Source organism: Cyclopterus lumpus, chromosome 21 (genome assembly GCF_009769545.1).
Source record: "Cyclopterus lumpus isolate fCycLum1 chromosome 21, fCycLum1.pri, whole genome shotgun sequence".
In the NCBI taxonomy this organism is placed as follows: Eukaryota; Metazoa; Chordata; class Actinopteri; order Perciformes; family Cyclopteridae; genus Cyclopterus; species Cyclopterus lumpus.
In genome coordinates this window covers 9623782-9695870 of record NC_046986.1, presented here as the reverse complement: position 1 = coordinate 9695870, position 72089 = coordinate 9623782, and the positions used below count along the sequence as shown (strand labels likewise).

General features: G+C 40.1%; 3 protein-coding genes across 3 annotated transcripts; 1 reads left to right on the top strand and 2 right to left on the bottom strand.

Annotated features, from left to right (window-relative positions):
- Positions 1-13331: 13331 nt before the first annotated feature.
- Positions 13332-16556, top strand: LOC117751006 (FAST kinase domain-containing protein 5, mitochondrial). Its single transcript, XM_034562499.1, has 2 exons — positions 13332-13433; positions 14102-16556. Exon 2 carries the CDS (start codon positions 14114-14116, stop codon positions 16550-16552), a length of 2439 nt encoding a protein of 812 aa, XP_034418390.1. The 5' UTR covers positions 13332-13433; positions 14102-14113; the 3' UTR covers positions 16553-16556.
- A 14733-nt stretch (positions 16557-31289) lies between these two features.
- Positions 31290-37993, bottom strand: slitrk5b (SLIT and NTRK-like family, member 5b). The gene is made up of 2 exons (XM_034562512.1): positions 37556-37993; positions 31290-37082 (listed from the first exon to the last, which is right to left on the bottom strand). Exon 2 carries the CDS (start codon positions 37023-37025, stop codon positions 34422-34424), a length of 2604 nt encoding a protein of 867 aa, XP_034418403.1. The 5' UTR covers positions 37026-37082; positions 37556-37993; the 3' UTR covers positions 31290-34421.
- Positions 37994-58159: 20166 nt separating this feature from the next.
- LOC117750691 (protocadherin-17-like) lies at positions 58160-69940 on the bottom strand. Its single transcript, XM_034561976.1, has 4 exons — positions 67472-69940; positions 66265-66323; positions 65945-66114; positions 58160-58737 (listed from the first exon to the last, which is right to left on the bottom strand). Exons 1-4 carry the CDS (start codon positions 69938-69940, stop codon positions 58160-58162), a joined length of 3276 nt encoding a protein of 1091 aa, XP_034417867.1.
- Positions 69941-72089: the final 2149 nt, after the last annotated feature.

Genomic DNA, 72089 nt, shown 5'->3' with positions numbered 1-72089 from the left:
GTGTTGTCAGGAGAGCAACAAGGTCATGAAGATTCGTCACCTGCGCACCATTAATGTCACGTCAAAATAGTACGGCAAGCAAGTGGTGCACGCTCTCGTGCACTAACATGCACTACCAAAAGGCACGCCTGGCTGGCCCAGCTAAGTAAACAAAGCACAGAGAAACTCAGATTACAACACACACAGAGAGGGAGAGTGACGAGGTGTCACTCCACTGTATCTTTACACAGCAAATGTGTGTTTGCTGCGCTATTAACGCTCTGAATGTTGTATAGAGAACCTTTCAATATTCTTTATTTGAAATATAGAAGAAGGCCGTATTTGTTTATCACTGCCACATTAATACAACTTGAAAACACCAGGTGCCAGCTGCATGACACCCGCAATCAAGCAGCAATCTGTGTCTAATAAATGCATAAGATTTTCTAGACAACAAAATAATTAGAGGTTGCGAGAGCAACCAGCATGGGCTGACAAGCAGGATGGTAGTTGTTGAGTTAATGTCCTTTCTGGATGGTTCCCATTTATATTGACTGTCAAGTCAAGATGACATGATAATGAAAGGTGAACACTCCAGTGAATGGCGCTCTCTGCCAGTCTACCATGCAATGCAGAATATTGAAAACTCGGCTCAGTGGGTAGGGGGTGCGTGTGTTTGTGCGTGTGTGTGGGATAGGTGGAGCATTCGTCTTGTTAAAATATATAACACATACCTGCTTGAGATAAATGTGGCACTGGAATTTAGGGTAAACAGCAACAAAAAACATGCTTCCAATTAATTGTTGGCAGTATGACTCATCAATTCCAAAAATCAAGCTGCCATCACCTCAAGCTGCTATACAAACTAAATTAAATTAAATCTTTAACATACTTTAAAAGTGGTCTTAAGTTGAAATGTTTGTGTTGAATTTGCATTATGCTTTAAGTTTGTAGTATCGTTTCATACAGATAATTTGCCACTTACCCTGCCATAAGCTATTTATTAAGTATACAGATAGCTCCCTCTGCTGGAGAAAGGAGGAACTGCACATTCAATTGACAGAAACAATCTAAATGAAAAACAAATATATCCCTCATACCTAAATGTAATACAGGACTGAAGCTTGACTGAGTTAATAGTTCAACTAGTAACACCTGCCATCAGCTACAGTATATATGTTGTTCATACATGATTTGTAAAATACCTGCTGTAGTGCATGTAAAACCTTCAAATATCGACAAAGACAAATCCATAATTACCAGCCACCACAGCGTGTGTTCTGTATTCAAATATTTGTATGCACTGCAAATCTGGAATAAACATCCAGAATACTTTAGGTGTGCTCCGACAAAGTAACTTTAAGTTAAGGCCTACAACTTCTGCTTGTCTGTTTATTGAAATAAAAGCAATGATAGTGTTTGAATTCTATTAATACATTATAATGTATTAATATAGCTTTAAAAATGTAATAAATGTATATAAATATGCATTAACATACAAGGTTTTTAAAAGATTATGGAAGTGGTGGACTTAATGTAAAATAAGTTCAGCATTAATGTTTTATATATCCATGTCAAAGGGACAAGTGTTTGAAAAAAGAACATGTCCTGGGTTATTTACCTTAAACAATATAATTTCAGCCACTTAAAAGATATAGATAACTGTTCTAATGCAGCACAACTTATATTGTTAGGTTATGCAGCTTTTATAATGAAAATGGAAAATACATACAATTGCCAGTATTTGTTAAAAGTATTCCTCCAGCTGACACATAATGCACTTAAGTATATATCTCAACCCAAATCATTTTGGGTGGCATGTAGCAGTCCAGGTGCTAAATATAAACTTACAAGTCTTCAAATTGTCATAAAACATATACTGTCTCCTCTTTAAAGTGGTAGTTTGGCTATACACTATTTGAATAGGGCACTGAATTTTGAGTGAAAAAGTACCCTTTATTAGAAAATACAGTACAATGACCTACCAAGATAGCTTAATTATTCCTGTGTAATGGATAAGTTCCAAGCATCTATGGACAGCCACAGTGCAGACGACACAGGGAGAGGATATGATGCAAGAACTCCTTCCGCCCTATGTGCATTGCTTCATCATAGGCCTTCCAACAATTTAAAAGTCAAAATTCAAGCTTCATGTAATATGTTTTTATTGTTGCTGTAAAGCACATCTTTATATCTGCATGAATGATTATTTTCATTAGAGTTCACATCACTGTCAACTACATTGCCAATAACATTGAGAGAAAAACAACAAAACATTCCATAGACGCCTTATTAATCATTGTTTGGGAAAGAGTGGGTTAACTCTGAAGCAAAATAATTCATCTACATTTTTGTGCGATTGTTCCAGATAGAAAATCAGAAATGGTGGGAGATTGTGACATACAGATAATTCAAAACAAATGTCTCCTCGATTCATGCAGGCCATATCACAGGAGAATTTAGTGTAGAACAATTCCCGTGTCCTCAACAGGCCGGGACAAGTGCAATACCGCACACGTACAGAGCATTGCTCCCTCTCCCAACCTGCTAAGAAAGGGATCACTTGTGATGGATTCATTTCAGTTCTATGGTCAGTTTTGCATGGATTTGCACAGCATTACAGTGAAAAGCTGAAAGCAAACCAGCAAAACTAACCAGAGACCCATGTGTATAAGCTACCGCTGCAGTTTTCCCCGAGAAGAAACACGCATCGAGAAGTATTTTAAGTGCTCACACTGCAGTAGAATTTCATAAAACTACCTGCACTATAAGCACTTTAATACTACTGAAGCATGTCTTTACCAGAGCTGTAGTCAAACCTGGTTGAACCCAATGGAGGAAGACTCAATGAACAAAAAAGGGGGATTCAGATGGAAACGCAGGCCACCATTAGTTTTGCATAGATTTGCACAACTTATTTCTTCTTGGAGCGCAACTATGCAAAACTAACAGAGAACTGCTTCAATTAAACGTGCGTTACTGACACACCATACACACAAACACCCACAAATAGATACAGGGTACTGACACACCGTACACACAAACACCCACAAATAGATACAGGGGAGATGAGCGACCCAGCTCCTTATGCCAGAAGGAGCACTTAGGGCAGTAGGTGCTAGTCTACTTCACTATCTGCACTAGATGCACCTTAGCATAAGCACTAGTGGAAGGCATGAAAGTACAAGTTAAGTTATGCCAAATACCCATTTAACAATAATTTGTCACAACAGTCCATTTTGTAAAAGTTATCTAAACAAAGTTTAAAAAAAAAAAAAACATGTACATTATTTGGTCTGTATCTCCCAGTAATTAATTACCCAATATAAAGAAAATTTAACAAACTCAGCAACACTCAGTAGATAAACAGATTTCATGCACTACTGAATGCATAACGGTGTCAGGATGCCTCACAAATATCAAGCGTGCTTGATGAGAGTCGGCCTCATTCCAGACAGTTGCCTGACTCAAGAACAGCTGGTCCGAACATCACAGCAGGATGGTGATGAGGTCCTGCCAGATGTGTATTCAGAATTCAGTCTGGTTTGTGACTAGGTCTGCTCATTTAGTTGCTAAGATCAGAATAGTGTTGAAAGTGCCTTCACTGCAGTAGATATTATAAAACTACCTGCACTGTAAGCACTTTGACACTACAATGACTTTCACAGGGAGCATTCAAACGACATGATGCATTATGAGGCCTTACAATCCACAACGCTGGGCTTTCCAGAGGATACAGATGTGCACAGGGGTCTGAGAGCATAAAAGAGACAATATCAAGAGAATGTTAGTAACGTCAATTAAAAAAGACTGAAATCAATGATATCATTATCACCGAAAATCCATAGGTTTGATTGATCAGTTATGGTGTGGTCTCCTAAATGTCAGAAAATTATTAAACACATGTTGGCGATGTCTTCAAGGTGCTGGTTATCTCAGGATAATAACCACAAACCAGCAGATAAAACAACAAATCAATTTTCAATTAAATAAAACAAAAGGGCAGGCGTCCTTGCATCTACAACCAGAGGTCGGTCATTATTTTGGGGTTAAAGGAGTTGACTCACATGTTACGCAAACTGATGAGCCACTTTAGCACTACTTCAAATTGCCAGTAATTTCGCAATGAAGGCATTGTGTAACTTATCACTCGAGCCAACTAAGACTATTATCACCAAGCAGAAAGGCCCTTGTTATGTAACCTATACCAAGTGGGTTATGTTTACAGTCTTGTTTGCCTCTCATCCATGTGATGCAAGTACAAAGGAAGTTAGACAATATGGAAACGGTTCCGTTTTGGTGCAGCTCGTGCCTGTGGTCCTGAATGATTCATTTTGCACGTTAATTATTGCACAAAGCCCTGATATCCCAAGGACGGAAGTATCCTTCAAACCACCCAAGTGCCTCTCACTGTGCAATTTGATGCGCACGAGTTCAGCAAACCAACGGGAAAGTTTGCGACGTTAAACTGAGTTGTTCCGTGTGGTTGGTTGGTGGGGGGGACACCGAAGAGACGCCACCAGGTGTAGCGCGTCTTTAACAACACATTTCAAAAAAGGGAAACACGAGTGGAAAACCAGGACTGCAAGAAGATAGCGACACTTACGCTCCGTCACATTGCTGCACCCCTCCCCCACGCGCTAACATGGCGCCCACGAGTCCGCATTTTGTAAACTACTTCCACCGGAATGGATAGCACGACTGTAGTAGAACTAACTATAATGGTGACGTTAAAAACGGCTGTGCACTCAACACTGAAACAAGGTGCGCGTGTGCTCATTACGATCGGGCGCGTGTGATAAGAGCTTCTGCAAACTTACGCCAGAATCCAAGCACACAACAAGCTAGTAGCACCCGAGGACTCATCAAAACAGTGCAACGCAAGCATGTGCTAGCCAAACATGCTAGCGCGTGACACCTGCTAACCTGGCCGGCTTTCACGAAGAGTATTATCCGATAAATATTTATAATGCCACAGATCCGTAATATAAATATAACACATGCGTATTGGCAAATAGCCTAAAATACGCACTATGTGAGCAGGCTGTGTTTGGCTAACACCCTACATCCACTTCCCAGCACTCGCTTATCTTAGCCAACGTAGCTGCTTAGAATAGCTTAAACACGCGTGCTAACACAAACTAAATGTCAGTGCATGCCCCGCGACTGCTCGTGGACACCGGCGCACCCACGCAATGTGACCGATAAAGCCAATGTCAATAATGCAACTTCACGATACCGTCGGTTTGTTAACGTTAGCCGTTAGTTAGCTAACGCGGCTCGCGGGATAGCACAGGCGCGCGGCCTGCTGCCACCCCATGTGCTGCGGCTGCTTTGTTCTGGGGGCACTTTTTAAGTGTGCACCACGGCGCACAAATGGACCGAGAACTTAATATTCGGACAACATGCGGTCGTCAACCGGAGCACGCGAGTCCATAACTCGCAGCTACTACCGAAGTGTGTAACGCCTCGTTTTCACGAGTATCACTTCACCCGTGGCACATACTTCAGGAGGTGCAGCAGCAACACATGCTTTTCAAATCTCCCTCATTATACAGCCATGGAGGAGACGTTGCCATGCGATGCGCTACGTACAACATTGTTTTCAAACGCGGAAATTGACGATTAAAATGTGTTGTGCATATACGTGAACATGTGGCTGCGGCGTCGCACACAGCGGCGAGCATTTCACTTGCAAACATTTACAGTGTCTCCAGAAAAAAAAAAAGGCCAACAACAGGTTTCTTGCCAATAACATGCGCGTAGTAAGGCACTCACGTTAGCTTCTAAAAATCCACCATCTTCACTCACTTGTAACCGACTTACCGTTTACTCACACCGTTTCAGGGATATCTGCAAAACTGAGAAAAGAAGAAGAAGAGAAAAAAAGACTTAGCAACGGCTACGACGAATAATCCAAAAAGCACAACCATGTGCTACTATTATGATTGGCAAGGAGTTTGTGAATCGTAGTAAGATTGCGAAAGTGGCGCGAGTAGAGTCTCGGTTTAACCATGTGGTGAATGAAGGGCGGCTCCCAGCCAGCGTCGCTAAACCCCGACTCCGTCATTAGCATAAATCAACTACTTCCTCTCCAAGTTTCCCCACTGGATTCACACTGTTGATAAACACGCGGTAGGGGAGGGGGGTCGGTCCATAGACGCAAACTTTTCTTCGTGAGGAATAAAAAACAAGGAAGCATAAAGGCCGTTAATTTAGGCGACATTAAAATGCACAAGTGACGGGTTATGTGTTTTCCTGCGTAATGTTGAGAAAAACATTCTTATACGAATAAACACAAGAAATAACTAAATTAATCAATCACTCACAACTATTTGTTGACAATATAGCACATACTGTTAAGCATTTCAAACCGATCATTCCAGTAGCATTTTCTTTAACGGCGTATGTATTAACAAGCGATGTCAATATAAACCCTATACACTCCATACAGAGAGCAAATAATCCTTATTTCCCCCCTAAGATTTCACTATTTCTTTAATGGGAAACACCATTCAGTGATAGAGATTATGTGGATATCAGATGTTCTGTTCTCATATTTGAGATGTGAACACTTGTGAAAAATGTGTTTAGATTTACAGTCAATATTATACGTGTGTGTTCTTTTCTAAAGCAACACGCGCGCCCATCACGCCCGCTCCCTCTACACCGGCATAGTGGAAGAAGATATTGCAGTGTGCATGAAACACATGATTGTGATCCGCAGAAGTCAGACATCTGTTCTGTTCCTTAATAATAAATAATTTGAAAGTAAACTTCAAGATGCAGTTATGAACAAGTCTAGCATTGACAGTGTGGAGGTCTGCTAATGCCACTATAGATTTCTCTAACTCCCCAATGAGGAAAGCGCTATTATATTGTCCAACTAAAGTAATATTGTGTCATTACACAACAAAAGTTGTTGGTGTCTCGCAACGTTTTTCCGGTGTAAAATAATGATAATACGGTACCGGAATATTTTTTTGCAGGAAATATGTGGAATGTGAACACTTGTATAGTGATTTGAAAATACAATTATATTTGTTTCAGGGGTTAATATCTTCAAAATTTGATGTCTAAAATATAGAAAAAAGATGGCCGCCGGGCGATTTCTTTTGCTTAAGTATCAGGAGATATGGTCATTATTCTATTCACATTTATGAATCAATCAATATCGTTATGAGCTTGAATGAAGGCGATGAAGTGAACTAAAGTGTCTGACAGTTATTGGACCTAAATCAGTCATCTCTCTGAGCTTACTTGGCATGTTGGTTGTGTCATAACATTGAGATACTTTACTATATAATTGAAATAAGATGAAACATAACAGTATGTTGGCCTATTCATTAATATTATTATTTTAGCCTGTCTTTTAAGGAACAAGACATGTTTTTTAGAAGTAAAACAGTACTGTGAACAAGGTTGATGTGGAATTGTGTTATGCAAACAAGGGTTAAGGCTTATTAAGCCTCTGAATGAAGTCAGTTTCATCGAAGTGAAGAATGTGACCAAATTGTATTATACAAATGCAGAATCACCTCTAATGCTACAGATGGTTCAACATGATGTAGTAAATCTGATATTTCCCTCGAGCAGTTAGACAAGGTTTACTTATGGCACTTTTTATTTCTTCCAAAGTGAAGGGAGTATTACTTGCATCTTCCCTCTCTTCTTCTGTTCCCAACAATTCTTTATTTGCTTCTTTTGTTCTATGTCTTCCATTTAAACCCTCCTCTGACATATTACCATTACCGGAACTATAGACCTCATTCAGAGCTCTAGCTAATACTGGATACACTCCCGTTTTCCTCCACTCATTTTCTTTATCATTCCCCAAACTTGATTAACTGAAGTGCTTCTCCCTATTGTGTTACAAAATGATCTCTTTGATAGTTTTCCATTCTATTGCTTGCCTTCTCTTGTACTCTATTACATTTTTGAAAATTAGGGTGTTTTTCTAAAACCGTAAAAGCCTTATTCCTTTTCTTTATTACCTCTCTGCACTCATCATTAATATTTGCACTAGCAACCGTAGATAGTTTCCATTTATAGTAGTCTCCGTTTATATTCTGCACTATTTAATGTTAAATTCATCTGTATTGTATTTTATAATCCATATATAATGTTGTACTCTCTGTTACACTTCTGGTTGGACGCCAAACTGCATTTTGTTGCTCTGTACTAGTACATGTGCAATGACAATAAAGTTGAATCTAATCTAATCTAATCTAATCATTCCACCACGGAACTAACTTCCGTCTCTGTACCAGTTTTCCTTAAAATTGTTGGCTTATCCACTGAGCCTTTCCAAATACCCACCTTTCTGCTGTCTCTTCTGAACCCACACTATACTTTCACTTCCTACTCTACAGAATAGGTAATAATGGGGTAATAATCACATCAGTAGAATGCTTCCATACCTCCCACACACAAATACCTGCCATTGACTGTGATGCTATTGTCAGGTCTAAACATGACTCATTACCTGAGTTGTAATTCCCCAGAGAGTACTATGCACATTAAAATCATCACACCAAATGACCCTTCTTCTGTCTAATCCCTTTATTGCCTCTAATGTTTCTAATTCCAATCGTTGACACGGATTGCAGAACCTTTACCACGACCAAACATTCCTCCCCTTTCACACTTCAACAACTACATAGGTATTTTCCCTTTTCTATTTCTCGATAAGAAATTCCTTGCCTAACAAAGGTGCCACATCCTCCCTCATTACCCCCTTCTCTGTCCCTTCTTATGCACAAATATCCTTGAATCACAAAATCTAAGTTTGGTTTTAGCCACGTTTCTTCAACACATATTATATCTGGTTTAAATTCTAACCCATTAAGAAAACCTTTAAATTATTGGCCATTTGCTAAGAGACTCTTTGCATTGCACTGCAGAATTAACATTATGACTATTCCTGTGAACATGTTTCTTTGTTTAAGCTCTTCCTGCACAGCCGTCCCAGTTATCACATGAACGTTTAGATAACTTGCTGCACTCTTTACTATCGTTTCAATCTTCTCAGATCTCAATTTTGCTTGAAATGTGCAGTTAACTACTTCCGCCATGAAATACACAAAGCTCTCCTTATTTACCGTCAATATATTCCCATCTCCCTTTTGACTCTTTGTCACAAGTTGTTCTTTTGGCTGTTGAGCTGGTTCCTTCCTCTCTTTACCCCTCTTCCACTGGGATACCATATATATAACGCCTGTCACAAAGGGCCCATCATTTGTCTTTTTAGCGTTCTCAACCACCATGTTGCACACTTTTTTCAGTTCCATTGCCTTCTCTCTCTGCTCCTCGTCCTTACACTTGATCAACAAGCCGCCATCTCCCAGCACCTTCACCATCAAAATGTTGCCAACTCTCTCCTTCATCCCGCGAGTCAGCGCCACCGGACTTACTTTCCCAATATCATTTCCGTCCCTGAATCTCAAAACTACTTTGAACCCCTCTTTCTCAACAATCTTCCTCCTCATCACCCTGCCTTCCTCTCTCATGTATGTATTGGGGTATAGATAAATGTGTTGTCAGGGGAGTGGCAGAGTTACCTATACTATGGTGGTGTTGAGGTCCTCATCAGTAGCAGGCTATATAAAGCTGCCTCATACAATAGAGCGGGGTTCGTTGCTGCAGGGACCACATGCTACCCTTACACAATGACCGTCTTGTTTGCTGTAAGAGTTGGTAAAATAAACACCCGGTTGGCCTCCACGTAACCTCTTTGTCGAGCTTCCTGCTTCAAAATCCAGCGGCTAGGTGGCCATCCTAAGACAGGGCAAAATATCTTAAGCCTGGTCGGTGATCAAATGAACACAATATTCCTTCTCACAGCACCAGTGGCTCCTACTAGTTGGACTGCAGCCTGCACGGCGAGGGGTTTGGGTTGAATCACCCAGATGTCGTGCCCTCCAGCTGGTAGCACTGTGTGTCATGGAGGGCTGTCTGCATTCCTATCCAGGGGAACACTGAAGATGTCATTGATATGAGAAGGACAACAAAGAGGACAAAGCACTTTACTCTCATTCCACCTTTGATGGCCATCTCATCTCTTGACAGATTCTGCAGTCACGTGCATTCACGAGATGTTGTTGTCGTTGTTATTGTTTCTGTTTGTAGCTAAATTGCTAAATTAATTGCTAATTGAACCGTTATCAATAAGCAGCATATTTAAAAAAGAAAGTGTTGACCCGGAAATCTGCTGGCTACACCGGAACCCCTCAGAATATAGCCCCTCCCCCCAAAGGTTTATCTGTCACCGTCAGCCGATGGGGTCCAGGGTTGATTGTCAATTGACTGGCAATGCACTGGACACCTATATTACACCTAATACAGAACATGCAATCTGTTTGTTTAAGTCTGCCTAACGGTAGGTATCCGATTAAGATGCCTCGAGAATGTTTTTCTCCACAGGTTCAACTGGCCTTAATGTGGCCAAAAAAGTAGTATATAAAATAAAAAAGAGTATATAAAATAAATTATTAGTAGTCAAAGATGATTTGCCTTACTTAACATTTTGTCTCACTTAACTCATCTTACTCTGGATGGAAAATGTAATTATGAGCTTCTGTTTCGCAATAGCACAAACAAATGGACATTCAACAAAAATATATCAATAATAATAGAATATGCGCGTGAGCCAGAAGCCTAAAAGGCTGTTTGTCCATGCAGCATGCTTTCCATAAATGTAAATAATAAGGTGACTAAACGAGTCTTAACTTACTTACTTACCTGGATATTTCCTAGAAGGCAATCTGTCTTTTAATTATCAAATAATTAAAATATTGTTTTACTAACCATGATCATACTTTATCCTAATCCACCACGTGAGCTGCAGCTGTGGACGAAGAAGGTAAATGAGAGGATCTGACATGGAAACAGTGTGACTTAAATAGTCTATAAAGACAAAGTAGGAAATGTCTGTTATTGTATTCTCAATCTGGCCATACAGCATGCTTATCCGTATTTAAAAGTGAGTAAAGAATCTGACACCAAAATAAAATCACTTAGAATAAACTGGAACATTTAGAGATTAAATAGTTTTATTCAATCTCTAAATGTTCCAGTTAAGTTTTACTCAAGCGTCTAAAGTGGGGAGAGATTTATTGTAACTTCAGTGGTGTCGAGTTAATGTGGTGAATGGGTTTTAAAACAGTGAATCGGTTGCAGGTGTCGTAAAAATGCCGACAGTGGCTAAAATGCAGCTAAAACCTATTCCACCAACTTGTACACCGATTCATCTGGATGACTGTAGAGCAAAGAACAGATCTTTTTTTAAATCAATCCCCACATATTCATGAGTTCTGAGAAGATGAACCTGTTGGACAGGTTGTAAACGGTTCAGGGAGGAGCGAGGGAGCACACTGGGGCCTTTAACCCTTATGCACACACACCACATTTTATTAATTTTAAAGGCATACTCTGTTACCGTGCTATGCAAACCAGTGAATCAATATTTCATTCAGCATTGCTTTGAGTTTGAAAGACAAACATTAAATGTAATAAAACAACAGCCATGCAGTTGCCAGCACGGCTGTATTAAAACATATTGGAAGAAGACTTGCATGTTGAAAAAATAAAAATAAAAGTAGTGATGAAGTTTGGCCTTAAGGTGGCACTAAAGGTACACAAATGTTACAACACCCAAAGGTTAACATTTAAAAGGGGCCACAATTTGAAATTTGATTAAAATGTGTGCAAAGAGAAAGGAGGTATGTTTCTGAATACATTTGGATGCTCAATGTTTCCTCATGCAGAAGGGAGCATGTAAAAGGCCCTCAACTGTCTTCATATGATAAAATACAGCACACCGGGTTCAATAGTTTGTATCCTCCGATACCGATCTAATTCCACACATCAGGTCACATGAAATCCTTCAGGTTTAGTGACATGTTTACATAGAGCAGCGTGTTTCACATGCATCAACTCATTATATTGGGATTATTGGTGCTCTACCATCAATGTAACCCAAGATTGTCTACGATGGCAGAAATGTACAACTTTTATAAAGTCAACAGAAAGCGACTAAATTAATAAAAATTATATAAATACCAGTGAATCTGTGTTCAGTACTACGTTCTGTGAGCCATGCATATTATTTGGGTAATTTGCTTGTAAACATGAAGGGTAGAGCACCATAGAGATATTGAATTGTCTTAAGCGTTGTAATTTTTACTCAACAGTGCCACAGGCTTAGAATATTGTTCAATCTTAACAGTATCATCACAAAACCTGCAGGATGTGTCCACAACAGTATTTTCCCCTTATTTAACTTCAAATACCATAAAATCCAGGTCCTATATAGAAAAGGGAATGTTTGCTGGCCATAGACGAAGCTGCAGGTTATCGATATTTCTTTTGGAAAAAGAAATGGTTGCAGTTGAACTCAAATTGTACCGAAACATTTTCAAAATGCACCGGTCTGCAGATGGGTTTGAGGGAACCAAAACCGCAGCGAATATAATGTTTCAATGAAAAATGTAAAAAAATAAATAAATAAGCCGGGATTAATAGAAATAACTTTTGTGTTGCTCATGCTCATTGGACCTCAAGTATTTTTCTCATTTGGATTCAAAATAATATGTTCAGTAGAAGCATTACATTAATACAATTCTTCTAATCCCAGTAACTTTAGCTGCCATTTAAAAACGTTGATTGTATTCAAAGTGACCAACAGTCCTCGAGCAGTTAAAGCATTTTGACAATAAAGTTAAAGGGATTAATCTTTTGTACATACAGATCCCTAGTTACCATAACGAGTATGATATAATTATGCAGGTAACAAAACCAAGTGTAAAGTTACTGGTTTGCTATTATAATGGTAACCTCTGCTAAAAGTATACATTTTATGGTATACTTATTTATGGTTTAATTACTTAAGTTATTTCAGATATCTTTTTTTAAAGTTTTGGTTTAATCCAAATTAAATTAAAATAAAGAAGATACATATTAAACAAAGGTTTGTTGTAATTATATAAAACGTATTGGTGTAATTCTACATCTGCAGCAGCATGTTGACTCTTTTAATGGAGGGTAAATACACTTGAGTTTTGTCGCCCTGACGTTTGAATCTACCCGCTTGCCGTAGGTCATGCTCTGTTCAGTCCGCTCAGTCATGGCCGCTCTTCACGGAAGCCACATCAACCTGCCACAATAATGTAACAGCACACATCCGACACGATTCTTACCAGTTATTTATTGTGGAAACACATTTGTACACTGAACATTCCCATACAACAGTATAATCTGTTTACCACAGCATGATATCTTCACTGATTTTAGCACTTCGTCTGGTGATTGTGTCGGTCTCCTTTTGTTTTGAAGGTTGAAGTACTTGGTTTCCGGTCGTGATAGTAGCGCGTTTGTTTCCTCTCCTCTTAACTTCATGTTGTTTTTCACGTTCAGCCTTTTAATATGAGTTCCCTGTTGATGCTGGGGAGTTAAAGGTGAGATTAACGTTGTGTTAGATGATATACAAATTAATGTGGGGATGTGATTAAAAAAATATTTTACGCCGACTGACACCACATCCATTCTGCAATGTGGCTGCTCTACTTTGACTGTAACATGCATGTTACAGCACAACACTGAATTGTTCATGCACATAAGCAGTGTTGTACGTATAAATGTATAGTAGCATTAGCGTCTTTTAATCACGATTCTCATCAAGAGGAAGTATTCACTGACCTGTGCTGGACTATTTCTAGAAACAATATTTTTCTAACAGTTATGTTTGTTACAGGTTTATTCAAATATCATACCCTAATGTTCTGTCACCTTAAGTGTACAACATGTAGAATACAAGTTCATAGACTTAAAACATGTTTTTTTTTTGTTTAAATCAAAATTGAGCAGCTTTAAACTTTATTCTTTCCACATCTCCATTTCACCCTCTTGTAAAAGCAACATTTTCTTGGCCTTTGACACCCTAGAGACCAAATTTGTGGATGCATATACAATAATAAATGATATAATAATAATAATAATAATAATAATAATAATAATAATAATAATAATAATAATAATAATAATATTAAGTGTTTGTCCGACTTGGCACCTTTTTTATTTTGGCATTTGCTGGCTTTCTTTTGAAATCCTGTCTTTGTCCTTCTAGTCTGGCAGACTGATGGCTTCCTGTGTGCTGTGTCGTCGGTTGCCCAGGCTACGCTACCTCCCAGGCTTGAGAAAAGACTTTACCCAGGCTCAGCATGTGCCTGTCAAACAAGAGGATGAGATGGATGATCTTGAGGGGAAGAAAGAAGTATTACAACACCAGGAAGCCTTTCCCCAGGGGGGGTACAGGCTGTATTACAACCCTTCCTCTTATCATGCCTCTGTGTGGAACTCAGCAACCTCCCAGAGCCAAACAGATAATGATGAGGATGAACAGTGTCTCTCCACTCTCGCACCTTCCTTCTGGCAACAGAGCAATCACTACAGTGTGAGTTGTTCACGGCATCTCTCCAGCTCAAATAACACACTTCTTGACTTAGCTTTCAACAAAGGCCCTGAATCTGAGAAGCCACCCGTTTCACCATACTACAGAAAGCCCACACCGCCAGATGTTAAAGTAGATACACGTGCCTTCCTCAAATGTCGGCCAGGGTATGCCTCCATGACCCTTGACCTCACCCAGCGGCCTCACCCAATTGAATGGGAAGAGGCCCTGCCAGTGCTCCAAAAAGTGACTGTTTTAAAAGGCAGCATGAAACCATCTGATGTGTCTCAGTTTTTTGTGGAGCTCAGCCGCTTGCACCCGGACAAGATGACATTGGTGAGGAGTGACCAGCGCTTTATCATGCTCCTCCGATATTCTGTGGAAAACCTTCGCCTCTTCACTCAACATCAGCTGCTGGAGGTGCTGCAGTCCTTTGTGTGGCTGGACATGCCCTCTGCACACACTGTACTCGGGCTGTATGAGGCCGAGCTAAACCGCCGGGCCAACCAGATGAGTTTACACCATTTGCTGTTAGCCGCTGACTTGTGGCGTTGTATTGGCCGCCAGGTCCCCCAGTTCTTACAGCACCTCTATGATTCCGTCCCCCTGCATCTGGCACAGATTGGGGTCCCTGAGCTGGTGCAACTGTTGTATATAACGGGAGAGGGTAGGCATTGCTCAAAGGACTTGATCCATCCTGTAGAGCAGCTTCTCATGCGTCACTTACAGCAACTTTACCCTGAGGAAGTTGGTGCTGTATGCTTGGGGCTATTTAAATCCCAGACTTCCATATCTGAGGGAGCAGTAACTCGTATTATTGATAAGGCGCACTCTTTTGTGGAGGAGATGAGCGACTTTGCCATTGTGAATGTGCTGAAATTATTGCGTTTCAGCTACCTGTATCACAGGGCGTGGCTGCAGGCCCTGTCACGGGAAGTTCCCCGACGGGCCCATGGGATGGGTGTCCAGGGTCTAATGCATGTGGCACTGGCCTGTTCAGCGCTGCATTACCGCGATGATAACATCCTATTGGCAATTGCGGAGAGAATTCCCTCGCTGGTGCCGCACTGCAGGAGCAAAGACTCATGTAAACTGCTGTGGGCCTTTGGCACATTAGGGTTTCTCCCAGCCCAGAGCCCCAGCTACTATCCGAGCCTTATAGAGGCCCTGAGAAGGAGGAAAGCTGAATTCCAACGATACCCAGAGCATCTGCTTACTGGTCTTCTAGGCCTGGCCTTCGTCTCTCAGTTTCCAGAGGACCTAATTGCATTAGCTTTGAGTCCTGCCTTTGTCAACTCGGCACTGAAATCCGCACAGCTGGAGCTGAAAAAAGACTTTTTCACTTTAGATGAAACCGTGGCTCTGGAGTTGCCTCAGTGGAGTGGCCCGCGGCTAAGCTGCAAACTGAGAGAGGAGGTGGTAGAAATGCTGTGGAAGTTTGCTCAGTCAGACGTGTGCCGGAAACCAGACGTTCTGGAGGCAGAATCTACTCTGCAGGATCTGCTTGGAGGAGAGAAGTTTGTATTTAAGAGAATGATTCTCCCCCACACTCGCTCCATCGACCTGGAAGTACATCTCGACTCCACTGGACAGCCAATACCTGTGAACCCAGCATCCCACACAGCCACGCCATCTCAAGATGACAGTTCATCCAAATATCTGTCTCATCAGGGTTGGGAAAGAATGAATGTAGGAGTAACTATAACTGATGGACTTTTAACACAGCTAACCAATACAAAAAAAACCACACAACCGTTAACCCCTTCTCCTCCGGTTAAGCCTACATCTCTCCACAGAGTAGAGCCTGATGAGGGTGGGAGACAGTTTGACACAGGACTAGACCTGACCAGTGACATTATAGAAACTCTTTGCAAATCGCGTATCCAAGCCTCAGCCCCTCAGGACTCCAAAGGCACAGTCAAACTCGCCATCCAAGTTTCCAGCAGGAACCACTATTGCTACAATTCACAGCAGTTGTTGGGCCTGCATGCCATGAAGAGGAGGCAGCTGAAGTTGGCTGGCTACAGGGTTGTAGAGCTTAGCCACAAGGAGTGGTTCCCCATGCTGAGGAAAAGCAGGGTTGAGAAGCTGGCACATCTGCACTGCAAAATCTACAACAGTCTGTAATGATTCTCTGCCCCCCCCCCCCCCCCCCCCCCCCCCCCCCCCCCTCCCCCCTCCCCTCCCCTCCCCTCCATTGCCATTGTATATGTTGAGTTAAAGTAACATTTCTTAAGTATTTTGGTCCAAATAATGCAAATAAAAATAAAGTATTCAACTCATCACTGTCTTAGGCAAGGTGTTGGAATCATATCATTTTCATACAATTGATACATTTTTCCTTTTCTGAATAAAAAAAATCTCAATTTTGCTAACGCCTTCCAGGGTCTGTGGAAGAGGAGACACACATGTTGTTTTGCATCATACTTATAATCAAACTCACCGTCATTCATGATGGTATTCTCAGAGGTCAGGGCATCTGTTTCAAGTGTTTGTTTTTTTAATCGTTGCCCGCTTTACAGGTCAAAGATTCCGCTTGATCTTCTCAACTGATGTGAACTTAACAGCCTTATATGTTTTTGTACCGTGTCTGCTAATGAACCATCCAGTTTGATAAAGACCGGATTAAAATTCATTGCAATTGAATACCAAAGGAGAGTCAAAATAATTCCCAGCAGAGTGAATGACCACAAGTTCAGTGAAGCGTCTGTAATGCTTCGTTCATCACAAAGATCAGACAGCAGGAATGTAGCTCCATTTCCAACCAGCGGGAGTCTGGTAAAAGTATTTTTTGGCATTTCAATTTTTGTCTTCCAACAATGTTTCTGAAACCGGGTACTGGGGTGTTTTCATGTTACGTAGAATTGGCACCGACACCACTGGACAGCTTTGTATTGAAGACTGATATGACAATAACTTCAATATTAGTTTTTTTATTTTATTTTTATGGCCTGTTTCATAGCCTTTTGGGAGCAGGATTTGATGACCATTTATACGACTTTTTTTTAATGGAAAGAATACATCAGTGTTTTTAAAGGAGGGTTATTGTTGTCAGATAAAGAGTCAAGATGGGTTTACTGAATATTTTCACACAATGGACAATCAAGGCAGTAGCGTCCTTGAATTAAGATAGACTGACAATGTATAACAAGAAAAAATATTGTACAAAGTGTCTGGAGAGGAAAATGTCCTTGACACATAATGAGGATAATATTATATCAACTTGTAGGAATATTGGAACAACAAATGAGGGTTGCTGAACAGATTCATTTATAAACATTAAGAGCTTTTTACATGTACATTATAATATTTAATAGTTTATCTTTTGTATCATAACTTGTGAATGCAATGCAGATCAACAGCTCAATAACTGATATGCCCCCCATCAAAACATGGAAATCAGTGCATGGTAGAAAACAATGTACAACTATTGTCTGCTTTAAATGATGCTTTCATGGTAGAGCAGGGTCGTCCTTCAATCAGAGGGTCAGCGGTTCGATCCCCGGCTCCTCTAGTCCATGTCGGTGTGTCCTTGGGCACAATTGTGATTCATAAATGTTAGTTAGAGTGTTGATGGGCAGGTGGCACCATGCATGGTAGCCCTTATCATCAGCGTATGAATGTGTGAATAATGACATGGAGCTGTTCAATTGAGTGGTCGGAGTGGAAGGAAGTCCATTTACCATCCGTTTAAAAATCATACTACTCTGCAATGTAAATATGGTTGTAAACAAATATTTGTAGTTAATGGACTTTGTTTTACTCCAAATGTATAACAGTGAACACAATTTGAAAGAAATAATTTGGTATGAGAAAGCATTGTTTATGTCTTGCTGACCGTCATATGTGTGGGAAACCTCCCTAAGTGGGGAACCTCCCTAAGCAGGATATCCTTGTTACTCCCTGAAGAAAAAGCTGTGACGAGACCTTGGTGTAAGGATACACTGGAGAGACTACAGGTGGGTTGTGTTCCCCTTACAATGTGTTCCTTTCCATCTCCTCCCCCCTTTTCCTCTGTGACCTAGAAAGCGATGTTAGTGCTTCCATCTTGCCAGCTGTGTAGGAGACAAAAACAGCTTCAAGGTCCCGGACTAGGACACATTGTCTGAAGGAAAGACATAGACAAAGAACATCCTGTAGGGAGATTTCTTTAATGGCATGCCTGATGCCCAGACATAACTATAGCATTCTTAAAAGCTGGATATCCAAACTGATCACCTGAATTGTCTTTCTCAGATAATTAATGCAACGCCATATCAGCCACATGCACTTCATATATCCATGTTGATCCAGCACAGTGGAACGTAGAACCCCAGGATTTGAAACACTTTGATGAATAATTGGCAATTGGACTGAAGATTTAAGTTAGGACCACTTCGGTAATGGAAGCAGACTTTTGATGTTATCAGCTAATCTTAATTCTCCTCTGTCTCCTTCTCTCATTTACTTGAAGTTACTTGCTGATGGGACACCAGTGTTATTAAGGGAGGATAGGAAGTGAGCAGTGGGAAGGACAAATTCAATCAACACTACATCTGCCAGCATGCGTGGGAGCGCTTGATGAGCTCCTCAGGAGGAGCTGGAGGAGGCTGCTGGGTAAGGAGACGTTGTTGCTCTGGTGCTCCCCGATCACGACGAGTGAGAGGACAAGGAATGGATAGAGAGATGTTACAATTTTCCAGCAGAGGGCACTCTCAACTAAGGAAACAGCACATTATGGCTGACTGACAAGAAATAGTCCCATGACCTCTTTATACTTAAAGATATATATATATATATATATATATATATATATATATTTTATATGTGTATATATATCTTTATATGTATATCTATATATCTATATATATCTATATATGTATATATATATATATATATATATATATATATATATTCATGCAACTCACAATATAAATGCAAGATGTGCATCACTGTCTTCAGATAAGTCTTAACGATCTTAGAAGGACCTATTAAAGGAGCATTACATTTACATTTTGACAGTATGGAATAATGTTTTCAACAGTGCAATTGGTTTGCAGACCCATCAAATGAGACAGAAAAACACATTCAAGCACAGTAAGTACACTTTAACAAGTTAGAGAAAAAAAAAATCAATAAATACCTCTCCTATTCTTTGCAGATCTGAAAAACTGTAAAAGAGATTTCTCATTTGGGCCCTTTCAAGTCAGTGCCACCCCTGCAGCTACAAATTTCACACTTCTGATGCATGCTTTTGAAGTTGAGATGATTCAGTTTCTCATTTGACACTATTCTCTTTGGGTGGAAATGCAACTCATTGGGTAGCAACATAAACCCCTTATCTATGGGAGAAAACGTTACCTCTCTCCCGGTGTTGTGTTTACAGGTTGACACTAACGAGGGCAAACACGATTAGGGAATAGGGACTGCAACACTTTTATCAGCGTGTGGAGTAATGGGAATAATAATCATCTTAGATTGGATCATTATTCTGTTGTCGTATTGTATTCTGTGGAATCTACCAAGCAAGGTGCTAAACGCAATTTAGTACGTTATTAACTTGCTATCAAAAAGTAACCAGAGAATAAACGCCACCAATATTTCACCCGTTAATGGAAGAAGCGCTGGTAGAGTGAATGCTCTCTCAGTAATCCCCGTCTTATTTGCATTTCAATTCTTTTGCTTTTCTCAGCCTGGAAACTAATCCGGCACAGTCTGCATGTAGCTCGAATTTGCATCAACATTTCTCACGTTATTTCAACATAGCGATACTACTGTCTGTCTACTATAAATCCTTAACTTAGCTTATTGTATGAGACAGACAAATCCTAATGTCACATATTCTTTAAGCACTTACGCAACTCCACTACAAAAACTCCACTTCAAAGACTTAATCGAGTTCCAGAGCAAATGATTTTCCCCTGGAGAGTGACAACAAATGAACCCCATCACAATTCTGCACGATGACGGCACTCACCACTCCTGAATGTCTCTGTATCACCTTCCTTTCTGACCCCTTCAGTGGTATTCAATAATGTGTCTGGATCCCTGCCTTTAGGATTCCACACACACTCTCTCTGCTGCAGCGACGCGCCTGATAGGGAGTGTTTGCATTCAGCTCTTGTCTTTGCTGCTATTGATAGACCTTTATTAACTCAACCAAGTTCAAGAGTGGCCTGGTTCCTCATTCATTAAGGGATACAACTTTTCACCTTAAAAAACATGAGGGGATTTGGCTGGATTTTGATTATTAGTGTTGTATTTTTGGCTACTTACTAAATAAAGAAAGTCAACGTCGTGCTCTATTACTCAAGCGGTTAGTCGCCCAGAGGAATACATGATGTGAGCATTGATATTCTATTAAAGGGTTTCACTTGACACAGTTAGTTGCACACTAAAATCAAAACAACAAGCTCAAAGACACTGATACTCCATAGAGCTGAGGGGGGACTGTCAAGTGAGCTGATCATTATTTGTTGGTTTGCCACAAAGTTTCATTCATTACATGTGAAAGATGTTTTAAAAAATGTTCATCCAAAACTAGAAGCATTTAATAATATATTATAAGGATTAGTGCAACTTTAAAGTAGAATCTGTGAAAATCAAACAATTAAGTCACATAAGTGGGGACACATGTCTGTGTTTAACCCATACACTATTCCTAATTACATGATAAAATGCAAAAGCAAAAGGACATAAAGACGAAAAGCAAAACACTCCATTGAGCACTTTCAGGTGTGGCTTTGAACACTTACCTGTAGAACAAAAAGGCGCTCCCAAAGGATAAACCCTGCGAGAGCTTCAGATGGAGGAATGTATTCTTTACATGTGTTCACATATTGTCTTTCATTTAAAAGCACTTAAAAGTGCCGAGTCACTGCATTGAAACTTCAGTCTGACATATCAGGATTTGGGACGCTTGCTGTGCAGGATGGATGACGATGAGGAGAAGCTACGGTTGAATGCCCTGATGAGGACCCGTTACAGAGCGCTTAGTAAAATAATGTGAAGGTAAAACAAAATGATGAAAGATGTCTAAGCATAGATAAATATTTGCTGTAATAATTGCAGTACATTTCATACACGGGGCTGCCAGTGAGACACCAAAATGAACCATCATACTGTATGTTTCAACTCCTGAGATTTATTGATTATTGAATGTTAATTTATCCCAAAGATGATAGCACTACAATATCATTTTTTTCTTATTTCATTTAATTTAATCGGTTATTTAAAAATGTTTCATGCAATTTTGAGAAGTCAAAGATTTATGTATGTGCCTTGTGCCAGCCCTCCACTATTAATGACATTGTTCAGGTTATTGAATAATCTATAAATTATAAAATTTTCCAATGTGGCTTTAAAATCGGTGCAACATAATGACACCCTCTGTCCTTGTCTATGGCCATTTCTTTATTTCTTTCTTTATTCCCAATAAATCTCCATTGATGACCATGTCCTGTGCTGAAATACTGAAGGCACTGTGTCTCCAAGCAGAAAATGGAATACTGAACGACTCTTCTCATCATGTTCATGTTCATCCTCCCTTCCCCCCGTCGTTGAACAAGAAGCTCATCAAGCGAACATAGATTTAGCTTCCTGGCTAATATCAATATGTTGCTATATTTGACGTTGGCAGGTGAACTGAGACTTCAGAACATGAGGTTCTTCTGTAGTGCATTCATTTTACGTTTGAGTGTAATGTTCAGTGCCATCATCAATAGAAGCAGAAATGCCACAAAGAGATGATGCAGGAATTGCAACATCAGGAACTGGAACAAACATCCAACCATGAAATCCTACATGACTCCGGCGTAAAAGCAGTTTCTCTCTTCTCTGTAATCGTCTTCAGGTTGTTGAGCTTGAAGTCGCATTCGCTGTACGGTAGAATTAAAAGTATTGCATTAGCACAATCAGAATGAGTTTCATGAAATGAAGAAAGTGCATTATCCTTTAATGCACACAGTGATGCACAGCCTACCCCTGAGCCGGAAGTAAATGTGTCCACGTCCTTTGCTTTTATGCGCACGGAAACCATGTTCTGCTTAATAGGAGTTCATATTTTAGTCTGTAATCACACCCCATAACCATGGCAGACACATTTAAAGTGATGGGTAAACCATTGCGTGACGATTAATCACTTTATCTCGAACACTCAGAGTTCAGGTAAACACACCGACAGAGATGGATGCACTGACACACACACACACACACACACACACTTACCTACACACACATTCCTACATTATAACATCAAGAGGCATTCTCAGGAAGGCAGTTGATAAATGAGCTGGAGAAATTTAAAATCTTTCCAATGTTCCAACTTCCATTTCTAAATAATTGATGAATTTTACAGTACATTCACATTGCCTTGACATTGTATCAACATTGTGCTCTGCTCCACATTATTGTACAACATTTTAATTTCATTGCGATGGGGGGGGGGGGCTCGTTATTGTGATGTTGCATTGTAATAGTAGTCATTTAGTTAAATTAGACTTAGTTACATTAAATAGGAGTGGTTCCTTTTTTAGGGATATCCATCACATGCAAATAATGAATAATGGCTGTTTTAACAGAAGTGGTGTGCAGGAAGAATTCTTTTTTCTTTGTTACAATTCCAAAGCGCCGCTATCGGACTGAAAGGAACATTTGAAATGGGGGCTCAGTGACCAAAAGGCCAAAGCCGACTGAAAATAAGAAGTTCTACCAGAAGGGAAAGGATAGGTGTCAGAGCACACAACTAAAATATAGCAAGGAGGCTTTACATACAAAGAGAGATTGAAAAAATAGGAGCTATTTAAAATGACCAAATCCAGGAAAGAAACTGCAGTTCCAAAGTGGTTTTACATTACACAGACGTACTGTTTTACATTCCCAGAAATAACAAACTAAAATCAATGACATTCTGTCCAAAGGACATTTATTGTCATCTTCCTCCCTTACTATGCTGCTTATGCACCGCTCTAAGTCAGCACAGGTCTCTACAGCTGTCAAAACCACATATTTAATGGGTTTGACTGTATGGTACCCCAACGTGGTTGACCTCATTCCAGAGGATTGATGCATTATGGGACCTTCCGATCAGAAAGAGCTTTTAATCATTTCTGTCTTCGTGGCTTATTGCTTATCAACGTATCCTGCTGATGATTAGACTCCATTCCTGCTTTAATCTGGACAACTTAATTATACAGGAGATGTCAGACTCCCAAGGACGCTCTTATTTCGAGTGTGGTAAAATCCAAGTGTGAATATTTGATGTTGCCGTCCTCCTGTGCCGTAGAAATATCGTCTCCTGGGAGGGAGAGAAGGACATGTATGCAGGGTAAATGGGATTTCTACATACATGCATGATAAAATCTCATCTTCAAAGATTGATAATCTGAACTGAATCATACTGTATAGATAGTCTAATACATAATATAAATACAATGTATCTTACAGCTAATGCACAGCACATTTATGTTTTATTACACTGTCTGTAACATCCATAAACAAAAGCTGCAATCTTCTCAGCAGGTGTTGTAGAGGCTTATGTTGATTAATGAAGTTAATACACTTCTGTCCTGATAATACAATTGTATGAGAACAAACAAGTATAAGGAAGTATAAGTTGCCATAGCAACCAACCTTTTCCCTGCTTGACTGTTTTCCTGTGAGTGGATGTTGCTTTGATCCGGTAGCCAGTGGCTAGGTGAGGCGTTTAACTGGGTTATAACCAGAGGAAGAACCCTCCCGGTGGGTAAGAGACCCCATCAAGATCACAATCAACACTTTGATTAAAGGGGAGGAAATCCGGCGTAATCCATTCGTACGAGTTTATCATCTTCTAGGGGTTCCATTGCGGTCTTTGAAAGGTATGGAGTGTTTCATTGCAAGACATATAAGACACGTCTATTTCTATTTTTTTTTTTTCTATTTTTTTTAAGGATTGCTTAAATTCCGAATTTTTTTAATTAAAAGATACTATAAATATGCATGTAAACCTCCAAACAAACTCAGGTGTATTTAAATATGCAGCGTATGTGATGAATTATTAACAGACATTGTGAAATCTAAAATAGTGGCTTTGAATAATTCATCTTACATTCACTTACTTTTCTTATGAGTTTTGGATTGCAAACCCGAGTGGAGATTGACTTGCATCACACATTGTTGAAGAATTATCGATTTTAATGCGTATCTCTTTAATTCTTACCGGTTCCTTTAAATTGCTGTGCAGAGGAGTCACATTTAGTATCAACCCAAAATAGCTCTGAGGACGTTCCTCACATACTGCAGAGCTCAGCTGCAGCAGGTGGCTGCGGTGTTACGAAATAGATGCAAATATATTCTCCAGAGGGGGCGATCACTTACGATTGAGGCCATCACAATGTTTTTCAACCCCCCCCCCCGTAACAAAAGGTGATTTTCTGTTACCTCTTGATGTCACAACGGCTTAATGCTTTGTAGAGTGTGTCGGGCCAGCATCAGCTGAGTTCCTGTAGCTGATGCTGCAGAAGCAGATACAGCTGTGCTCAAGATTCATCGGGGATTGTCAGTACTCTCTTTGGATGTGTTGTGAACCATTTTAGTGCTAGCCTCAGCTATATGACATTAGCTTTGTGTTAAGTCAAAGCGCAGCACTTTCTTTCTTTTGTTAGTGAACTTACATTTATGCGAGCACTTCATATCCCTTCTTTTTCTTTTAGATATATAATTCAAATATGGGTCGGAAAGTATTTGTGGTGCAAAGCTCTAACATGACAATGACGCATTCTTTTTTTGATCACAGGTAAAAAATATAATTAAGTATTCATATCGTTTGAATAATACAAGACAGCACAAGACTTAAGTCATGCTTGTAGCTATGTGAGGCTGTTCTTGGGCACAGCTGGATTGAAGCTAAATAACGTGAGCATGACAACACAATGACAACGCCAACATGCTCATGTTCAGGAGATAGTGTTGAGCATCTTCACAATCTTAGTGTTATATTTGCAAGTTTTCAAAACTTAACGGATAACATATTTCACACAAAACTACAATTATGTACCTCAGGATGCCCCAAAAGGAAACATTCTGGAGATCATCCAAATCCTTCAGATTCAGAGTCAAGAGACCATGAATGTTTGTATAAAATGTTGTGCAAATCCGTCAAGTAGACAGCGATATATTTAACTGGATAAATGCAAGGTCAGGGAATCACCAAATCACAGGATGTGTCTGTGTACAATGTGTGTGCAACACATCCAGTAGTTTCTGAGATATTTCAGTGGACGACCTTCAGAAAGACATTTCCCCCACACATATAGCAGACAATTGGAGTGTATTAAAAGTCTTACATTTAATAGAGGTCTTTATTTGCTTAATATTTTGAACTAAAAAAAACAGCATGAATACAGTCAGAGTCACATTCTCGTTTACTAAGTTCCAAAAGCAGAAAAGGAGCAAGAAGCAAATTTGAAACCTGTAGACATTCAAGTGTATTTACCTGTTAACATATTTGTAAAAGATTATCTGCTCGATTTTTCCAGTTGACTCTAATCAAATGTTCAACACACGATTGCTTAATGTTAGTATGTTCATTGACTTTTAAGTACTGTGCATATTTAACAATCACAGGGCTGTTGGCAGATTACTAATATAAGGTTTAGCTTAGGCACATACTGCATAAAATAACGTTTTACTCTTAAAATAATATATTTATATATATATATATATATATATATATATATATATACATTATTCTTTTTAACATGACAATCCCTGTCAAAACTGGTGAAGTCTTTAAGTGGTTGGCTGGACACATTTGACATGTCTTTTGGGAAATCTGGGAAATCTTGTCAGTTAACCAACAATAGCCTGTCACTTATCCAGTCAACAGTAAACAACTGAAGTCGTGTCTTCCATAAATTGAAATGATCTTCCTCAGTATTATTAGAGCTGACACATGCCAGCAGGTCTTCTCCATCTTTTGGCTTGTGAGGAATTGTGTAGTTGCACAATACTTTAACACAATGGAAGAACTTGAAATAACTCTTTTGATGCACCACCAGCCCGAAGTGCACAGCTATGAGCAAATAATGCTTTCCAGTGTAGTTAATGAGGAGAGATATGGATGGTCAAATGCTGAGCCACAGAGTTACCACTCTTTGAAGTGCTGCTTTCTGTTAATGATATTCATGACCTATTTGCTACTTCACTTTATGTTAATTCATGATGGCCTCGTTGGCATAATGCATTCATAGAGAATATAAAGATGCTGTTGGCACAACAATAATATAATTAATAAGGGAGTGTATGCATACACTTTGTAACGAGAACCAAGAATGCGGTTTTAACGCTACATCCGAGTCCGTTTGGACATCTGAACAATTGTGAAAATGAAAAGTCAGGATCTTATTACATTATAATATCAAAAAAAAAGCCTGGGTGAAGACATTAGTTTGACAGCTTGTTTATGGCAGTGCTCCCTAGGGTTCAGACGATGGTTACTCAACTCCCCCACCTTGCCATCTGTCTGGATCCATTGTAGCTTGTTGTAAATCCCACAAGGATACTCACTGCAAAGAGACAGAAACACGAAAAAGTGCTTTCAGGAACCACCGCGCGCCCTCATCTTGTCACGAGAGCGGCGTATAAAATGGGAGTCTCGCAATGCCTTAAACTATATACTGCTTAAAAAGTTATCCTCAAGATTAAATATAATAGAGTCTGAGTTGCCACCAACTACGCAGAGAGGAAAGTTGCTCTCCTAGTGTTTGTAGACAATGCTGTATACAAAACACATATTTATCTCTGGGCATCTGAGACACACTGAACCTTGTTGTTATACATATGTAAGATCATCAATGAAACTGCAGTCACACTTATATTTACAGTGCTGCTATTATGCTATTATAGTAAGAAAAATACAAAAACATATAATAACTAGAAGCTATTGACACAGTTTCTACGAGTGAGCTTTAAGAGAACGATGATTTAAGTGGACAGTAGCCTGTGTCTGATATGTCGAGGTTTATGTTGTAGTTTTATGAGCCATGTCCCGTGCGGTGAAGTTACAGAACAAGATGCCAAAAGCATGGCGGTGATGGGGCTCACTGCTGGTTCCCCTGTCACCTTAAGTGTCTCTTCTGCTGCAGTGTCCTTGAGGAAGATACCACATCCTTATCAGCTCAGTCGGTGTCGCATCATTTATCTGACACTGGGCCAGGGTGGAAATAATACATTTTCCAAACGTGTATGGCTTTTACTAATATTGCTTACGGTTACGGTATATTCAAACATGACAAGAGTATTACAAAAATATGCATTTTTTTCCAACACTTTAAAAGAAAAGAAATTTGTTGTTGAAATCAAAAAAGGAGATTGACACATGAAAACTCTATGTAAATTCAGTTTAGTACAGCAAAGGTGCACCACACCTACGGCCCATTTAACATTTTAACACCCACCTACAGCTACATGTACTGGACCTCTGAGCACAGCAGTGGGAGGAGAGGCTTGGTGGACGGCTGGTATACTTGCTGCAATGAGCTCAACTCCATTAAGTCTTTCAGTTATATATACAATATACAAGAAACATATATTTTGAAATCTAATGATAATCTTAACAATTATGAAGTAAAACGAAATGGTTTAGAAATAATCTAATTTCAGATTTTCTTAAAACTCCTTTGTACATGACACCTTTTGCTATACTTAGCTGGCATCACTACCACTGACCATTAACCTGATATGAACTGATTTAATATCAACCTATCAAAGAGAATGTGGGACTGAATGACATGAAGTCATATACAGTATAGGCCATTTAGTACAATGTGTAATTGGTCTTTCTTTACAAGCGTGCCCTTCACATACGCCATAGTAAATATACGTTACTGGAATGCACACCGTAACAAGTCTTTGCCACCATAGATACGTTTGATCAGATTAAATGATACTCGTCAAAACAAAGTGAACATCGAAACATTTGCAGATGAGCAGATAGTCGGCTTGCTTCAGCTCTCTGTTCGGTTTTACGAGGCGGCCAGGAAAGAGAAGAAGGAACTGTGCATCAGTGCAGCAATAGCTGCATTTAAATCCAGGCTGCCACAGTATATGAACAATCTGTAATAGTCCACTCACACTTCATAGCACTTGATTCAAAAGCTTCACGGTCACATATGGAATTTCTGTTTTTTTACACTTCTAAGAAATAATGCAGCGTATGACTGACTATTCATTGTTTTAGCTGTGCAATGTGTTTAATGCTCAGTGTGATTGTATTAAAAATAATCCTACATTTTAAACTTCAATGTACAAACTTTCCCAACAGTTTTGCTCAAATGGTCAGTTGCCATTGCTTCTGAAAAGAAATCCCCTCTTGCTGTCTCAGATCTTGAGCATTGTTGTTCTGTTATTGTGCAGATGTGTGTCTCTGCCTCTCAACTGAAGGAGGGAACACAAACAAGGCCCTTTCAGGTCGCATCTTTTTCAAATCCGGAGGAGACACTGCGAGTGGATCACCGTGGTCCACCGCATATATAAATAAGCTTGCCGTGAGACAAGGAACAGATTTAGTGTTGCGGTGTAAAGTCACACATAATCACACATGTGGTAGTCCATCGATGCCCGTTTGTTGGCACTATGAATTACAGGCTAAAGCGTGCCATGTTGTTGTCGCACATATATATTGACACTTCAGGCCACGACACAGAGAAGGACGTGTCCTTGATGCGCTGACGAGCCATAAGGAAAACGGGCTGATGAAAAGTAGGTGGATATCGGGCTTGGACTGAGGTTAATGCAAGATGAGCGACTCTGCAGGGCAGCACAGTGTGCTGGGAACTGGAGGAGGGAAAACATTTTATTCAGAGTGGATCATTTTGAATAGAGGGAATATTAAAAAAATGGTCTGAATACTGGCACAAAATCTCAAACAATGGTAACACGCATACAGCCGGCAGTCTGACATTGTAGTACAGAGCACTGAAGAGCTTTGAAAGCCTCTTATACACATCAATTCACCGTATTCACAACACAACATTTCATTTCACATTGCGCCAAAGATTTTTTATTTTTCTCTTGGTGTGAAATATCATTCTTCGTTTAGTGTGTAGTACCATAAATGGGAGGATAAAGAGGGATTTTGTCACTTTTGTCACTTTTGTCACGTTGGCAGTCATAAGCCTGGATAAGCCCTCATAAATATTAGTGTCTCTCACACATACTGTTTCCAGTTGTTGCAAATATACTGGTAATGTTTTGCACATCCCAAATCTAAATCCGCCTCCCGGGATTTTGTAAATACCGCTCTTCCCCGTCAGCATGACATTTCTCTTCAAATCAATCTAACATGATGGACCTCACCCTGACATACAGTATTTACAAGCACACTGGGCACCGATACACGTCAGTTTATGTTCAAACTGTAATTCATCAATTATTACTGAAGCCCTTTACTTTGCGGGTGAGTTGTATGAGGGATTTTGAAGCAAAAAAACCTTGAAAGACGAAAAAAAGAGGAAAAAGGTATTGCCACATTGGTTGGCTGAAGTCCTTGAGGCAAGCATGAATACACTCTGAGTCAATGATTTATGCACACACACACACACACACACACACACACACACACACACACACGCACACACACATTTAAACACACACACATACAAAGTGAGAAAGAGAGAGACAGAGCGTTGCACATGGAAATAGAAGACTGAAAAGGCTTCAGGGACAGAAACACAGTCTGAGACTAACAACTGTAAGACATACATATGTTGCCAGGTGTAAGATTCCGCTATTAACTATGGAAGAAATAGAGACATATCAAGGAGGTTTTGAGTCTGTGGTATTTCTACTGTGTTTGCTAGCTATCGTAAAGGTTTTTGCTTTGGTGAATGCTTACAGTCATATGCTGTCTTCACTCTGCCTGACACATCTCTTCAAGCTTACATAATGTAGATCTGCCCTAATTTCCCTCTCTGTTGCTGAAGTGGGGTCTTCAAGCAGCTAAACAACATAACACCATCCTTCTGACAAACATTAAGTCCAAAGTCTTATTAATATGGACATTTTTTTTTTCCGACACAGATCCTGTCAGTCACACCTAAATGCAATGCAGGGTAATGTATTCAATGCCAGCTTTAGTTTTTCAATGTGTGCAATTCAAAGACATGCAACACTAATTGCATAAATATCAGGGCTGAGTTATAAATGAGCTCACAGTTGTCAGTGTAGCACATCAAATTGTGTTTCTGTGTCAGGTAATTGGATGTTTCCATGGATACTGCTATGTCTGCAAAGAATAGTTTTGCTGCAAGTATACTGCGTGCATGTGCATACAGATGTGTTCACGATGCACAATTACAGTAAGGTCACTTATTTACCTCGTTCCAGCTTTATGCTTTATCACAACTGACACAGCAAATACACCCTCTGTTGCCATGAGCTGCTCAAGAACAAACATTGTATATATTCAATAGCATACAAGAAACTCACATAAAAAGTACATTTTGTAATATGGCCCGAGGCCTTTTCTGCTACTATTTGTGCAGCTGTTGTGACGCTTTAGGCAGAAGATCATTTCGTTCATACATGAGAGAATTGAGCATTTCAGTTGTTAGACAAAATGACTCTGTGTGGTACTGACTGTACTTATACTGTACTAACTGTGCATCTCAATGTTGATTGTTCAACACAGCCCTTTTCTTTATTTCCCATTTGCCTCGTTGAAACTATGACAATGGCTTGATCTGAACATTTTAATTGGATAATGTCATTTTAGTAATGTTTCGAAAAATGCCAATGGGGTATTGTGCAGCATTTTCAAAGCAGTCCTCCCCGTGCACTATGACATGTACTTCACACACCATGGTTTTATAGGTTGAAGGGAACACAGAAACAAGGGTATACCAAATGAATGCATATCTTTTATTCATCAGCTAACGACTAAAGACACAGCACATTGTAGATATATTTACCCCACATATTCCTAGTTGTACTGTGTTTCTGCAATAACAGACCAGGTTTTTTGCTTTTCAGAGCCGATGCAAGTTTGCATGGAAACGCTGATGAAGTGTTCTATTTACAAATCAGAAGTTGACATAGAAAACCACCATCTCATATGAAAACAAAACAAAACAAAGAGAAGCAAACATACAGTTTCTGAATAAGAATAAGACACTAACTGGATCTCTTCTTCTTTGCAAATATAACATTTCCATACATACAGAGGACAGCCACATTTCATTTTAACACATTTTTGGATTATCAGTATTTGTAGATTCACATGTGAGAAATATCGACATTTGGTCGTTGATTACAAAAAGCAGAAAGAGCAAAACATATTACAAATGTCTGTTATATACAGTAAATAGGGTGTTCCATTACACATTTGTTTGTGCAAGATTCTCACAAATTGAAAGAAACATCATGACAAATAAAATCTTTTTTGGTGGATTTTCCTCTAATTTCTGTTGCATTGCGTTTGGTTGCACAAAATCTACTACACATTTAAAAAATAACTATCATTTTGAGAACTGAAACAATTAACTAAATGGCAGCCACTGCTCACTCACAATTAAAAAAAAACGTGTGTCAATCTGTCTGTGCAGGTTTACAGTGTTTTCACAGCAATATATTCATAAAAACAAATCCTACACGTAACAAAGTACAACCCTGTGCAGGTTTACATCATGCAGCACTGTGTCGATTTCATGTCATCGGTTCTGATGAATTTCCAAAGAGCGGACACAGGTCAAGTGACAACATAATAACAAAAAGACTCTGTAGAAGTGAAAGGCAACCAACCAAGACGGTATACTTGATAAGCAGCATGACTAATGCTGCAGTGTAATGCATGGTGACATGCAGACAGGGTCCAGATACACCATGTCCTCTAATTAGCTGAGTTAAGATGACAGGTCCAGTGCATAATACTGCTTATGATGTGCATTTACTCTGTGTATTAAAATCTCAGGGAAAGTCAGATTTCTGGGTTGATACTATTCACCCAGAAATGGGTTCAACTGCATTGTGGCTGGATGATGTGCTTAGATTAGTTTAGAGCATATAACATGTTATATGCATAAAGACGACTCTATATCCACACAAGCATTCGTTTGTTGTGCTCTTCTATATTTCATGGATAAAGCCTTTGAAGACATTTATACATTTGTTACACTCTTCACCAATCCTCTCCTTAAGAAGAGAGAAAAAGAGACCACTTTGGCAGTCAAATTGCCATATTTAATGCAACCCTGCACCAAACCAATGAAAACAAACAATGCCAAATGAGTGGTAAATAAAGTAATACACCAAAATCCACTCAGTATTCCCCGAAAACACATGTCATTAAAAAGAAAGTTTTAGAAAAAAGGAATTATCCTATTCAGATGCACATGAATATTCAGCACCTCTGAATATTCATGGTTTTTAAATTTCAAATAAACATCTATGGGATGTGATAATATTGATAACTATTATGTTTATGATTGTTGGTGGCCGAGAGGATGAGCTGTTGGCATTGTAGACAGATTGTCTAAGTATTCTCTATATCTATGCATAGTGCAAGATTTGGTTTGATTGTGGTACTTTTATGTATACAGTTATCAATCCTACTTCACGTGTTACCATATTGTGCATTTCAGAAAGTGACATCATTGCAGACCTCTAGAAGTCAATAGTGCATTTTTAAGAAAAGAAAAAAGAAATATTTGTTTGTATAAAAATATGCAATCTTTTAAAATATGTTTTATATGGGCCCGAGCCCAACAGATTTGACTGAAATTCATCTGAATTTCAAACAGAAGTTTATGGAAATATATTACCGTATTGCAAATCTACTCAAATGCATTGCAACTGGAAGACATTTTTTTGTGTATGCAGACATAATAAAGAAAAAAAGTTGTACCAATAAAACACAGGGATGTGCTTTGATGTACTCCTTGCCAGTGTCAAACTTTGGATATATTCTGAACGAGTTTTATGTGAAGGGCTTTGGATCTGATACAAATAAAATCAGACACTCGATCAATTTTTAAGTGCTTTTTCAATCTGTGTTTCCCAGAAAATGCATATTTGTGACCCTTTGAGTACATTTTCTTTCAGTTACAATTAATAACGCTGTGATTATAATCTTTTGGTTACAATGTTTCTGAGTGAAGTTACAATATATTGATATTTAACTCATACAATTGCAACATGTGTCCATAATCAACAAATGCAGTTGGTTTAGAGCTGGGGAGGCTTTGAGGGAACACCACTGATTAGATCTGTTCAGTATATTTTTAGGAGACATTAGTTATTCTCCCTCCAAATCTGCCAACAAGAGAACACAGATTTACTGACCTCATAATCTGTAATTTGGAATTTGCATTTAATATTATCATCCCAGAGCTGTGCATAATGGAGGAAAAACTGCTCCACTAATGTTTCTAATCCCATTTTTCACAGGAGCACAGTTTCCTAACTCGTGTGACTTCTGTCCACACCTAAGCGCAGGTCATATTCATGGTTACACATGAATTTGCAGCATGAATTTGACTTAATCTCATGTGTGAGTTTCATCTTGAATAGGTTTGACAGAACTGGGAGCTATATGCATAAAACTGTAACAAAGACCTGGTTTAGGATAACGAATATCATCTGAACACTCCATTAACACCCATGAAATGCAGCTAATTTGAGAGTCAAAGCACAGTCTCACATATTTGTCAATGAAACAGCTCCAGGAGGCATTTTATGTGGGGATGAGTCACAGAAGCCTCATATTTCTGGTTGTTTGTTCATAATAACAAATGTAAACCAATCTGTTAGACACCACAGGGGTAAAGGGATAAGTGCTACTTTAAAACAAGTGGCGCTCCCTTTTATTCGTCAAACAATGACTCCCAGAAATGCATACCGTAGCTCACAATCCATTGTACTAATACAGATGATGAAATAGTGCTGCCTGATTTTTTTAAACATGGTCTGATTCCTGATAATATGAAAAATATGAATAGATTGCATCAATGCATCCACTCTGACCGTCCAGGGGTTAAGTCTCTTAAAACTGTGTAAACGTTGTTCGTTTTTCAAGAACCTCAAGGTAATCGGGATCAATATGAAGCTTTGCTTTGAGTTCCCAGTACTCACTCCTGTTGGGCTCCACATACACAGTACTTGGGGATGCACAATAGAGTATTGTCTGTTGTATTCTATCTGGATGCATGTATTGATGCCTTGCATCAAAGTCCGAGGCATAGTGACTTGATGAATGCGCCGCATGCCTGCGTGGTAACGTATTGCTGTAGCACGTGTGCTTGTCGGACTCAAGTACATCTCTATAGTAACACTGGTCATCTTGGTGAGGGTTGGAGGGCTTGTTGAGGGGCTCTGGAGTGGTCACACTGTATTCCGAGCTTATAACATTACTGGCCGCCTCTTCATCCGAGTGAGCCAGAAAAGCGCCGCTCAACTCATCAAAGTCTCTAAATCCATCCACTGATTTGCTGTCTGTCGGGGTTTGGCCAGTTGTTCTGCTTGTGGTTTCTGTGGGAGGTGGGATGTACTCATATACATGTCCAGCAGATGTCCTGACTTTGGGAATGGATCCCTTTTTGTAAAGGCCATATTCCATGTTGAGAGAGCTAATGCAAGCATTCATGGAGTTATTATGCTCGTTTTGACTCTTTTGATGGCGCTTTTTCATTACCACGAACAATCCTGCAGCCACAAACACAGACACAATGAATATGAAGAGAAGGGCAAGAATCATCACAGATAAAGGAATGGCGCTGTATTGCGTGTCAGAGTCCAAGGATGTTTCTATGGTGATAGTGCTGCCGGGGAAAGATTCTTCAGAGGGTGGGATCATGGAGACAAGTATATCAGAATTATTCGGGCAAAGATTTGTTGTCTTAATGTACCTCATATCCTCCCCAGCTAGCCTTGTGGGTGAACCACAGATGACGTTGTTTACAACTGTGCCTGTGCTGAGCTGCTCCAGCCAAATCTTTAACTCCAGTATGCTACAAGAGCAATCCCAGGGATTCTCAAACAAATCGACTTGCACCATTGCTGTAAGTTGATCTAGCACGCCGCTGACGGGAAGATATCGCAAATGGTTGTTGCGGAGATTTAGCCTGGCTAATGTCAGGCCATTAAATGTTCCCACGGGTAAAGTTTTTAAGAGGTTATTGTTCAGAAAAAGAAGCTGAAGTTTGGGTACGTGCTGAAAGGTGTCAGAACCGACCTTTTTAATGATGTTGTATTCTAAATATAAGAACTGTAGAGTCTCCAGTCCATAAAACATGTCAGCTGTTAGATGATCAATCAAGTTCCCGTTAAGGTATAGTCTTCTTAGGTGTGTCAAATCACCAAAAGTTCGGTCATGTATGCGAGATACTCGATTGTTACCAAGATGAAGCAAATCTAACCCCGTCGCCTCGATAAAATCGGATCGACGCACTACTGGGATATAATTCCCCGTTAGATACATCTTTTTGGGATTGTATGGTTTGGGATTTAAGTCAGAGATATGTTCAATCTTTCGCTCCTGGCAGTTCACATTCAGACCGAGGTCTGAAATTTGAAGATTGCAGGTGCAGGCAGTTGGGCAATCTAAAGGCACGGGGGACTTGGTTTGATATGAAATAATTTGCCCATAATTTTGTGGTTTATTAGATGGGATGCGAGCAGTGGGCCTTGATTTTAATGTGCCTGACTGGCGAGGTCCCTTTGTGGGTCTTGATGAGGACCGAGCAATCCCAGATGAGGTGAAGGAGGCTGTGACCAGAGCCGGCATGGTCCTATGGTATGCGTCGGTGATCAAATGTGGCAGGGGGGGCATCTCATATTCAGCAATCGCTCTCCTTGGGCACAACTCCTGTTTGGAAACCTCATCAACATCTCTCCCATGAAGCCGGAAAGGGAACTCACAAACGACATCGCCGACTAAAGCTGTGTATGATATGCTCTCGAGCCACGTCTTAAGTGCAATCAGCTCACACGAACAGTTCCACGGGTTCTCCTCCAGCTGTAACTCCACGACACTGTTCATGTGCTCCAGCAGACCTGAGTAGGGAAGCACTTTGAGCTGATTCCCTCTTAAATCCAAATGAGTCAGTGGGACATACTGGAAAATGTTCACCGGCAGACTAGATATTAAGTTGTCATTGAGAATCAGGACCTCCAGATTTCGAAGTCTGCTCAAGGTATTGGGGGCCACGTGAGTTATATAGTTAGAATCAATTTGGAGATATTCAAGACTTTCCAGGCCAAAGAAAAACTCTTCCTTCAAGGCATCAATTTTGTTATTGTTGAGATGCAATCGTTTTAATCCCTGAAGTCCATTAAAAGCTCCTGCTTCAATCTCCGATATGTCATTATTCCCCAGATGTAATATTGTAAGTCCTTTGAACTCAACAAAATCATCTGCAGATAGCGTTTTTAAAAGATTCCCCGTAAGCAGCAGATGATACTGGGAGAAGTACACTGGGCTGATGTCTGAGATACTCACAACTCCTCTGTTCTCACAGCTCACTGTGAGTATCCCCTCTCTCTCCTCACAGGCGCACAGTCTTTGACATATTTCTCCATAATTGCCAAACACCTCAATAGTGCACACTGACATTGCACTTAGCAAAACATATGAAATCCAAAGAGGCATTTTCCTGAACAAGGTTGGCCGAGCTCACAGTCCCCGCTAAGGTATCCTCAATGTCATCTAGAAATAAAAGACATACAATGGAGATGTAAAAAAAACAGGGAGACTGCAAATGAAAGCAACTTCCACACAACAAAGCTGCAGCCTGCGCGAGTCAAAGGCTCATCTGCTGTCACCCAGGGGTAACTTATATCTGTGTGGCGGCTGATATTAAAATGTCTCAAACAAAGCAGGATGAAAAGCAACTCCTTCGAGCTATGTGTAAATAACAACAACAAAAAAAGCAAGGTCACAGCCAAAACAATGGTTCAAATCCGCTGCGAGGGGAAGGAAAGCCGCATCGCATTTGCTTCACTAACACATCGACATGCAATTAAATGCACGCTTTGAATATAAAGATATATGCAAATGAAAAAAAATAATAATAAAAAAGGTTAGCGGAGATTCTGCATCGTATAGTGCACGCGCCTCGTCATGACAACAAGACAGCCAGCATCATCTCTGTCTATAAGTCCTGGTTGGGAAATACATACCTCACGCGCGTTGATGAAGATGTAGGCTTGTTTTTTGGGGGGGGGTATTTCAGCGCATCTTTTATTTTTAATCCGTCAAAGCGAAAAGAGGAGACATAATCTATTCAGCGCGAGTGCGCTCGTCGCCTCTAATGCACCGGGGAGGATGAAAGAAGCGCTGATCGACCATAACTGCCAAATGCTTCTCTCTCACCACGCGGTGCCGGAGGAGACGCGGCTGTGCTTGGTAACAAAGTTGCTTATTCGCCCTCTCCCTCTCTCTCTCCCTCTCTCTCTCTCGCTCTCGCTCTCTCTCGCTCTCTCTCGCTCTCTCTCTCGCACGCAAAAGCACGCACGCGGACTCTGTGGTCGGGAGGATATTAAGTCATTTCAATCACAAAGAATCAGCTCACTGGACCATCGAGATATATCTCGCCAAAAGATGTTAACCTACCTACAGAAAAGATGTCGCAACCGCCCCCCTCCAAAAAAAACCAATATTTCACCACGGTCTCGGCTGTTATGTTACATCCTGGAAACAAAACCGTCACCATGATTGTCAAATCAGCTGCCAATCAAGTAATGTTAGCTCGCTTGGTGGTGAAAAACAAAGAGGGTCATTTATTTACAGGAATAGATTAGCCCCCCCCCCCTAAATATTTCCAGAGCAGTTTATTTTTAATCCCGGCTGCTATTTATTTGGAAATCTCACAGCAGTCAAGGTGCCCTGCATGGTGTCCATAATACTTCTGCCAGTCAAGAGGTCAGATGCTGTTGAGCTTTGAGGGTTTATGGTTCAGTCAGAATATGTTGACAAAAAATAAATAAATCCAGGTACTCGCAAACCCTGGAATGAGCTGTCACACACAGATCCCCTTTCAGCTCTGGAGAAGCTGCACTAAAGTGCTTATGTGGTCTGCGCAGAACAGCCTTAATAATCATGTCATCCAGCGCCTAATGCATGCACACACACCGGCTTTGCCATGGGAGGGTGTGTATTGATCACCTGGCATCTAGCATGCCATCTCGCAGCGCTATACAGTATGTCATTATGTCATAATCATGTATCAGATGTAGCAGCATCTGAACCGGTGGCACATGTTGCATATGAAAATGTTCACGTCTGTTTAGTGAGAGAGCAAAAAAGGTAAAGAAAAAGACCTGTCATGCTCGTTCTCAACCTGATCCGCGTCAGCACTCATGTGGAAACATGTCAAGTATTGTTTTGCATATCGCCGTGTCCTCGTAGAGAGCTGTATCCATCATCATCCTCCCCACTTGGCTCATGCTCACATGGGAGGAGAGCCGGCACATCAGGGACACTGCCTGTGGCTCCTACTAAAGAGTATGAAGGCTGTATTCAGCGTGCATGCAATTCATTTGTGCCTCTTTTTTTTTTTCCTTTGCCCTGAGAGGTTTCCGCTGCATATTGGGCGAGACCTTCAGCATTAGCTAAACCCCATCATTACGCCACTATTTCTTGCATGAATTTACATTTACATGTGTTGCAATATAAAGCAATTTGTGCAGCTCGTGCAAAATAGAGCTGCCGTCGCAAACATCTGAATGTGAGAAATCATTTATGTTTTATTTTGACTTTAGTGAAATAGTCTTCCAATGTTGGTTGTTGTGGGTTTGTGTGTCGTTGCATTTTGTGTACGTTCACACTATCTCTCTGCCGTTTGATAATCCCTGTTGTTGGTCCACGGTTACAATGTGCAGAGGGAACATGAGGCGATGCATGAGACGAGCCTCATCTCTCCAAGTCTTCCACGACACTGAACATAATCTTCATCAACTGGGAGCCCAAGACAGCGACTCTATACACACACACACACACACACACACACACATTTACCCACATACAGGCGCACACAAGGAATCAGCATCACAAATGACTGGAAGAAAACGATGATGACTAACAATGATGTGCTCCAAGGTCAGAGATACACAAATGGAGATGGAACTGTGCCACAGAGGATGATGGGTAGTGCCTGTGATGCATGTTCCTTACAGATGGCGCGTCACACTGTCATCTGTGTCCAGCTGGAGTATAGAAGTACACGTGGTCGTCCCAGTGCACTTTTCTGGTTTGTCAGAGCTCCCACGAGCATTTGATGCATCTGAAGTGGTGTTACGCTGCAACACAACACAGAGTATTGTGTCAACACATTATGCAAGGCTTTTATTTCCTGGCATTGTCATGGTATTATTGACAGAAAGAGTTTTAGTCTCCACAGCGGACAGCTTTTGGTCCGATGAATATTTGCACAAGTGGTCTAAATTAAATGTATACAATATGGAAAAAGAAAGAAAATGCTTTAATCACCATTACTCCTACTTGCATTTAAAACTGTAGGCCTGGGTTGAAACAACGTCCGACCACAAAGACAGTGAGGAGATGGCCTGATGAGGCTCGGAGAGGGCGGGCTGACACACTCCATCATGTGTAATCTTTGAAAATACCATGTCCATCGGGAGGTGCCGTGTTTTTCCAACACGTTCTGAACTAAAGCCTCTACTGAATGACAGAAAGAGGTCTTTTATGTCAGGGACAAAGAAGAACAGAGGTGAGTACAGACAAAGCAGAAAAAGGAAGACCGAGGAGGGCAGAAACTGTTTCAGGGAGAAGACTGAGGACAGACTGCAGCAGAAGAATGTGAGCACGTTTGTAGGAGCATGAAAAACATCTTTGGTTACAAGAAATCTAACAGCAGGCGGTCTGAGAACATGCCTCCCAGAGTATCTCTGGTCTCCCTGGAGGAGGTGGGAGAGAAAGAGATGATGGCCACATTATCAGCCATCATGGATTACACTTCTCACCCCCCGTGTGGATCCTTAAGTGCCCATGGGCAGATACTTCTCTGGCAGGCAGCTCCATAAATAAACAACATGTGTTTCATCTCTGCTGCCACGAGGCTCTGCAATCTCCACGATCCTCAGCAGACCTTAAAACACGCGATTAAAAGTATTTTCATCATACATGACATCTATGGTTATCTATCTGGTCATACATACCGTATTTTGACACCTCGTTCTCATTCAAATGCACATTTTCATTCAAATTCTACTCATTTTATATTGTTTATCGAATGTAGTCTTTTATCTATTAACACTTTTTCCTATTTCCTTTAGTGCCCTCTAATTGTTTTTCAGACACTTTGTGAGGAGCGTACATTGAGCTGCTGGGCTTATTTTATTTGACCTTTTCGAGGACTCCCCGGTGTTTTTTTTGTAATTGCAATTTGCCCATCTACAGCTCCTATTACACCCTCAGCTATGGGGAATGGTTTCTCTTTGAATTAGTGCTCCTGTGGTCCATTATTTTTCCACAAATGTTTGGTGTGGGTGTTTCTTTGTCCTCCCAGAAAGCTGAGTCAGAAAGTGTTGCTGTTGTAAGCCTGAAGACCATTGAGATATTGACGTAGTATAGATGCAGATGAACTTCACTACAAGTGCAACTTGATTACATTTGTTGTTCCCTTTAATGTTATATATTTATATATTGGTATAACACATTCTTATTCTATATAGAAACACACATTTCTTTCTAACTTATAATATTTCTCAGCTTATTAGTACACTGCCCTACAGCTGTGGCACTTTAACGTTCCCTTGTGGGAACGATAAAGTTTTTCTTATCATAATTGAGCTGACTCAAGATTGGAACATTTTATATCGAGGGACCATCCATAGATATTCATCTAACTGAGGATGCCTGATGCAGAAGTTACGTTAAGAAGTGTTGTGTTTTACTGCCTGTTCATGATGGGAGTGGAAATGCTGTATTATAATACTTTCATTCTTTCCAGTTAATAACCTGTAGCTCTCCAACATTTTGACCAGGACCTCTGGGAAATGTTTTAAGGACAGCTTGTGGTCCACGAACCCCAGCTTGGTCACCGCTACTCAGGAAAATAAACAGAATCAGAGTCTTTGTTTTTATGCTAAATGCTGTGGCACCACCTGTTGGTCAAATTTAAGAAATACAAAATTCAAAAGGGAAATAAGAGACAAAAGTAAGGATTGTAACTGAGAGTATCTGCTGGTTAAAGACAATTTAATTTTGAAGTATCCTTATGTATGAGCAGCAACACTGGTGGACACATTGGGTTGGAAAGAGAATGACGAGAAAGAAAGTGACGTGTTTATCACACTTCAGATGGAATTGCACTCACAGGATTAGAAATTGACAAAAGAAAAAACTGGATATCTTTTAACCTTGTGAACAGTTGAGGTGTGGCTTGAAGAATACGAGAGCTGTCTGTTGTGTAGCGGTCAACAAGAACCAGGACACATTTATTACAAACAGTCATGTTGAAAAAGCTATTACCCTTGAGTTTGACCGTTTACAGGAAGAAGTAAATAGTCAAATTGATTGCATTGTTGTTGTTTTTTTTATGTCTGACATGAAGACAAGTATAGTGCGCTTCACTCCAGCAGCTCCAATGTTATAATGACTCAGTACATGTGAGTTAAACATAGAATGCACTTTAACAAACAACCCATCAAATGTCTTGCCTGTTTCTATCTTTTTCATTTTGTTTAACAGTTTCTTTCTCCCACGCGTACTCTTGTTGTTAGAATTATATGATTGGGCAATTATCTTTAATTTAACCTGAACCAAATTAAGCGATGGAGAAAATGATATGTAATTCTACCTTAAACCTCAAGGTGTCACTGCTGATTCAGGAAAGACTTTTGTCTCGTTCACTTCCAGTACTCCGTCCTTTGTCATTCCTTGCTATCACGAGGATGTGGCTTAATGATTCACGGGTGGAATGAATTCTAAACTAATTAGAAAAAAATGGATTAGTATATTTCAAACAAAAACTCACAAATTCAGCAAGGATGGAACTCATTAAACTGATTCACGGGATTAAAGTGTTGATGCTCTGATTTACAGCGCAGGGTGACAGTTTTTGTTGGAAGTTAATGGCCTGATTGTTCAACTGTACATTGCAGTTTCTTTTTAGAGGTGCATTTTCCCCTTAACTCTGCCATACACAAGCCGCACAGCTCGGGGCAAATATCCTCTCTTAATTTGATAATAAATTCTTTGCATTTCATTTATTTATTCATTTAAGCAAAACGGCAGTTAAAAGTGGATTTGGTTGTGCAGAAAAACACATAACACGGATTAATTAGAGTTTAAGTATTTTCAAAACCCTACGACGGGAAACATAAAATAATCTTGCCTCACGTGGAGGAAAAATAATATCCAATACACTGGAAACCACCCCTTGAAAATACAAATTCTACATCTGTCTGAAAGCACAGCTATCTTCACAGTTCCTGCTTAGGTCTGATGGGAGCAGGAGAAAGTCTTGACATGTTCACTAAGGTCAATTGCTGCGTGGTGTCTGTACACAGATACCAGTGGGGCTTCCTACCCTCCTAATTAAAAGCTACATCCACCTTATCTCGGTTCCTTATGCTGACACGACTCTCCTGCAAACTAAAGACATCTTCTCTTTGGCTGCCAGATCAAATGCTATTAATGAATAAACAAGCAAGCTATACGATCGCCATGCAGGTCTAGAATGAACAACTTGGCTGGAGCCCTTGGAGGAATGCAGAAACCACACTGCTAATCTGATGGAGAAAGATCTCTGTGGGCTTTGTCTCTGACTCCTAAGAGCCACCCAGCGTAATTACCTTGGCCAGAGAGGTCATTGTGGAACGTAATGGAAAAGTAACTGTGTGGGGAGTTGAATTTAGTTACATTTAACCAAGCAAAGGCACTGCATTAAATTACTAGAGAATAAAGAATCAGAATTAGGTTCATTGCCGAGTTTTTGGCATATTATTTGTCTCTCATGTTTGTTTTACACACCAATACTGGTGTGTAAAACAAACATGAGAGACAATCAAATGAAAAATAAGAACAACTATTGCACAAAGAAGCATGAATGTAGAATAACTACAATTATAACACAGACAATACTAAAACAATATGAACAATACATCTCAATTAAAAATAAAGAGCTGTGCACTTTTTAGAAGTGGTAGTTTTGTACAAACAAATAGCAACATTGTGCAAAAGGTTCACCGTACAAAGTATCAACAAATGAAAAGATGTCAGCCGTGTGATCCTCTAAATCAGAAATAGAGAGAAGAGAGACACAGCTGTGTTGTGTTGTCATTCAATTCATGTGACCTACATGTGTAACTTTCAAAATGTGACACTTTTGTCATTTTTGTCTTTGGACTAATTGTTTTAAAATTAAATTCTGGCGAGCACGGAGCCCGGTCCAGTGTTGCTACGTTGCCGACTTTTCCCCAAAGAAACAGGTTGTTACAGACTTCCCCACAGAGATGAGACAAACACTGGATTCTGGAAGTGTGGCAGCAGGGTACTTGAGCTTTATTTAGCTATTCGCCTTTAATTCACAGGGGGATTGGGTGCACTGCTGATTGTTCTCAACCACAGCATTAAAAAAAAATGGAGGCCTCTATGATGTTGCCACGGTAACACACATTGTGCCTTTAATGACAGTCTCTGCTCACATCTTTCAGGGGGATCATTTGCAGCCATGATAGTATCCAACTCCCACTGCAGAGATCCTCTGTTCTTAATAAGTTTATGGGGTTGAGTATGTTTTACTGATTGAGTCTGTATTGTATAACGTAAAACACATTATGCCAGTCACTTGTTTGCACATGGTAAGTAGCTCACAGCGTGCACATTTGCATGCATGTTGTGTCATGTCGTCTGACAGCGTGTCGCTGTATGTTTTAAGAGCTGTTGCGTGCATGCATGTTGTGTTGTGTTGTTGTTTTTAAGAGTTGTTGTTGTGTATGCATGTATCAACATGTATCAACATGTATCGACGGTTGCAACTATGTCCCTGTTCCGCACCAGCGATGACCATCACCTCTCTCCCTGCTCTCATGTGGATTTAGTTATAACGTAGGGCACTGGCTGAGAGGACATAAACAGCATGAATATTTCTATCACGTTTATCAGACCATCCAGCATCCAAAGAGTTATGGAGTTGCTTTCATTTTCAGCTCATATTTGTATCGCCGTAGGCAGTAACCTAGAGTAATACCTAGTGGCAGGCAGAACTTAGATAGTTGTACATCACTGACATATTAATGTCTTTACTCAATTAAGGTGAGTACATATTTGTGAAATGTTATTCTACCTAATAGCCCAGGTTTTTTGCTGCCATTCATAATCAATATTTCATCTGGATATGCATAGAAATGGGAGCTTACGCCAGTATATTAATTTAGCCCGAATTCTTTGTATAAGATGATGCAGTCTGCGCTGCATACATAATTGCAAATTCAAAGGATGAGTGGATAATAACTTGTGTGTGTCCTTGCACATGTGTGAATGTGTGAGAATCTGCAGCCGCCAATACATCTCAAGGTGTTCCTAAAATAGAGACACATTTTCATTTTAACACATTATCACCCTATTAAGTCATTTGGAGATTTGTCACCGAGCAGTGTTTCGAAAAAGCTCAGTCTGTTCATCTCAGCACTGAGCGTTAAGGACTTTATTCATGCTTACCTTAAGGCATCTGTGTGTGTTTATGCGCTCTCTTTATAAAACCTCCTTCGGTAAGCAATGGTGGTGTTGGGAGGATTCAAGAGGCACACGTCGCTCGGAATTCAGAAATAACGGTTGAAAGACGAATGTTGGCCTCGGTACACCTTTGCTCAAAGACAATGTTTGTGTTTTGTTTAAGCTCCCAGAAACGGCACGCTCCGCTCTCCTTCAAATAATGCTCTTTTGGGGTTTCTGTTGACCTGTTGGAATTTCAAAGAGAGAATATTCCAGCTGTGGGCTACCTCGAAGACCTCAAATACTTAAAAAATATTTGCATGTTTGGGGATTGTTTCGGGGCCTTGGATTTCACAAGGACTTCAAAGAATAATGGGATAATTATTGCACTTATCCAGAGGGAAAGAAGGGAGAGAATAGGGAGACTCACACTGAGACAGACAGAGAGAGAGAGAGACAAGGAGGGAGGAAGAAAGGGAGTAATGAGTGTTCAAAAGAGACAATAAATCCAAATTGAATGCAAACGTATTTTCACAGGAACATCAAGTCTGTGATTAATATTAATAACTTTGATGCTGTGAGCAGGATATTGTCTTTCGGGGACTTTGCTAAATGAGAATTTCATATTTTTTTTTTTTGTTTCACCGCGGCATGTTCGGCCCAGGTAACAACAAAAAAACAGCTGCCGCACGTGTGACTGATAGCAGCATGCTCACACTGATTAAATCGCAATCGATTGCTGCAAAATGTCAGGAAAACGCAGGGTCTAGTGCCATTTAATGTGCATCAGATGAGGGTTGAAGGTAGGGCTCTGTGTTATCACTCATATGTCACAGAATGTGGAGAATGACAGGGTGGTGCCAGGAGTTTAATTGGCGTTAACACTTGTGGTGTCGAGCGCAGGCTGAGTCTCCAAGGCAATGCCCAGTCAATGCGAGTTAAGAGAAGCACTCAACAGGCTTTGAAGGGAAGCAGTTGTATTTACTTACTGAGATGGATTTTAGGGGGGAGGGGGGGTTATAAAGCCTTACAACATAGAGTGATGGGAAGCATGCCGTTAAAAAAATAAAACAGAAAACAATACACGGACATCGGGATCAGTCTACACTGGGGCTCTCTTTGCTGACAAAAACTGACTTTATTGACTAATAAAACAGAGCCTATGATCAATACGCCTGTGAATTGCTTTTGTTGGAAAAGGCACAAATGGAACTATATAAATATAATCATGCAAAATAGCCTCCCTAGCTCTATTGGTTATCAAGGACCTCTTCATATGTGGCTAATATTGCAGCAGCGGAGGCACACTGAAGCCGCTGTAAAACGATTCATGTTCAAAAAGAAATGCAAACACAAATGAAGAGCAAAATGGCAAAGCAATTGACTTTAAACATCTTGGCTGACAAAAGCCATAAATACTAATTAGTCCAGTAATTGACAAGGAGGGGGCGGCTAGCCGTGCTCTACCTGCTCCGTTAAAGATATCAAAGACATGAGAAGCGTATTCTCTTGGATGGCTTTGCCTGGAAATAATCAAAGATAGCCTCTGGTCAAATAGCTCCACAGAAAATATCTACAACCTTCTCATTTCAGCATGGAGATCTTAAAAAGCACAGTTTCACGGATGCCTGGCCTCACTCCAAACCCATTAATGATGCGGTGCTTGAAACTCTCCTTCACAGAATAGCCGGTGACACAGCAGAGGTTGTTCTGACAGACCAAGGCCACGTACTGGAGATGCCGTCTTGTTGCCTGTTAACTTTTGGAGTAACAATGGCGCATTCGCTCATACATTTTGTCAAAATCATAGACAGCAGTTGCACACACATCTTTCAGAGACCTGGACCTTTAATCATTTCGAGCATACCATAAAATGTCTAGAGCACATCAAGTTGTCCAGGAAACCGAACCTGACTCATAGAGTATGTCGGCCCATTAACCGCTGTCAAATGGAATAAATGTGACATATATATAAGAGCATGCACTGAAACACCAGAGCGTCAACATGGAGACAATGAATATTTCCCTTGAGAATTTGTCGTCATAAATTTCATGGTCATATGAAGTTCCTGATGATAAGTTACTCTCTCTCTCTCTCTGTCTCTGCTGGTAATGCTGTGTTTTATTCATGTAAAACGCTTTCCTCTAGATGTTGTCCTCCTTTGAATCGACTGGGGGGATCTCCAAAGCTCCCGCACGAAGCATGACAAATAAAAAAAAAATGAAATTCAGTAGGAAGTTGTCTCAAACGACAGATAATTTATTCTGCTTTTGTTTCTTTGTTTTCCCCCCTTCTCCGCACGGGTTAGGAAACTCAAACATGTGTGAAGTGTGGGCAAATTCATCACACAACGTTACAGGATACCTTCTGATGGAAAACGATGCACATCATAGATGTATATTATGTGTATTACATTATTAGATGGCACTGCTTGTATGGATAATCATGAAGTTAAAATCCTGCGGGACTTGCGAAGCTACAAGAGTAATGAGCGAGGTGGATTAGAGGGGGATTGGATGAGGGGGGTTATGTCATGTCAGTTGTGTTTCTGCAAATCTATGTGAATGGAATGAAAAGCAAATACAAAGCTGCTCACATACAAAAAAACAATATTCATATCCAATGAGTGTATTTGTAGCTGTGAGCTATCTATGTTTTCTCTCATCAAGTTCCAGTTTTGATGTACGGTTTATGAGCTTTAAATTCTGCTCTATACGTCGTTTGTCAAAACATGCAATGTTATCATGACCTTTCTTACTGAAATGGGCAATTTCCCTCTGAACTGTTTTTGTCCTGGGGAAGGTGGTGACAACCACATGTTTCAGGGATACTAATTGTTGGATGCTGAGAAAATAATTGCAGTTTTATCTTATATGAGGTGATCAAGTCTTGGCAGCAAGACTAAATTTAGCTTAGCATATTGGGCTGAAAGAAAAGTTATCATGTTTCAGCTTTTCTTAAAGGCTAAGACAAGGAAATGTATGGTGGAGCTGAGGCCAGTAGAACAAAGGCTAGCTTGGAAAAGCGGTGAGACGTCTGTGCTCCATGCCAAACTGCCTTAAGATAAAGCTCTTAAAGTGTCTGTCAGACGCTGCACTGAAGTCTATAGTAAAACTCCTCTAAGGTTCTTCAGTGCTCCCTTTTATTTCCTTCTGCCCGAGAAAAAACACACTGTCCTGAAAGAAAGGAGATATTGCAGTCCCCACATGTCCCTTTTCCAGCTCAGTTCAGGTGTCAGTTACAACCATTGTCCCTTCATTATATGCCACGTTTTCTCTGAGCTGGATCTATTTCAGTACCTTAGTTGTCTGGTTCCAACTTACCATTTCTCTGACACACTTGACCCCATGACGTGTTTACATCAAGGTCAGAGAGAATTGGCTATGAAAAGAAAGAAAGAAATACGCAACATTGTATTCAGATCCAGCTCTAATCTTCTTTTTAAAGATGACGGAGGAAAAGGGATCATATATATGACCGAAGAGTCTTTATAATGGATTGGAGAAAAAAGATGACGAGAGCCATACGCAATCCCTCCACCCTCTGGTGCAAGAAATAAATCCCAAAAGGAAACTCCTCATAAACATTCAATTTGTTCAAGGCATCTCAAAATGTGTTCAATTTCTCATTTATTGTACCTTTGATGCATCACTAGTGGAGCGCTGTGGTAGCATGACGACCAATCAAATAACCTGGAAAAAGGTTTCCAGCTTCTGTCATGACTGCCTTCATTTCCACCCCTCTGACAGGCCTTCCAATTTAATTCAATTTAATCGAGCTGAATTCATTAATTGTATATTAATTTAATTTGATTTAGGTTTAATCGGTGACACGATTTGTTTGTTTAGATCACCGGGAAGGCTCATAGAGAGGCTGGATTGTGTGGTTTAAAATGTCACGCTGGATGGTTACGTTTCAGATCTCTCACTAAAGGAAGAAAAAAAATAGGAGATCAAGGGAATGTAAATGCTCCCACACCTCATCTAAGCCAGAATGAAACTCCATTTCAGCGAGCATTTTCATCCACACGTGGAGTTTTCAGGAAAGGGAATAGTGAAAAGATCACATTTGGCTTCACAAATTGCATGAAATCCTGCCCAGGATTTAGTGATAAGCGTTTCGGTTGTTTGAAGCGAAACATTCTCACAGTGAAGCTTTTGGTATCTGTCATTAAAGCAATTTTTTAACAGTTAAAAAGTGACCTTGAGGAGCTAGTGTCTATCCACCGAAGGTTAAATTAACCACAACGATTAGGAGCTAGAGTTAGAGTTCTTTCGCTTTTTTTCTGGGTTGGATTGCTGCGTCCTTGTTGGAGACAGGCCACAATGAGAATTGAAATGAGAGTGGATTGGACAGGAGGTATTGCATCACTGTCTGATGCGAGCTCTTCAGTCTGTGTCAGTTAAAGCATGCAGGTTTGAAATGGGGATGCAGTTCATTTGAGTTGAGCCGCCTCTACTTTGGGCTTTGTTTGAACCTTCGGTAAACAGCGCCGAGGCCTCACATGATCTAACTTGAGATGTTTCGTAGCCTAATTATTTCACGAAGGATTATTTGCAACAAAAAAAACTTAACTGAAGAATGTTATGCATTCTGGGAGGAGAGCGGGCCAGATGGACAAGAGGCAGCACTGTGGATGTCGCTGTCGCAGCTCGACGGACAATAATACAAACAGTGTTTTGACTCCAAGACAAACAGTTTTGATCCGTCTGCTCCCACTGATCCAAACATTTACTTATCCAGATTTACTTGCAGTAATTGCCTTAAAAAGACAAAGCAGGCATTTGCCCATTGAAAGATGTGCCATATGATTGATGATTTAGCATTTGACATGGTTGTCTGTTCACTAGTTCTTTTAAATTTGCTTGATTGCTTTAATACAGCGTGCCGTCTGACACAAATTTAAGATTCAGGTCAACGTTGAGACCTTTTTAACCTCTAATCAGCATAGCTGTACCACCATGCAAACACTAAGGTTTCTGACTATAATTATGGACTATTATTATCATTGTGGGGTGAACACAGAGGTCACTGAATCTTTGCAAATTGAACTTTTAAAATTCTGTTTTTCTTCTAAGCTTGGACTAATGTTCAATGTAAGGTTTCAGTAGTATAGAAGGAGAAGGACAAGCACTTGTATATCTAACGATTATCCCCCTAGAAATGAGGAGAATATTTTGATAAAAGGACATTTATTGTCCATTAATAGACTCTTCCAAGGGCATGCAGGCTGTTACAGGAAAACACATCTGTCTTCATCATTTTGGTTTGGTTTTCAGATGATATAGTGAAGATGAAAAGGACTGAAACAAGCGATATAATACCATTGCATGCAATTAGACTCAGACCCATGCAAGAGCTGAAAATGGATGATTTCCCAGGGGGTTGTACTAATCCACTCAAGTGCCATGGCACCTTGTCATGCACTTCTTTAAACAAATCATATTTCTATCTTGGCATAAGGTCACACTATTTACATGCATTTCTGCAGCTGCCAAAATTATTAGTTGGCATTACTTCTTGAAAAAAAAAAAACATTTACCTTAACTGGGCTTTCAGAGTTAATCCATTACACAAATCTATACATGTGCTCTGCTTGTGGAACAACAGCACCACGGGACAGCCATTTCAAGTCTGGGGTCTCAAAATTGGATATTGTGAAGGATGAATGCATTTAGCGAGCCTCCATCATCAGGCAGATATGCTGGTGAAAAGGGAAAAGACTGGCTGGCAGCATTCATCAACGCTTGCACATGAATCCAAGTGTGTAGCGTGTTTTATGTCTAAATAGGTTGCACATAATCATGGACACTGCAATAATAATGTGATCCAGTGTAATAATGATCCTTACCATGTGTTAACCTCTGCTGATAAACCAGTGCTGCCTGTGGCTACATGCACTTGATTGTCATTCTTGTCCCACTTACTCAAGTAACCTGACTTTTGGTGTCGATGTATGGAGCAGCTATAACTGACCTATAATAGTTCACGTAGACAAATGCTCTCATTATGGCTTGCTGTGATATTTACACGACTTGCACAGTGTTATGGTTAACCTACTTTTGCTGATTCAAAGAGCGTGGGGGTAGCTGGCAGCTGCTCTTCATACTTGTATGCCAACGTGGGGTGGAACACCACGAAAGATGGATAAGGATATTCTCTCAAATGCTTTATTCATGATGACAGGGCTTCTCATTTGAGGGGGCTATCAAAGTTGCATGAACACAGTTTAACCTTTGTGCCCTAACCAGAGTATGGCTAATAGCAAGATTATCTGTGGGAAAAAAAGCTATACTTGGAATTTCCCAGTCTACCAGTTGCTGCAACCTGTGAACCTCAATGGTCTATTGCTGTTAGATTACTTTGCTAATTTGTAACCAACGCATAGTCCAGCACACTTAATTTCAGCCACAGTGCGATACGTTTATTGTTTCATTTACAGAGTCGTAATGGAATGATAAAATGTGGCTTAATCTCACGCGGCTGACAATATCAGCATTCTTCCTCAAGCATCATGATGTACCGAAAAACTGTAGCACATTACTCGATTGTAAAAAATACAATACGTAGCATGTTTAAAACACACTAATGGTAAACAAATCAAAATATCCAATTACTACAAACACTGCACGGCAGCAGAACACCGTTTGTTACGGGCAACTCAGGAATAATTTGAGCTCCAGTGTTAATTTATGGTCAAGAGGTTCATCACAAAATAACAATTAAAATCAATGGTGTTTGCTAGTTTTTCCATAACAGTACTGACACACCTACACACATTTGTGTGGGACAGGTAATCCATTTGAAGGAACCTTTATACCTTTATATTTATATATATATATATATATATATATATATATATATATATATATATATATATATATATAGCATTTTCAGTTAGTTATTTCAGTTATTCTGGCATCATTCCACTGTTGGATTGAGGATTGAGATCCCCAAACTCTCAAGCACTAATAATCATAAAGGTGTAAATTGACTGACCCTACTAACGGGTGCAATAAAACAGGAGAGTGAGGGACATGCAGCATTTGAGCACTCATCTGTACACACCCACACGGTCCTCAGGCGAGGTTTAATCAGACGAAATGAGTGAAAACACCTGCGTCGACCACGGCGAGGGCTTCAAAGTCAATGGAACTGCTGCAAAACAGCAAACTTTTAATTGCAAGAAAAAATACTTGACATCATCCTCTGCACAACACCGATGTATGCATATCATTTGTCTTGTGGGTTTGAATTTCTGACAATATTTGTCACAAATGTAATTTAGCACAGAGAGGTTTTGTACTGCCAAAACTTACGGTACAACACAATAAGTAAATGCATGTGCGGTGTGACACTGTGCATCACCTGTAGAAGATATTTCAACTCTCTCCAAGTTGATTTGAATAATCGATTGAAATAGATGGAAACCAATGGCTGCCTATTGGAAATAGAAATCCAAATAGTTATGTAGTTAATGTGCTAATGCATGCAAACTCATGCAAAAAAATAAAAATAAATAAGTCCAACTAACTCGCAATGAAACCGCCTCCAGCCAAGCATTATGAACTGCAGAGTTGAATGCTAATGAAAACTCTTCTCTCTCTGTAACAGCAGTATAGAAAACGCTCCACATTCAATCCGCTCCGTACAGAACTTTGTGACATCTTTAGCGTTACTCTTCTTCACCGAGTCAAACTGATGAACAGTGTGGAGAGCCTGCTGTGTCTAAAAACCTCAAGGATGGTGCACTTATGCCTGCATGAAACTTAATCGGAACACCCTATTCAACATCTACCATTTTCGTCAGACAGACCGGTTTCGCACTAAACCAAACTGTGTATTGATTCAATAAACTGTCTATTGATTCTAAAAGGCTAGGCATGTTTTATACTCTGTCTCTCTCTTTCGAGTGCTTCCTTTTTCTTTCTCTCTCTCTCTCGCTTTCTCTCCGTCTCATCTTCACATTTTTCCATCTTATTTGTGATGGCAGACAAAGCACTTAAAGGGTGAAGCTTTTTGAGACTCAGGACTTTTGAGCAGATGACAGAGTGCATTAGCTTTTACACTTTATGCAGATATTGGCCCACTTTGTCACTAAAAAGGCGTATGGAGGACTATTTTTGCCCAATTCAAAGTGAGGAAAGTGTGTCATGACCCAGTAACACGTAGTGAAACCTGTGTGAAGTCCTGCCGGATCGCTTCCCTTATGCTATACCCTTTATGGCTTTAAACATTAATCACGATTGACAGATTGGCGTGCTTTTGAACTCCTCCCAGAGGAGAATGCCATATAAGTAACACCGTTTTTTAACAAGCGCTCAAAATGAAATGGCTGTTATGTCTGGAATTTTCCGTCAGACAAGGTCAATAAAAAGAAGTGTTAATTCCTTTGGGTCTGAATGAAAGCTAAACGCAGTCAACAGTGTCATACTCGGGAGCAGAATAATGTTTAAAATGTCTTTTTTAAAAGCCTTCCAGACTGTCCTGTCAGGTCTACAGTCACAAATGAAAAAGGAATGACCAAGCTGCAGTGCATGGTTTCAACAAATTAAGGAAATCATTACGGAATAGTGAAAGTTGACATTTACATTTATTTCCGTGTCACTGTGTTCCGTAGAAATTTAACAACACAATCATCTCTTTTTACCAGCTACTCTTGGTAGAGACATTATAACAGCTCCATTTTCTCTCTAAAGAAAACTGTTACTTTTCTAAGCTTCCATCAATGCACAAAGAAGCGCCTCTAGACATTGGCTACATTTTAATATTACCAAGTAATAATGCTCCATTTTTCTTATTTTTACCAAGATTCCGTGTGATCAAAATGAGAACATTTTTGAGTTTGATTTAGAAAATATGCTGGTTAACAAATATATATAAAAAGTAATGCAAGTAACCTAAAACAATGTTGACTAGTTTGAGATTTAAGGAAATCCAGCCAAAAGTTAGATGAGAAGATTGATACCATGCGCTGATGTTTGAATGCTAAGTGTGAAGCTAGTCAGTAGCCAGTTAGCTCGGCTCTTCATGAAGACCTGAAACACAGGAAACAGCTGTGTCTACACATTGCCTTTTTTTTTTTTTTTTTTTACCTCTTCCTTTCTTTTGTACAAATTGTGATTTTTGTTATTTTCAGAAAGAGAAAGTGGCTCCCTCTTTTTCAGTCTCTGTGCTAAGCTAAGCTAACCAATTGTAGGCTATAGCTTAATTTTTGCAAAAGAAAATTTCTGGCAAGAAAGCAACAAACATATTTCCAAAAATATTACTAATACTAATACTACTATTAGTATCATATTCAAAACATTTTAATTGTACTACATGGGTCAAACATGACCCAATATTATTTGATACATAGCTGAACGTTTCTTTGCAATATTTATTTCAACAAAAGGATGTCAGCATTCAAGATTTCAATAAATGATCAATTGTTTTGTTCTCTTTATCATGAACAATTATGTTAATGTTTCTGTCTTAATATTTAGAGAAAATAAATGTTGACTGAATCTTTCTAACTGAAACTTGCAGACATGGGTGACAAATGACCCGTCGGGATAAAAGTAAATTGTGTTTACTAAAAAGAGACAAAACAAACGTGCGTCAAATGTATTATTTTTGCAGCAATTCTGAATATACAAAATCAATTACTATTTTGAAATGCATTCATGTATGAGTCCATAAATGAATACATTTATTTAATTCAGTATTTTGAAAGAACACACTGCATAATTGCCCTCCTGGATGCTGCTGGAGGGTACAACATAAAGTGTCCTCTTTGGAGGCCCAATGTGCAAGAAAAATGATAAGCGCACTGATGCCCTTCCATTTTTAAAATAATTAAATATATAAATTATATTCTAACAACTCTCTCACGACAGAACTGCATCTTTACAGAATGATGTATGTTCACATGATGTTTCTGAGCACAAGAAAAGACACTCTTATAGACAATGAAAACAGCATCAACCTGTAACTTATAAGTGGCCCCTTTAGGATCATGGTGTGACAATGTCTTAGCAAAGCGAGGGAGACAAATGTGAACACCAATGAGTCTTTCCAGCACATTTAAAATGATGTCATTAAAAATGAACGCATGCATTAATGAAGTACTGAATTAATGAATTAACTATGTGTATCATACTGTACAAAGTGATATTCAAAGCAACAACTCTTTAACAATATGTCAATTCAGAGGCGTCACATTTGCATTACTTAATTGGGTACAGTTGTTGCTATTTATATATTCAAGTTTGTTTTCTACGCTTAAAACAAACATGCAAATAAACGTAGAAGCGACATTTAAATATATTTGCCCTGAAGGCTTGCACGCTGTGCTCAATGACATCTCTCGGTTATAAATGAAAACCGCACTCTCAATAATGCTTACGTGTTGCGCTCGCTGATGTTTCCCCACCAACAGTTCTCAGCCAAGTGGAACCATCTCCCATAGCATTTGGTGGAGGTGGAAGACAAGCTCTTAATCGGCTGCGTTATTGAATTATTGAATTAAAAGCTTAAGTACTCAGGGTGAGCATGTCAATTTTTCACAACTGAATGGTACACTGCTCATTCCATTTTCATCTCAATAGATCATTTGTGTATGTAAAATGTAGAAGAATGGAGGTATTACACAGATCAGTTTCATTGTCTGTAATTCCCTTTCACTGTGACTGTAATCATTCTGAGAGACAAGTCATAGTCATTCAACACTACATGCTAGTCTTTAATCTGCATGCAGATCCCCTCGACAGCATAGCACTTGCATCTGTACATATGTATCTGTTAATTAAGAAAAGGTTTGGTTCAACGCAAATGTTGCATAATTACGGTCGAAGTGGAAGTTTAACCCGCTTTACTTGCTTGATGTAAAATAGTGATGTAGTGTGAAAGAATTGGAGGGGTAAGTGTTGCAGCAAACGGTTCAGCCCTTTTCTACTTGACATTCTGCTCACCTGTCTTCATCCCCGTGCTCTGATACCCTGGGACTGATACAGATAAAATGATGTGATGTTTCTGTCTGTATTTCAATGGGATGAGTTGCTGTGACCCACGCAATCTCCCTCTCAAAGAGTATTTCAACTTATGCAGATGAGCTCATCAGAGCTGCCTGCTGAGATGAGACATCTAGGTCTGGAATTGTGTCAATAGCAGCACCAAAACAAATGCAAATCAAAATCCAAATTAATGTGTTTTCCCTGAGGAGAAATGGAGTCGTACTTATAGTCAGCTCTCAGTAGATGACAGGATTCTGTTATCCAGAGCTCATGAAAAACAAGGCACTCTCAAACCGCTCACCGAGACTGGGTACAAAAGTCAGTGTCTCCAGATGGAGAGACTAAACTAAACTCAGTAAAAAGGAATCGGATGATTTTGTGTGATTCTTTTGCGGAATGGAAAACAGAAAACAAGTTTAGCGATCTATCCCGGTAAACAGATATCCATGTTTATATTGAATCTTTCTATATATATATATATATATATATATATATATATATATGCAATGTTGAGCAGATGTAGTAGATGTGTGCCGTTTTTTTTTAAAGCATGATAATCTGGTCACAGTCTTCTGCTTCAAAGAATCGAAGCAGCCAAGTTAACAAAACAAACAGGTAATGTATGGTGAGAAATGAGCCCTTTTTTGTCACCCTTTTTGCATTTGGCGGAATAATAAATAGTGCACAATGCATACAGTATAAACAGCCAATTTGGCTCTTTTATATATTATGAAAAATGATCAACATGTGGAAATGACTATAGTGAAGATGCTGTTTTTTTATTTGTTGATTAATTCTCTTTTTTATTTGCTTGTGATAACCTTTAATTTGTTTGGTCCTTTGCTGCTGAGATGACCCACTTTCCCTGAGAGGGATCATTAAAATTTCTGTTTATTCATCACAGAATTTATTTCTAAAAGTCTTTGTTTGTAACTGCTAGCTGCAGCCGAATGTTAACATTTTTTTTTGAAATTCTTTGTGAGATCACTTCTCGTCATTTGTCAGACACATTCATAAATAAACCTAAAATCACAAGTAGACATTAATTGACAGCAACTCTGATGGCTTTGCATTTGAGTACAAAAGCGATAGCAGGATTTTCATCTCCACCTTATGATGCATAATAAAAGCATTGAGCAGAGGAAGTCGACTCATGTTTTGTCGGGTGCACTAATACACAGTGCCTGATTTTATTTGCGTTTTGAATATAAATAGCTGTGTAAAATGTTGATTGTGAGTTTTTTGTGTGAGTTAAGTTCCCCTAACTAAGATCTAGACTACTCCTAGATACCATGTGCTGGTATACCGTATAGCTAAATATGGCATATTTGCAGACATAGGTAATACGCACCATGAAGACATTAATACACATCTCTCACATAAAAAGATGACAGCTCCGAAAGTTGTCACCTGTCAAAATAAATTGCCTTCCATGCACACAGTGTATACAAATTTAATAAAATACACAACAAGTACAGTAGCCCACATTCACGTGTAAGCTCAGCTTATTTTCACATAAACTGCAGAGGACGACAATAAAATTACAAATACATTCTTAAAAAACTGTTTTATAGGAACCTCAAATGGTTTTATGAAAAGGGACATTCCCTGTTGCACCACCATTAACAGTTCATAAGACACTTCACTTTTGTATGTAACGTCACTGATATGTATTTCAGTTGCCTGTGATATTCAAAGAGATGTTCCTTATACACTAAATGGAGACAGGAAGCTTCACTGTACAAAAGCAGACAGGACTCAATAGCTTAACAGTAGCAATTTGTTTCACAGCCTCACAAGATTGGAGCTTGAAATGGGTAAAATACAGACATCTAAATTGACAGGTACAGTACACCATGAAAACACAAGTCAGGAAAGCACTGATTTTCTCTCCGAACCTTCACAGCAGTCAAGGACACATATTTCACCGAAACACAACAAGTCACAAACTAAAAACAAAACAAAAAACAGACAAAGCAGATGGTTTTTGGTTATACAATGCGTGTCTGGACACCTTTTGCGGGTCAAAATAAATCACCTCTTGGCCATTAATCTGTTAATATTATCATCACACTCCTGGCAACTGAGAGCGAGTGGGATCGCCCGACCTGTCAGTTACCAGAGTCCCGTGGGTCGAAAGCACAATCGGACCCCCCGCACTCCTGGCTGATGACGGAGCTGTGAATGAGGCTGCTAGACAGGGACTTAGGCCGGAGCTCTCGGGTCAGGTAGGAGGGCTCCTCCAACTCTGTGTGCAGTGGGGAGCACTGGCCATCTGGAGGGCCATAGGCACTGCTGTCTGAACCGCCCTCCCTCTCCTCTTTGGACTCTTGGTTGGCCAAGTCCAGGGGCATACTACTCTTGGTGGGACTACTGGCCACAGATGGACTCTCCTGTAGCGGTGGGCTTAGTGCACGCTGCGATTTTAAGTAAGGTTTGACATTGGCCACGAGGATTGTACTGTCCCGTTGCTCCTTTCCAAACGTGCTGAGGGTTTTTCTGCTGCTGCAACTGATGGTGCCATAAATCTCTGTCTCCACCATGGCATCCATTCCCACAGGGATGAAAAGGTTGGTGCGATTATCGGCGCTGTCTGCTTGGCTTCCTACCCGTAACTTTGGCATCCAGCATCTGTCAGAATGTCCCAGTGCACGACATTCATCGGTGCAGTGGACTGATTTGTCTTGCTCTGCAAAAACAGTTAAACATTTGTTATTGGACCCTGCTGGGGTAAGAATAAACAACCTGGAAGGAAATGTAGATGACATTTTGAAGGCCGAGCAACAATAATGATACACTTGAGCAAACCCCAAAAATCCAGTAGTGTTCTTAAAATCCTACAAGCAAATATCTTTCTTGATATAACTTATTTAGTATGCATCACTAGAATTATTTCGAATAACAAGCTGCAACATTAATGGGGGAGTTTAAATGTAGCAACGTTATTGTGATTTTGATTTTCTATTCTAGTCGTCACTCACAATGCAACCTTAAAATGGTCATATATGTCATGCTGGTCATTGTTGCAAATGTGTGATTCAATATATCCGTGAAACCTTTTCCCTCTGCTATTCTCAACAACCTGTGTGGGCGTTTCCTGTAAAATATCATCTGGTGCAGAGGAAGGGATTTGTTGTTCATTTAAATCTCCAGCAGCAGTTTGTGTTAAATACACAAAAACAACTGTGAAATTTGCATGAGCAATGATATTCACCATTTCTGATGTGACAGTAGCGAGAAACTCGAATGTTGTTAGAACTCATTTTCATTTTTTTTTTCCCTAAATTATAGATGGGAATTTATAGCCGTTCATTTTGGATATTCGGAAATTGGGTGAAAATCAGATCAATAGCTAAATTGGATCTTGGAAATTCCATTTGTAGGACAAACACTTCTTAGTTTTGACCTTTAGTAATTCTTCTAATTACTTTGGGGGGACTCTGCATATCTCAGCAGCTCATTTGCGTTTAATGCCCATTTTTCATTTCACTTATTAATGGAGGTAAATTGTGACCGTCCCTGCCAAAAGAGGACATTATTTACTACAGACTGTGTTTTGTTATTCTATGCAGCAAGAAATACAAAGTCATTTTGTACTGTGTGGAAACATAAAGATATGGAATTAATTGAAACTGAGTGTTCTTTTGAAAATATCTGGATAAGCTTTGTTGAAAATTGGCAAATAATTAGCATGTAATAATCTAGCCCATCATTATAAGTATTAACTCCGTGTCACTGGAGTGACACTCGTGGTATAATTTAAAATCGAGGGGTCGCTTGATTCAAAGAAACAGGAAACCTTTTCTTCTTGACAACTTTGTGTTGATTGCACTGGTTCCCTGATTATTCGATGCCTTTAGACTTCAGCTGCTGAATACCGAGCCAAATGGCACAGGACCGTGCAACATGGAGAGATTGTTTATTAGTGGCAGCGGTAAAAGGCGGAGCAACGAGTACGTCTCTATCTTTGTGCCGTAACTCCGTCTTTTACATTTCATGCCTCATCTAAACCTGGTAGACTTGAAATCGGGGGCACAAAGAATGAGGCAATTTCCACGGCATTAGGGGTCATTTTTTTCCTTCAGCCATTACATTACACAACTCAAATTAATTTGACAATGATGCATCGAGGTATTTTGCATGTAGAGGCATGAAACAATATGTCAAATGTGTTTTTGCAAATTTACCAGTGGCAGTTTACCTCCATTTGTTGTACATGGAAGCAGAATTTCACAACACAAAATATAATAAATGTGTTTTCTTTGCTCTTTGCTTCTTTGTCATGGCATCCTTGAACAATGTGGAACTAATGATACCCGAATTGATCTGAATTTGGTTATTTATTTCATTATTTTCATTTTGTAAACACAACACTTCACGTCCTGTCTCTCTTTTAATAATAATACTAATGCATTTTTATTTGTAAAGCACTTTTCATTCAAAAATAATCTCAGAGTGCCTTTAAATAGATCTCTAATAATTCCCACCAAAATAGCAAAACCTTGTTTTGTTTTTGTTATCAAGGAATTCACAACATGGCTTGATGCCCCACTGATCAGCTCTCGTAGCTTTGGTCTATAAATAAGACTTCTCTATCGCGCTGTAAACGAAACAATTAATCTCCTTTTCTAAACGTAACCCTGACGAGGACGAGAATATCAGCCTGGAATAAGGGAAAGCACTCCACACGACAAGGCTCTTCCTGGAAGAGGGGTGGAGCTCCTCTTGTTCAATAGCATACGTACCTTCCTCGCACACAAGCCTCGGCCAGTTTGCTGCAGGAAGTTCTAACAACAGCAACAACAAGAAAAAAGATACCAACTCTGCTACAGAACCCCCAAGAGATATGAAAACCAGCACCATGTGCCACATATTCAAGGCAAAGTGCCGCCACTATCACATGCTGCTGCTGAAGTACACGCTTGTGTGTGTGTGTGTGTGTGTGTGTGTGTGTGTGTGTGTGTGTGTGTGTGTGTGTGTGTGTATGTGTGTGTGTGTGTGTGTGTGCGAGCGCACTGGACGAAATGGAACGGTACATTCAATGACTGAATGGAGATTGAACAAGCTACATGGGGCTGGTCATTTTACAGAGTAACAGTTTTAGAGATTTAATAAAGGAATGCTTACTTAAAGAACATTAAAGGTAAATGCATTTCTTCATTTTCTGCCAATAAATATGTATCACACATGTCCTTTATGGGCCACATAATATATATTTTGATGTGCATATTACAGTTCTTTGCAATTGCTAAAATATTTGTCGGATTACTACACTCAAAAAAGCAAACATACTGTTTGTACACAAACAACACAAACACTGGCAAACACTACATTCCAAACTGTTCATTTTGCATCACAGTTTTACACACAAACAACTAACAAATGTTTCTTTCCACATGCCAACTCCACCTTGATGTAATAAGTATACACCACTATTATCTAGTGTCTTTTCATTTTCATTTGAAGCGTGCGATGAATATAGAATATAAACACAAATGCAATGGGGAAACAAACTACTTTGTTTATTGGAAGTAATCATTATTACCAAATGCAATTTATTCATGTGAAAAACTGTATATTGTCTTTCATGCACTAGTATTTTGTTCCTGTAAAAATAAATGTTTCCGACTAGTGGGGGAAAGAAAACACACATTCAGATGTGTATTTTACGATACATCTGTCTGTGTATTTCTCCAAAATTGACTAGAGTTAGCATTAAATAATGTCTCATATGCATATTTAACTTAAAAGTAGTAATTCACTGGGAAAATGTTGCGGTGTTATAATTCTTTTTACCCAATTCTCCTATACGTCTACAGTAACTGGAGATGACGTCAACATAGATTACTACGTTCTACGGTAAACTAAATACAGTATATTGCAATTACTTTCTCTAACTTTTATCCCAAAATTGGCCTCCATTGTTGTGTACACCAATAATTGATCCTGAACTTTATTGATTGTGTTGGAGTTCAGATTTCTAGTGATCTAATTGATTACAGGTGTTTTCACAGGTGCGTTTGGGGTGAAGGAGATTGATAATTGAGTGTTGTCTTTCAATGTCAGTGTTTAGCAAACAACACACACAGGGTTTTAGTTTTGAATAATGTGTCTAACCTTGTGTAAATATATGGAAAATTGAACTTATTATGTGGAATTTTAAACTTTGTGTAAAGCAGACATTGTGCTGATGCCAGGTCAATGTATACATATGCTCGTGGTTTTTGCAACAAGTAAAAAAAAAAGTAAATTGTTTGAGGATACTGGGCGCCATTCTGTGTCATGTGATCTAATTGTAGGAGCTGAAAGAATACATGTTTAGGGGTACCGCAAACTTACTGTGCTCTCCCTTTTCCTATGTTAGGAGATAACGGAATATTGTGGATACTTTATGTAAAGTCTTTTGCAGGGTGGCAGTCTGTTAATGTTGTTTGTATTTATTATTTTAACAGTGTGTTTATGCTGCCCTCTTGGCCAAGTCTCTCTTGAAAAAGAACATTTTTATTCTCAACAATATTTTTATCTGGTCAAATAATCAAGATTGGAACAAAACAAATGTGAGAATGTCTCATGTAGTTTAAATTAAGTTAGTTTAAAATTATATTAGATCACAATAATGATCCTAATTAGATATGCATGGTAAATATATTTAAATCCATACATTCTACAGCAGCGTAGTTGAATATGTTACTAAGTTTGTAGTCTGTGGGGCAACAAACCACACACACAACTCCAAATTGAGATTAGATCCGCCATGTAGCATATTATGTGAACTTGCATTGTCAAATTATTAACATAGAGCGTTCTGGTGCTATTTCTGTCAGGACTAAGATGGAGAGAGAAGACACATTTCAGTTCAAAATGCCTCTTGCATCAAAATATTGACTAACTGTTTGCTGTGCTGGCTCCTCATTGGTGGAACGAGCTCCCCATTGACATCAGGACAGCAGAAAGTCTTTACATCTTCCGTCGCAAACTAAAAACACATCTTTTTCGACTATACCTTGAACAGGGAAGGTAGCGCCGTAGTAGCGCTGTGGTAACACTTAAATGTCTCTTACTGATAGCAATTTGTAGTTTAACTTTATTGAAGAAATTGTACTTTCTTGATTCTTGTTGTTCTGAGTTTGGACTCATGGTTTAATGCACTTATTGTAAGTCGCTTTGGATAAAATCGTCAGCTAAATGACATGTAATGTAATGTAATGTAAATGATGGCTTTGATATGGCAAAAACCGCAACACAGATCCTGCCTGCATGTTAGAACTGCTACGCTTTAAAGCCACACTTCAGATTACAACTCTGTGCCCCGTGTATTTGTGTTTCTCCGGGTTTTTTTTCTAATGCCACAGGGAAAAGTATTTTATAGGCCCAGGTACATGAGGATAGAACAATACGAATAAGTGAGGAGAAGCAGGGAGATGCTGAATTAATTTCCATGGTACCTATCACCACTCTAGAGGATGCTGATGTGAGGGGATGTATGTGCTTAGAAGGTTAAGAAAAAAAACACAATACGGTATTTTTGTTTTGTGCTATTTGTCTCACTATAACCAAGGGTCATGTCTGCATGTTTACATTTAATGCATCCAATAGATAAATATGTTTAATGTTTTTTTTCCCGGTCATAATCACACCTTTGTGATCACATGATATAGTTTGTGTGAACAGCTAATAATTATATTAATTAATTTGTAAATAAATGCATGTATCACTTCATCATTTTTATTATGTAAACACAGAGTGCACATGGGAGACAATGAGGAAGTGAGGGTGCTTCCATCTATTGTGCCTGGCATTGGCTTTCTATTTCCAGAATTAAATGTTTTAAATAATCGCTCTGAAATAACAGTCATACAATGGCTTTATAGAGTCCACTGCATTTACATATTCACAGAACAGAAACATGACAAAGTGACAAAATAGCTGTGATCTTATGGGCAACTGTGAGCGAAACAATATACCATGTTCTCAAAAAACAAAGAAACTGCCTGCCAATTATAAATAGAATCAGAGAGAGCCTAGCAACATACTCACTGTGCATCTGGTGTCTGTGAGATGATAAATATTCAGAGTGCATGATAGTGGAAGCTGCACAGGTGCATATATTACCTGTATCAAAGCAGCCAGGAGACGAGAGGGATGGTAAAGGTAAAGACATAAAAGCAATACTACTTAACCCACAAGCTTTTGTGTTGGTGCATTTGGAACCAACATTCTGTGGTGTCTCCATTTTGGATAATAGCGATATCTTGTCAGTATCTGCAAAACAGTGGCTTTGTAGTTCAATAAATGCACCTGTGTGTGTGTGTGTGTGTGTGTGTGTGTGTGTGTGTGTGTGTGTTTGTGAGTGAGAGAGTGTGTGGGTTGGAAGGTGCTGTTTTGTGTAATCAGGTCTGTGGCATTATAGGTAATGTAGGTCTCCCATCTTGTACCCAGCAGACGGTTACACGACTGGCCGACCCCCCAAGAAAGAGCAACTTTTCATCCAAACCATTAGTTTGATTTTAACTGCATTTCCCACACGCAAACAGGAAAGATATTAGGAAAACATGTCAATATTAAAGCTATGCCCTAGTTCTTTGCATTTTGTCTCTTATCTAACGAATGCAGGTCTATAAATTAACTGACATTTCTGTCAAGCGAGCATCAGCGCTGCACATGTAAATATTCAGTCTTTCATGTACAAAACATCTCACTCAATAACTATATGTCTATATGATTGGCCTTAGAACTGGGGCTGAATCAGATTCAGAAATGTGCCGCAAAAAATTGTGATTGAATTTACACCTCCCACAGAGTCAAGTTTGGTCTGCCATAATTCCTCGCAGCACACGCACACACACACGCACAGACACACGCACGCACACACACAAATGCAGAAAAGTGAGATAGCTCGAGAAAGAGAGACTCTCACATCCTTCTGGCAGTCGCAAGAGTTTTTCCATCTCTGCCCTCCTGAGCATGCGACAAACAAACAATTCACAGCAATGTAAATGGTGTGGAAAGTACTGCATAGGGACCTGATGACCAGAGCCATTCTCTTGCAAGGCTCACACAAGGAAATGAGAAACACCACCACTTCAAGTTCCCCATTATTTTTTATCTCACCAGTGAGAGTTGCTTTCATTTTTTTCAGTTTATATCCGCAGTAGCTAAATATATCAGTCCCTATCAGGTCAGCCAGGTTGCACGGATTGGCAACCATCTATGATTATACCCTCGGCAGAGCGGATCATTTCAGATTTGTGAAATAAAATTCAACATTTCTATTTTCAGTTGCAAAACAAAGCTCCTCTCAAAACAGTGTAACCAGCGAAACTACCGGTAATAACTGAGAAAGTCTTTCCGAGCAAAAAGTGGAAACACTGTCATGTTGCACCAGAAATACCTGTCATTTTGCACTGCAAGTGTCTATCATGCTTTCTTGTCTCTGTCGTGTTATCCAAGACATTCATGCGGCGAACCTGTGTTCAAATAATGACGCGATCAAAAGAGACCCAGACGGAGGTACACTTTGCCATGCATATGAGCTCGTTTGATGGCAAAATCAGACACAAGATGTTTGAACATTCTACCTTAAGCCAATGGACTCTTTTATCCTTTTAAACTACCATCTCCCTTTCACTCTGGTGCCTTCGTGTCATCTTTGCAACACACCTCAGACGGTCTGCAATGTAAAGCGGTACAAAGTAACACTACCTGCATCTAATAACAGTGGGGATTGACATCTTCTGTGTTAAATATATTTGTTTGCTTTGTACCCGGTGGACCTCCACTTACACACCATGTGGGCTGCATTTTCTCAGAGCATAAAGTATACAAAAATGTGCAGTAGCTTTCAAAGAGTAAGTTAGGCATCTTCAAGATGTCAGGAAGAGAGTGCATCCACTCACCCTGCTCAAAAGGCTGGCCATTAACTGCTGTTGCTTTCATCTTGAGGGCCTCCCTAGCAGACGTGTCGCAGTGTGAGCCTTTATTAGTATCCTGGTCACTGTCAGCCTGGTCACTATCACCATGGCCACTGTCTCGGAGGCTTGCTCGTTCTGCATCCTTAAATGTTGAGCTGCAGCAGAATGGAAGGATTAAAAAAAAAAAAAAAGAAACATTAGTTGCCATTACCTCTGAGTGAGCGCTCCTATGTGATAGCTGGCTTGATACGGAGATGAAGAAGCTGAATGCACTGGTCAGGAAGCTTTTTGGAAAGAGCTCTTACCTTTGAACAAATGGCTGCCTGCTGCCAGCATAATTGGGCTCTGAGGGGAAATTTTCTGTCTAGAAATGAGAGAAAAATAATATTTTCCATTGCCCAAGTTAAAACTGTCTGGGTTTTTTTCAACAATAGTAAACATTGACATCACATTTAGACAGCAAAAACAGAATTGTTTGTGTTTTTAGACTCTTATATCTTCATCATATATCACCTGAAAAGAAGTCAATTAACGCCATAGAGCACCTGCCTGTAATGACTGCATTATAAGAACACGTCTCCATTGTGACCATATTGCCGCATTGGCAAGGCAGAGGAGAAAAGCATTAGCCACTGTCATCGGCATCCTTTTTCCCTATCTTGAGAATAATGTGTTTGTGTTGATCACACCCACAGACCCTAGTGACTGGTGACAGTGCCAGGCCTTGTCATCTGTGTTATCGTCTCCAAATGAGACTGTCTGAGAGACTGTCCTAGATATTTACATCGTTTACAACAGATAATTCTGCTGTGCTAAACAGCACTACAAGCCCATGCTGTCAAATTAGCATGTTAGCTGGCTCATGCGTACAGCCCTGTCATCTCTACAAGGCAAGGCTGGACTCTATTAATGGCCTTATCGTGCCAACTTTGGATGCGGATGGGTGGATCTGGCCCATATTTGTGGTGAGCAAAAAGATGTGATTGTAAGGTTATGCTGTATGCATCTAGCTGTCTGGTGCACATTGGTTCAGTAATGTGATCGGACAAGCTGCTCAAACACCTGTCCAATCCTACATTTCAGGCAGGGTTTTGTTTTCACTCTAGAGCAGCGGATCTGGCAGGGTCACAGCAGCCTTGTTCAAGACTCACACTGTTTGCATGTCTAACTGAGAGGACTTTCTGATTATGCTGGGCCACCTGTACCATTTTGCATGAGAGGACTTAGAGCAATTTCTAAAGTGATTAAGATTCCTCAAAAGAGAAGAAAGAAAAAAGGTATCTCAAGTGAAATGCCATTGAGAAGAAAACATTCAAACTCCAAGTTTTCATACGATTCAGAGAATATTTCACCGTGTCATAACAGGGAAAGAAAAAGTGATAATAACGATGTCTTGCTCGCGGTGACAGAGTTTATCCTTTTTAGTCGATTACTTTTCTTTTGTCAGATTTGTATGGCAAAGCAGATAAGAATAAAGAGCAGATAAAGAATACAGAGCATCATCCTCCTTACCTGGATCACCGACATCCTATTCGCTGGAGTGTCTGTGCTAAGCCCGGCAAAGCTGGAGTGGCAACCTGCCCTTGGGACTGTCAGGCTGTTTGGGGTGGTTTTCAGGTACATGACCTCTGACCTGGGCAGTGTGAGCGGCAGAGGGCTCTGGTAGTCAAAACATATTGGTGAAGTGATGAGAGAAGGACTGCTCACCACATTCATCCGGCTCGCAGAATCTCTCTCCTCCATCTCACTTTGCACCAGCATGATGTCACTCTTGTTGATCCTTTTCTTTTTGCCTTTCCCCACTGGAGGATTGGAGTACTCAGCCATACGGCAGTTATAATTCCCGGTCTCCTTATCTTGATGTTTGGACTTGACAGCAATGGCGGTCATGACTGCTAAGAGCATGACAGAGATAATGCAGAGGGTAACTATGAGGGGCAGAGATACATCCCACTGCTGCTGTTCCCCGCTCGGGCTGGAGCCCCCTCCTGCTGCCGTTTCTGTGTTTGCCTTAATGATCAGTTTAGCCACGGCAGATAAGGGGGGCTTGCCATGGTCAGTTACCTTCACCACCAGCTCAACCACTGGGGCGACCTCTTCCCAAAGAGCATGAGCCGTTCTGACCTCCCCTCCCACCGGATCCATCTCAAACAGGTGGTCGTCGTTTCCCTCTGTGATCTCATAGGTCAAATGTCCACTTTCTCCATGGTCATGGTCTACCGCTTTCACTGTAGCCACGATGTATCCAATACCTACGTTTCTAGGCACTGGTATTTCAGCAGTATCATTCTGCAGAAGGGGTAAAATAATAACGGGGAGATTGTCGTTGACGTCGAGGATATTGACCTTTACTATAGAAGTGCTCTCCATGTGAGGGGATCCTCCGTCTTTAGCTTGAACTTTGAACTCAAAGGATTTAGTTTGCTCGTAATTAAAAGAGCGTGAGGCATATATGGCTCCATTGGTGGGATTGACAGATACATAGGTATACACGGAAACATCTCCTATGTGTGATGGTAGAATGGAGTACAACACTGTTCCGTTTCGACCTACATCTGGGTCGTGAGCCAGAACAGAGCCCAAATATTCCCCCGGGATGTTGTTCTCAGGCACCTGTAGCACATACAGTGTCTTTGTAAAGCGTGGCGCGTTGTCATTCTCATCCAATATTTTCACAGTAAACGACTTAGTGTAGTTTAAAGACGGGATCCCATTGTCTCTCGCCACTATTGTTACATTGTATTCATCTTTCATTTCCCTGTCCAGGGGTCTGTCTGTGAGCAGCGTGTAAAAATTATCATTGTTCTCCTGCAGTCTGAAGGGTACATTGCCCAGCACCCTGCACTGAAGTTGACCATTTCGGCCAGAGTCTTTATCTGTCACTCTCACAAGCGCTATGACAGATTCTGGAGGTGCGGCCTCACTGATGGCTCCCTGCCGGACAGAGACAAAACTTATTATTGGCGAGTTGTCATTTTTGTCAAGCACTTTGACAGTTATTTTACAGTGGCCTGGAATTGGGTTGGGTCCGAGATCCTTAGCTTGAACATCAAACTCGATGATTGGATTCACCTCATAGTCAATTTCTCCCTGGACCTTGATGATGCCAGTATTGGAGTCAATGGAGAATAAATCTTGGATTCTCTCGGATGCATATCCAGTGAAGGAATAGACCACCTGCCCATTGCTTCCCTCATCTTGGTCAGTGGCATTTAAATCTATGAGCACTTTTCCAGGAGGCGAATTCTCTGGAATCTCAATCACATAAGAGGATTTCTCAAACACTGGGCTATTGTCATTCGAGTCAGTCACTCTGACGTTGATTTGCATGGAGCCTGATCTTGGATACTCCCCGCCATCAATTGCTGTGAGGAGGAGGGTGTGATGGCTCTGATCCTCCCTATCCAGAGGTCTCTGAACCACCAGCTCTGGATATATAGTCCCATCACCCCTCACTTTTAAATCCAAAGAAAATGTATTGTAATCATCTCTCGTGACCTGGTAAGTCTTTATCCCATTTTCCCCAGAATCAGAGTCATGTGCAATAGTGAGGGGGAAGCGTGTCCCAGCAGCTGCATTTTCTGAAATATCAATATTCACATGATCTGAAGGAAAACTGGGCGAGTTGTCATTTATGTCCTGTATATCAATCTTGACCATGCATATTTCCTTGTCGTTGGCAAACACCTCCATAGAGAGCTGGCACTTTGGGTTGCGCCTGCATAACGTTTCCCTGTCAATCCTTTGTTTGGTGAAGATGAGTCCACTCTCCGGGTCAACGTCCACCAGATGTGGAGCAGAATTCTCCAGTACTCTGAAGTTGGATTTTTTCCCCCTCTCGATGGTCCCATATCCGGCATCTTTTGCTATATTGCCTATAACAGTACCGGGTCCTTGCTCCTCCGGGACCGAATAATTGAGATTTTTCAATGTCAGGGCTTTAACCCACAGCAGAAAGAAAAGGAGTGCAGAGAGACGCATCCCTTCAACTGGATATGCGGTAGTGGCAGACAGAAAGAAAAAAGAAGAAGACAAAATCGTTGACTTTCAACCTGTTGATTACGGCAAAAAACCTAGAGGAATAAACCCGAACCAGGCATGTGGTTGACGCCGATCTCACACTACCTCGTGTATGTAATCGATGTGTGTGTCCTTATTACCTTTTAATCTGTATTGTAATCTCTTTCACATGCCGCTCGGCTATGATGAACACTTTCTGTAAACAAAGATGACCGCCCGACGACACCTTATGCATGAATAAAAGATCAAATTCAACATAGTGTACGAGGAATGCTTTGTTTGTTTTTTCCTCACGGGGACTTCGTGAATAATCGATGACTATAAAGTATTAATATTCCCTACTGCATCCAAGGTTAAAGCGTTTGAATCTCTGTGGTGAAGGTTACCGTAGCTTACAAAAGCGCATTGCCCTCATGCGACATCTACACCTAGGCTACAGCAAATACTGACATGCCCGTTCCAAAATGCAGCATTGTCCGATGTTACCATTCACAATGCGTTTACTTTTTCTCCGGTGCGGCACACTGTTGCATATGGGTTCTGCTCTTGCTGCATATACAGGCTACCCATGCCACAAAGTAGAATAAAAGCACGATACAGAGCTGTTAATCCGGTCCAACCTTTCGTGTTCCCGTCATTCAAGAGCATCTATAGCACGGCCGCGACTTTTTTGCCCGATGATTTTCCTATAATCAGTCCAGTAATCCCATAATCCAGTCCAATTGGACCCAGTGCTCTTGCATCCTTCATCCGGACAATGCTCATCTGCACTGCCCCTGAAGAAGGGGGGGGGGGGGGGGGGGGGGGGGGGGGGGGGGGAAGAAGGAGAAGAAGAAAAAGAAGAAGAAGCAGGAGAGAAAAAAAAAACGCGGAAAAAAAAGAGGTGCTGGAAGATTTCAGATAATCAAAATTAATCGCTTTTTCCTGCGCTCACAGTTCTCTCCGCGTCAACTGTTGAAAGCTGCTCCCTTCGCAATGAGATCTGACCGGAATCCTCTCGACGCCTTTACAACAGACTCCGGTGTATTTCTTGGTGCATTTAACATAGTTTCTGATCGTCTTCCAGCAAATGAGTGAACAGTGACAGATCTTGCCTTGGAGGGTTTTTTTTTCTCCAGTCTGGCAAGATCGCATGAAGAAGGGCTGTTCTAGTGCTACGTGATGCATTTACTGATGTGCGCGCACCGAGCAGCAGCATCACAGGGACAAAACGTGCCGGTGGATGTATGTGTTGCTCCTAATACATGTGGATGTGATTATGAATAGATCGACGACGTGTGGGATGTAGTAGGAGAAGCAAAAGGACAAGTGGTCATTCTGAGGGAGATCGTGGTGTGGCAGATGTATAATTTTTAAAAATGATGACAAAATTGTACAGATTAACTGCCCCCCTCTCTCCCCCCCCCCCCCCCCCCCCCCCCCCTTCCCCCACCACACACACTCACACACCTTCAGAGTACTCTGTTCTAAGTGCAATGAATCTCTTTGGGTATTCAGAACTATAAATATGGTAATCAATAATTGAAAAACCTGTCTCCTGTGTTGTTTCTTGTTATCATTAGTTTTTGAGAAAAATCCAGCCACAAGATAAAAATAAAGGACAGACTGTGGGTGTTTTCAGGATAATCTCTGTAAAGGACAGAGAAGAATTACTTATGCTTCTGAAAAAAAACAAGGCTTATTGCACAGCTCAAATATCACAGCTGTTGGCATAACCTGCCTTCTGCAGCTATCACACTCGTCTTCAATGGCCTATCCACATCAATCTCATATCTCCATTTGAAAAGACGGACTGACATTTAGTTCACTCCACATTTCAACAATATGGCATTTGCATTTTTACTCTCAGTTGACCAGATCTTAGTGGCACATGGGACTCCGATGGATGGACACTATGAGAGTCACTCTGACAGGGAGCTGTGTCAACATTAGGGCAAGCTCAGTGTGGCCTGGTTCCTCATTTAATTCCATGTTGCTCAGGATCTAAATCAACCTTGATTTGTCCCTGGGTTCAATTCTTTTGTCTGAAACATTGCTGCTTTCCTCCTCTGGGAGCATCAACTTTGCCTGGCCAGGGTGCAGCCTGCATAAATTGGTCATTTCTGCAGGT

Bases quoted from the DNA above. Each gene is read 5' to 3' on its own strand.
- LOC117751006 (XM_034562499.1), top strand. From the start codon at position 14,114: ATGGCTTCCTGTGTGCTGTGTCGTCGGTTGCCCAGGCTACGCTACCTC.
- slitrk5b (XM_034562512.1), bottom strand. From the start codon at position 37,025: ATGCCTCTTTGGATTTCATATGTTTTGCTAAGTGCAATGTCAGTGTGC.
- LOC117750691 (XM_034561976.1), bottom strand. From the start codon at position 69,940: ATGCGTCTCTCTGCACTCCTTTTCTTTCTGCTGTGGGTTAAAGCCCTG. The intron at 66,324-67,471 runs GTAAGGAGGATG...TCTCATTTCTAG, and splicing joins ATAGGATGTCGGTGATCCAG to ACAGAAAATTTCCCCTCAGA. The intron at 58,738-65,944 runs GTGAGTGGATGC...CTGTTTTTGCAG, and splicing joins TGGCCAGCCTTTTGAGCAGG to AGCAAGACAAATCAGTCCAC.